This window comes from Candoia aspera, chromosome 1, assembly GCF_035149785.1.
Source record: "Candoia aspera isolate rCanAsp1 chromosome 1, rCanAsp1.hap2, whole genome shotgun sequence".
Classification (NCBI taxonomy): domain Eukaryota; kingdom Metazoa; phylum Chordata; class Lepidosauria; order Squamata; family Boidae; genus Candoia; species Candoia aspera.
In genome coordinates, this window is record NC_086153.1 from 338,092,952 (window position 1) to 338,164,296 (window position 71,345).

Consider the following 71,345-nt stretch of genomic DNA (forward strand, 5'->3'; position numbering starts at 1 on the left):
CCTGGAAGGAAAATGGTGCCAAGTGGACAATGCCCCCCTCTTGGTCCTGTAATTTCTGAAATTATTCCACTCCCCCCTCCCCCCCCAAAATAGCTCTATCTGCATGGCCTAAATGCATTGAATCATTCAGGATAGCCTCCGCCGCCACTTTTTTGCCTGCACCCAAAGATGAAAATATGGGCCTTAGGGTGCATTAGGGTGGCCGGAATGTGGGAGGGGCTGTGATTAGCGTGGTGCGGATTGGCCGCTCAGCTTGTCAAACACAGGGTCAAGCTGGTCTTCTGGTCTCTTCTGGGGGCTCGTGAAAAGATTTTGCTCAATCGGTGACCTCAAAGGACTGGTAAGGGAGGTCCCCATCTTGCCAGGATGCAGGGAGAGCTTTTCCCAAAACACTGCTGAAGGAGAGCCTGAATCAGCCCCCTTGCTTCTTGAGAGGAGAAAAATGTCTTCCTGAGAATCTCAGCTTTTAAGTTTCTAGTCCTCATGCATCTGCAAGGAGGGTTGGAAGCGCCCAGGCCATTTCAGCACCACAATCTCCCAAGCCAGGGGGGGAAATACATTTTACCGGAGGACGGAAAGCGTTTGGTTGTCAGCAGGGAGAAAGGACCCTTCCTTGGACTTTCTCATCCTCCTGGCCATCAAGGGTTAGGAATGGGGAAGGTTCAGGAGTGCCCCCTCCTCAGTACACCAGTTCGTAAACTGTGGCTTTCTTGTCTCCTGATCCGGTCACAATAAACTTGTCGTTGGCCGAGATGTCACAACTCAGGACGGAGGAAGATTCTTTGGACTGCAAAAAAGGTGGGGAAACAAGGAGAAGAGGCAAGGAACGGTTTTATTCTGCTGAGCTTCATGCTTGGGAACTTGATCTGATTTGCACAAGATGTCTCGCGTGGCAACTCCGATTACTTGTGCCTCCTGTTGGCAACCTCTGGTGCCCCCAGACACAGCGAATAACATCCTGAACCAGCCCTGGATTAACCATTAAGCAGAATAAGCAGGTGCTGAGGGCGCCAAGGGAAGGGGGGGCACCACAGAGCTGTTTCCCCCAGCCACCATGCCCTTAATTCTTTCACTGCCACACTCGACTTTAATTGAATTTTTTGTAAGGGTCCTTATCTTCAGTGTTCAACTTTAATCTGCCTGGTTAAAAAAACTTTCTCTTTGGCATAGTGAGTGACTAAAGGCTATAAGTTTGAAGGTGTCAGGAGATACCACATTTGCATCCATCTCGTGATGTGGCAGTTTCGCTACTGTCGAGGGGCACCAGGGATGGGTTGGGCTTAAGTCAGCCTTAATCCACCCCTGCCCTGAACTGTTATTTGCAGAGCTAAGAGATTGTCCCTTGGGTCACTTTGGAACACATAAGAAAGTTCAAGGTGGTACCAAAACTCGCAAAAACTTAAAGCAAGAACAGCGACCCTGTGGCACATCAGATACTGCTGAATTACAATTCCCAATATCCCTCATCACCGCCACTGGGGCTGCTGGAAGTTGGAATTTGGGAACAACAAAAGATGACAGATCCCCCAGGTCTCTCTTTAGAGATTTATCTTCTACGTTGCTATCGTTACCGGTCCTCACATTTATGACCTTTGCATGTCTGTAAAGCAAAGGAAAACTGAAGTCGGATTATAAGCACAGTCGTGGTTTCACTTAGCAACTGAGTTGCTGATCCCAATTGTGGTCGCTAAACGAGGACAACCTGTACAACAGGCCACCATATAAATCTTATCAATAAATAAATTTGGCCCAATGCTCAAGAAGAGCCTTCTGTATACTTGCTGTGGAGGAAGGAGGCAAGCAAGATGCATCAAGTGGGATTTTTATGCGCTTGTTACCACGCATAGCTCTTACAGCATGTCAAGATGGGTGAGGCAAATGTCTCTCCTCCACCTTTCCAGGAAGCTGCTAGAAATGTTATTCACTAGGATGCCCTTGTCTTCTGAAGTTGCTGCACACACCCTTTTTCCCCAACCTGCTTTCATGAGACTTTTTGAGGCTTTCAGGTATACAAAGCTGATGGTTTATCACTTAGGAAAAGGTATGATTAATATTGCAGACCACACCTTTGCTGAACTGATTAAGTTTGCAGTTCTGAAAAAAATCAGGATTATCTGTTTTAGGGCTGGGAGAAGCTAAGCCAGTGTGGTGTTCTGAACAGGCCAAGTTTAAACAATGCATGGTTTGAGCAACATGCAAAACCCATTTCTAAGGGCAAGATGGTGTATGGTCAACATCATCCCCATTGTGTCGCTAAGAGCAGGTGCCTGGAAAGACGCCTGAATATTAGTGCTGAATGGAAAGTCCCAACTTTCTATGGTAGCTCTAAGAGGCGATCCACCCTTCGACTTGGGCCCTCTTAAAATCAAACCTGGCTGACCGGATGGTCTCCTTTCCCTCTGGAAATCCCACAGCTGTTTTGTATTTTCTGCAGAGAGCAACAGAGTTCAGCCAGCCCTTGGTCTCCTTTACCTGAAAGATGCTGGCACCGTAGGGAGTCCGCCAGGCGTTAAGCAGATTGTCTTTGCCCGTGCTGATAAACCATTTGCCTGTAGCCAGAGAGGAGAGGAGAAACAGAGAGGGGCTTGGGTCTGCGTGCAAGAACATGATGGCTGGGAAGGGGAGGGAGCCAGCTGCTGAGGTCGCAGGGGCTCTTCAAGAGCTCTGGGTCTGAAATAGAACTACCGCAGGCCCAGCCCTACTTGTCTGATGCTCAGAGATAGACTGCTTTGGGGCTTGGATGTTTCACTTGGTTTTTTTGGATTAATAAGCTTCCGCAAGAACTTTGAAAGGGGTCTGGTTGGGCAGACCAAACATCTGCAGAGCTTGCTGCCCTGTTTGCAAGCAAACATCCGGGGTCCTGAGAAAAAGGCCAAATGAAAGCCAAGATAACGAGGATACTTGGAAAACAACCTCAGGCCCCAGGATTCAAAAGGGAAGAGAGGTCACTACTCAGGAAAGCTCCAGTGAGAGAGGCCATAATGAATAAACTTAAATCATCCTATTCCACCAGCACTGTTGGAAGATGGGAGGAGATGGGCAGGGATAAATTTAATTAATAAGTAAATAAATAAATATGTACTTCCTGTAGTTTCTTTGTACAGGTAGTCCTCGACTTACGACCACAGTTGTGACTGGAATGTCCATCACTAACCTATGTGGTCATTAAATGAGTCGCACCCAATTTTATGACCTTTTCTGTTGCAGTCGTTAAACAAATCACCATGGTTAAGTGGGTCACATGGTTGTTAAGCGAATCCATCTTCCCCCATTGGCTTTGCTTGTCAGAAGCTGGCTGGGAAGGTTGCAAATGGTGATCATGTGACCCCAGGATGCTGCAACCATTGTAAATACATGCCAGTTGCCAAGCACCTGAATTTTGATCATGTGAGTGCAGGGATGCTGCGACAGTCATAAGTGTGAGGACCAGTCGTAAGTGACTTTTCCAGTGACATTGTAACTTTGAACAGTCACTAAACAAATGGTCGTAAGTCGAGGACTATCTGTAACACAGAGCCAATCTATTGGTGTCAGGACTTCCCTGGTGGGCACTTCTTGTAAATTTATCATCATAATACAGCCATCTTTCTTTCCCCACACAAGGGCCGCATTCAGACAACACACTGAACGTGCTAATTGAATTAACCCACTGGGGGGATGGCCCAATGCACTGAATCATGAACATATCCAATGGGTTGCTTTGCACTGCTAGGCCACCAAAAAATACCCCACCAAAATTTAAAAGAACCGAGCTCACTGTGGTGCACAACCGTGACTTGCAGGCGAGCTGGCTAAGTGGGTTGTGTGAATGCAACCATGGTGATGACCCTTTTCTAAGTAAGGTAGCCTGGAGCTTAGCCAGCAGCCTTGCCTTTCTTACCCACGCAATTGCTCACACACCTACCACAGGAAGCAAATTTCAGGGAGAGGACGCAGCTCTCGTGAAGGTGGAGCTGGTACTTCTCGGATTTCGTCACGTGGAGCATTTCGACGTTGCTGCTCTCCATTCCGACTGCCAGCCACTCTCCCGTGGGGCAGTAGCCCAGGGAGAAGATCTGGAGAGACAGGAGGAAAAAGACGGGGCCGTTTAGAATCAAAAGGTTTGGGACTGAATGATGGTGCGTTTGAAACACACAAAGCAAAAACCACAACCAAAGATTCTAGTCCTCATGGTTGCAAAGTTAACAGCAGGGGGGGAATCCATTTGCATAATTCACTTAACCAGGCTAATTCAAAGTCCAGGGGTTGCATCCCTACAACATGCTAAGTTTAATTTTTTTAACCTTCACCTGCTTTGGGGAAGGGAGTGACTGACGGTGTTGTATGAAATCAGCCCTTGGGGTTTGTTGTGAAGATGGATTAATTCAGCAGTCACGTTAAGCATGTTGGGGGAATACAGTCTGGAAGGCACCAATGGGAGATCTGGGGCATTACGATGGGAAAACCAGGTTTGATTCATGCAATGCACCAAAAACAGGTTGAGTGGTTTGTGGTATGTGAACTTAAATGCAGTGGGAACCAGATCTGTACATTAATCCAGAATACAGATTGTTGCTTGGGTATAGCAGGTTTTGGGAAGAGAGCTATTATGCTTAATTATCCTGGGTTTAAGGTCTAGCATATTGTGTGAGCTGAGCCCCCGAACCTCCTTGAACTGCAGCCCTCCAGAGCACAAAGCGCCCTGCACGTTATGCCATCTGCCATGCCGTGTAGATTTCATCCATCTTAAAACGTAACCAAACATATAAAATGAGACAACGATCGTGCATTAAAATGAACCATGTTAAGCAGTGGCTAAGAGGCTGGTGAGGCTGAGACAGTGAAGTCAGTTTAATGTGCATTAAAAGCTGCAACAACTGCACCAGGTTTGATACCCGAGAAGGATAAAAACACGTTTAATAAAACTACAGGTGGTCCTCATTTAACAATCACTCGTTCAACAACCATTCAGACTTACAATGGTGCTGAACAAGGGGGACTTACAACTGGACCTCATACTTACGGCCATCACAGTGTCCCCACAATCACGTGACCATGATTTCCAATGTTCCCTGCTGGCTTCCCACAAGCAAAGTCAATGGAAACAGTCGCAGTCACGTGAGGTCTAGTTAATGACCTGCACGATCCTCATTTAACAACAGCAATGGGGGCTGCCAGAATTGCTGTCACTAAGCAGCACAGTCACCTGGTTTTTCAACTTACGACCATGTTGCTTAACAACAGTTTCCAGTCCCAATTAGCATCATTAAATGAGAACTACCTGTAATTACTCGCTTACCAACTGCCTCGTTTAGCAACCATTTGAAGTTACGACAGTGTAAAACAAACAGCTTTATGACCAGTCCTCACAATCACAACCGTCATAGCATCTCGCAATCATGTGATGGCCATTCACATGCTTCACAACCAGCTCCCAACAAACAGACTTAATGGAGAACAAGGAAGTAAAATTGCAAGTCATGGTCACGTGATGTCTAGCTTAACGACCACAGCGATTCACTTAACGACCGAATGGGAAGTGAAGTCGTAAGCCCATCACAGTCACATGATTTTCCGCTTAGTGACAACGTTGCCGGTCCCAATTGTGGTCGCTAAGTGAGGACTTCCTGTAATCACACCAGCCTCCCCAGCACAAGTGTGCCAAGATCCCGCCCCTTCTCAGTGTCGACTGGTTGCTGCTGGAGACCCCACCCACCCACAGGCCATCCATCGAAAGTCTCCGCCCCTTCCCCCCGCCGACCTGGGAGCTGAAGTCGTGCTGCTGCAGCTGCCGGCCCTCGCGCAGGTCCCAGCAGCGCACGGTGTTGTCCAGGCCCCCCGTCCAGAGCTTGGTGCCATAGTTGGAGATGTCGATGCAACTCGCCCCGTCCGTGTGACCCTGGAACTGCCTGCAAAGGGGAGGCAGAAGCGTGCAAGAACTCCCAAAGCCTTATCTGTTTCCATTCGATCATAATATCCTTGCTCTAATTGCCTTACGTTTCCGGATTTTACAACTCTGTATGAGGTGGGCCCCCCAACACGGAAGCAATGCAAAGCCAAACCGGCTTAAAGTTCTGGGAATCAGCCCCACTGAGCTCCGTGGGGATGAATTATGGGTACACGTGAGCAGAAGATCGATCACATACGGAACAAAATGGACGACGATGGAGACAGCAACGGTGCAGGTGACTGAAAGCTTTCATTGCATTCTTCCTCAGGCTGAAGAAACGTGCTGGTCCTTCTGGTTCTCAACTGAAGAAGGATTTAGAGAAGGGGGCCTGCATTCCCTCCTGAACACTGACCACTTGTGTCCCACCACTGAACTTCTAAAACAGCCTTGGGAAGCATTGAACTAGACATCCTGGATCTCACCTAACCATGGTTTGGTTCTGCAGGTCCCAGACCACAATGTTGCCGTCACTGCAGCAGGAGAAGCAGACTTTGGCGTCGGGGCTGATGGCCAGGGCGTAGCAGGCGGGGGCTGAGGAGGTCAGCTCGGCCTTGATCCGGGGGGTGGGGGCCGCCAGGTCCCAGATGGACAGGGTGCTGGCCTCTCCCCCAACGATGAGGCTGCGGCCGTCGGGGAGAAGCTTGCAGGACCGGATGTAGTTGTCTCGGTTCTGAAGAGAGAAAGGCGGGAAGTTATATTAACCATATAGCCCAACTTCCCACCATCCCAACCCCTGGAACCTCTCAAATCATCAGGAACGTGGTTTCGGAAATTATCTACAGTCCTAAGGACTAGAAACTTGGAGATCTTTTTTGCACCGAAAGCACCAATCTGGAAGAAGCTGGCTTTTATATCCACTGTTGCCCAGTGTTTGGCTGGATGCTTCCAGCTCAAGCTTCCTTGCTGTTGTTCATTTTTAGGAAGAGATTTTAAAGGAGAGTTCAAATTATGGCAGTTGAAAGTGAAAAATACCTCATCTTCAAGGCATATGCTGCCTCAGTAGCAAAATATTGGTACCAACTGCGAACTTCTCAAGGTTTGGCTGGGATAGATGTTCTTAGGTTTCAAAGACCCGATTTTATTTTCCTATTACTCATGCATATACAGGTAGTCCTCGCTTAATGACCACAATTGGGACCAGAATTTTGGTTGCTAAGTAAAGCAGTCATTAAGTGAATCTGACCCAATTTTACAACCTTTTTTGCTGTGGTCATTAAACTAATCACCACAGGCATTACGCGAACCACGTGGTCATTAAGTGAATCACGCAGTTCCCCATTGATTTTGCTTGCCAGAATCCAGCCGGGAAGGTCGAAAAAGGTGAACATGTGACCATGTGATGTTGCAATGGCCATAAACGCAAACTGGTTGCCAAGCGCCCAAATCTTGATCACGTGACTGTGGAGACATTGTGACGGTCGTAAGTGTGAGGACCAGTCACAAGTCTTTTTTTTTCCAGCACCGTTGTAAGTCAGAACTGTCACTAAACAAATGGTTGTTAAGCAAGGACTACCTGCACTGCCTTTCGTCAAAATAGCTTTATGACTTGCTGAATTCAAATAACCCCCAACAACAACCAACCACACAACATCACTCAGTAGATCTTTCAAAATGAAGCTGTTAGAAAACAAATTAGAAATAGCATTCAGGTTGATTTCTAAAAGATAGTAAATTTAATGCCAGGTGAATCTTTCTCTGGAAAGAAAGCATTCCCCAAGTGGAACGATTCAAATGAAAAAGCCGCCCCGGGGGGGGGGGTGTCACTGCCCCAAAAAGGGTTTGTACTTCTGTAAATCTCAGCACTGCTCAAATCTTGTGGTTTCGTGTTTTGGCAATGCTATTTTGGCCTTTATGGACTGAATTCACATAGCACGCTTAAAGATCCAGCAGGAAATTGGTTTATTTAGTCGCATAAGTGTGATGTGAGCACAGCCAGTACTTGGCACCCAAAGCTTGGATCCTGAAAACAAAAAAACGATCCCATTTTCAATCCAAAGATCGGCCAAACAGCTTGCACGAACAAAGCCAACAACTCTTCAAATCAAATCACCGAGCTGGGCAAAACAGCGGTAGGATGACCACAAAAGGGGTTGCGGTTTGGATTGTCCTGAAAATGAGGCTTTCTTCCTCGTACGTACCAGGCAGTCCAGCTGGGCCACGGGGGTCTTGGGGCCAGGCTGCCCCACGTCCCACACCTTCACGCAGCCCTTCCCCCCCGTGTAGACATGCTGGGTGGAGTGGCTGATGGTGACAGCGCAGACCACCTCGCCATGGGTCAGTGTGTGCAGCTGGCGGGCGTGGCGTGGGATGCCAGAGCCGATCAGGGCATCGGGCGGGAAGGGCACCGGCTGCATCTGTCCGTCGGCGCTGATGTGGAAGGAATAGGCCCTGTCATAATCAGAGAATTAACCACTGTATTTGAATGGGAAAAGATTTCTCTTTATTCTTCACACGAGCCAGTTTGAACTAGTGGTAACGGTGCTGGGTTAGGGGCTGAAAAATCTGAGTTCTACTCCTGCTTTAGGCTGGAAAGCAGCTGGGCAACCTTGGGCCAGTCCCTCTTAACCAGGGTTTCTCTCAACCAGAGTTCCAGGGCACCCTTGGGTTCTGCGAGTGGTCACGAGGGGTTCCCTGGGAGATCACGATTTATTTTAAAAATTATTTCCAATTTGGGCCAGTTCACATTAAAGAAGTAAGCTGCATTCTTTATTTTTAATTGTGAATGCATATATACAGGCCTACCCATGAAACGAATAGAATAATTTCGTTCCTCCAGGGTCAAAAGGCTGAGAAAGGCTCCTCTTAGCCCCAGGAAGAAGGCAAGGAAAAACCATTTTTAAAACTGCCACCTAGGAAACTGCACTTAAGTGTCAACAGCTGGAAGAGACAGCAGGCAAAGGAGAAATGGGGAGAAAAAGCAGATGAGGCCTCTCTGCCAATCTGGTCTCACAGGGAAAGGGGCAAACCAATTCAATCCAGTCTGCTGGACTGGGGGAACACTAAATCCCAGTCCAGCACTTTGGCAGACTTCCGAGGTCGGCCTGGTGAAGAAACCGTCACCGCAGGCACTCCAGGAATGTTAGTTTATTGTTGTAGGGTAGAATAACAAGGATCTTCAAAGCCCAGCCAAGTTTCTTTTCAACAAAATCAAGGCTGGGCTATTTTGAGTTTCCGTCTCATGCTTCCATTTCTGGACTGGGTCATCTCTTCTCTTCTCCAAGTCCCCCTTAATGGCTTGCTTCTTTATCCCCTTAATGGTTCTCTCACACCTTCTCCAAATTCAACTTTAATTTCTTTTAGGCACTTGCCTATCTGATCCGCCAAGACAAAGTGATGAGAGAAAGAGACAGAATTTGTCAAACTTGACAACTTTGAGATGGGTGGACTTCAACTCATGCTGGCTGGGGAATTCTGGGAGTTGAAGTCCACCCATCTCAAAGTAGCCAAGTTTGACAAACACTGGGCTGAACCAATCCAATGTCTTTGTCAGGGAATTCACAGACCAGAACACACCTCCTCAAAACTGATTGGCCGGAGGGGGCCAAGCCACACCTAGTGCTGCCTGGCTGGCCAATGGAGAAAAGGCTAGTGATGGCGAGTCTTAACATTACTCACATGGTCCAAGGGATAGTAAACATACACCCCGGAGGAAGGTGGGAGCATCTTTTGACCCAGTAAGAGTGATTGTATGCTGCCAGAGTCACAGATAAGGAGTTCTAACTAGGTTAATGGCTAATACTGCCCAGAGTTGCTGGGAGCTGGGGAGCATATAAATTTAACTAATCAATTAAACAAATAATAAAGTGTATTGTGAGAATGGGGTTTTAATTTAACAGGATCTTAATTTGATTGCCCATCCATCATAAGTTTAATAATTTTCCTCTTCTATCACATTCCTATCCCATATTTATGTGGCCACTCAGAGTCAAAAATGACTTGATGGCACATAATCACATAAAATTTTTTGATTTGGGACATTGTTTGGAGGGTCCAGAGGACCCTGGGGCCTTCGATCACACATCCCTGGGTTAAAGGAACAGAGTTTAAGAAGAGGAAGAATTTAAGCACGGAGGACGAAAGTTTAAGAATTTTAGAAAGCTGCAATCAGTAGAACTGGAGAACTGATATTGAGATAATGGGAAATCAGGGCAAGCAGACTGCAACCCTCTTGGGCTCTTTGCAGCTCTGCAAATTGCTACCACTGTGGAAATAAATGAGGGTGTAACTCTGAGCCAGCTTTAAAGAGCTGAATTCGGAGCAAGAGTGGAAAAACCATCCGTGTCTCCAGGTCCAAGTGCCTGCTGGAAGGGATTACAATCTGTTTATGCTGCTGGAGCAGAAGAGACTCAAACTTGAGGTCTTATTAAAGAGACTGGTCCTTTCAATGTGGACAAAATGGAAAATCCTACCTTGCACCTTTGCCCCCCGCCCAGAATAACTTCCCCGCACCTCTCGAATCGTGTTAAGAGCAACCCTAGACCAGAGGTCTCCAAAATGGGCGCATGGACCCAGAGGGTATGCAGAAGGATCCCCTGGAATACTGAAAGAAAACACGAGAATGTCTGTTTATATTTATCCCACTCTTTTTAGATTTCTGTTCTTTGGAGTATGATTTTAGTAGTCGCATAGTGTGTGTATAGAACTGATAAGTAAATGAACACACGTGTGTGGGAGGTGCATGCTCAGATTTTTTTTTTTAACTGATAATCGTGCCTGATTAAAAGCGGTTGGAGACCACCATCCTAGGCCTCCCAAGATTGCCCATTTTAAAATTTTTATTTATTTATTTGTTTGTTTGTTCGATTTCTATAGCCACTCATGCTTGTAATCCACCAAGAAAGTCACAATTTCCTTTTCTCCCAAACGCCTCCAGGAAACCCAACTTACGGCTTGCTGCTGGAAACGGCAGGGAGGGAGGCCGAGATGGCGGAGCCACACAAATGCGGGTGAGATTCAAAAGCCACCTGTGGAAACCAAGGAGGGAATCAGGGATCAACCAGGGCTCAGGATGAAAACCTGTCATGTCTTCGGAATCTTTAACTCTTGGCTCTCTGGATCAGGGGAGGTAGAGAGAGCCGTCTTTCCAAAACGCTGCAGACCTGCTACCACTTAGGAAGAACTGACAAAGAGCCAACACTTTGCAATGCAACACCCCCTCTTCTTCCTCAATGCATCCCCTCAGCCACCTTGAACGCTCCGCACAGCAGAAGGGCAGAGGCATAAATCAAATGGATTAATATAGTCAAAACCATGAGGACTAGGACCTTGCATGTTCCTTAGAAGAAGGAGCAAAGGTCTGGGTCTTAAATGTTTTACCTCAGTGTTTCTCAACCTTGGCAGCTTTAAGATGGGTGGACTTCAACTCCCAGAATTCCCCAGCCAGCAACTCCCAGAATTCCCCACCCATCTTAAGGTTGCCAAGGTTGAGAAACACTGTTTTACCTGCTTGTCAAACTACACTCACAGGGGAAGGGACCAGGCTGCCACTGCACCCATGCATGTATTTTTTGGAAACCACCGAGTTTGGTTCCTGTTACCCACTTAGTTCAAAGTTAAGCAACTTTTCTCCAGTTAGAAGACACCCCTTCTACTTTTTTTTCCCAGGCCTTGGAGGTTGCAAAGGCGTGGTGGTGTCACATAGGGCAGCTCTCTATTGAAATCTGCAGCCTTTTGGGGCACGTTTTGCAGCCACTACTTGGCTGATTTGCAAGTAGCTGTGCTGGTTTCATTCTGGAAATAATTTTTGAATAAACCTAGCAGAAGTTAAGGCAGCTGTTTTACTTCTTAGCTTCTCTTTTTAAGAAATGAAAAAAAAAATGCAGTGTTGAAAACTGCTGCTTTGCTGTTGAATATTGGCCGTGTGATGGCGAGGAGCGGCCACCAAAATGAGGTTGGGATTGATCTATTCCCAATGCTGGTTTAAGCACCTAACAATGGGTTTCACCTACAGCTCACTTACAACTTTGGCATTTATAGAGTGCTTTAATAAAAAGCTTGTTTCACCATTTAAAGAAAAAAAAACCCACAAATGCAGGTAGTCCTCACTTAACAACCATTTGTTTAGTGGTGGTTTGGACTTACAACGGTGCTGAAAAAGCCAACTTATGACTGGTCCTCACACTTAGGACCGTTGCAGCACCTCTGCGGTCACATGATCACAATTTGGGCACTTGGCAACCGGTTCGCATTTATGACCGTTGCGGCATTCCTCAGTCACATTGTTGCCATTTTTGACCTTCCTGGCCAGCTTCTGGCAAGCAAAGTCAGTGGGGAGCCATGTGATTCACTTAACAACCACGTGGTTTGCTTAATGCCTGCTGTGATTCGCTTAATGACTGCCGCAAAAAAGGTCATAAAATTGGGTCAGATTTGCTTAATGACCACTTCACTTAGCAACTGAAATTCTGGTCCCAATCGTGGTTGTTAAGTGAGGACTACCTGAATGTCATTCAATGCACATGGCCAATTGGTCATTTTTCCTCTTGCAGACTGATGATGGGAAAAAGCTTGATCCCACCAGGCATCATCTCATTTTGCCCCCTCTTAAACCCCCCATTTGGAAGGCTGCCCTGAACCTCACCATGGGAGACCGCCCGTACACTCCCGGGCCTGGAGAAAGATGGATGCTGACGTAGGAACTCGGTGCAGCCAATTCGCCATTGAGGGCGGCGTGTGGCATCACCCCGAAGGAAGCAGCGAAGGAGCTTGTGAAAGAATTGAGTGGGCTCCGCAAGGCTGATTTACAAAAGAATGAAGAGAGAGAAGAAAAAGAGGTTTGTTCCTTTCAGCCAAGCAGAATACATTAAAGCAATGTCAGGGCCAGCCTTGGTCAGGAGTTCTGCAAAAGTCAACCAAGATTGCTTCTTCTCACATCAAGGACCATACCACCAGTGGCTGGAAGCCAGAAGCATTCTTGGGGAGGGGGCACTACGGCGGAACACCCCCTCCCCCAAATTTGCCCTGCTCAGGGCATAGCAAATGCCAGCATGGCTCAGAGGATCTCGGCAAGCAGCAAGGTGGGTATGTAGAAATGGGCAGAAATCACTGAAGGAGAAACTGAGAGACCCAAACAGTGACTCACTGATGATATCGGTGGTGGATGGTTTCGGGATCTGAGGAGCACAACTTGGGCCAGGTCTGGGAGTCAGCATTTCGGAGACTGGAGACAAGCTGGCTGATTTGCAAGTAGCTGTGCTGGTTTCATTCTGGAAAGAAAAGGTTGATCGAAGTAGTGGGCCCAAGGTTTTAACAGTAGGCCTGATGGGCAGATGGAACCTCCAGGATCAATAGCAGCCTCTCTGAATGGGACAGATTATAGGGGTGGGCTCTTACCTTTCTATCCTCCTTGAGTTATCTCATTGGCCATTTGGGGAAACAGAATGTATGGACTTCAACTCCCAGAATTCCCCAGCCAGCACGCGTGGACTTCAACTCCCAGAATTCCCCTGCCAGCATTGCCATTGCTGAAGATGCTGGAAATTGAATTCACACATCTACAAGCTGGGAAGGTTGGAAAACCCTGATTTAAGCCTCAAAGCTGCTTTTATCTCCTTAAACATCACAGCTTCCCTTTTTAGAAAAACTAGACAATATTATTAAGGAGAAGGTAGTCAGCTATAAAGCAGTCACATCCGATTTCTGCATCCGTTTGCAATCATTAAAAAAAATTTTTTTTAAAAAGAACTCTACGTATATTTACACGCTCTATTTCCCATAATATACACAAAATAGGCACGTGTTTCTACCCCATGTCTTCCAAACGTAGACAGATCAAATATGTTTGCTTACGCCACAAACATCCTTGTACAATTTGGACAAGGGTGCTTCAGTCGAAACCTCCATCTGGAAAATGCAAATTCAACCCTTTGCTGAAAAATAAAGATTCGATGCATCTCCCCCACATCTCTATGATAACCCCGCTCGCCCGTTGGCTGTCCTTGGAAGGAATCTTTGAAGTGATGGAAGAGGATAAAAAAGCTAGAATGGATGAGATCAGCCTTCTGCAAACTAGGGCAGAATGGGAGGTAGACACAACCAGTTATCATCTAGCCTGGTGTTTCTTAAAGTGTGGTTCTAGGACCCCCGGGGGTCCCCAAGACCCTCTCAGGGGTTCATGAAATCAAAATTATTTCCCAGCCTCTATTGAAAAATAATACAATATTAAAATCCCATCAAACAACCATGAGAAGTGGCGTGCGTCAATTTTAATGTTTAATATGGTAAATTTCAATAAATGTACAAATCAAAGCTCTTTTGGGGTCCTCCGTAATTTTTACAAGGGGGAAGGGATCCGGAGAGCAAAAAGTTGCTGAACAGCTCTCACTGTTACAAAATTCTTTCTGCTCATCCAACCTACCTCACAGGGTTGTTGTTGTGGGCACAAGTCCTTTGTCTGCCACTTGGAGGCCTCAGAGAAGAGGCAGAATGCAAATGCAATGAATCAAGATAAGTCAGTGTTTTTCAAACTAGGCAGCTTGAAGATGTGTGAACTCCCAGAATTCCCCAGCCAACATGGCTGGCTAGGGAATTCTGGGAGTTGAAGTCCACACATCTTCAAGTGAACAGCTTTGAAAAACCTTTGTTTAGTCTCCCTGGGAGATGGCCATCCTGCTTCTGTTTAAGCGCTTCCAGCAAAGGAGAATTACCATCTCCAGATGTGTCCTGCTGCCAATCACTTCTCACCATTAAGAAAGTTTTCCTGATCCAAGAAAGAGCGGAAGGGACCTTAGAGATCCCCTAATCTAACTCCTGTCCATTGCAGGAATCCACAAGGGCAACACTTCAGATATTAAGGCAGGAAGGAGTTTTATATAACAGAGGGTTGCAAAACATGCCATTCTTCTAATAAGCGAGTTCAAAAGATGGATCAATAGACTCTGGGCATGTTACAGAATTTAAAAGGAAACACCAAGGAATAACTGCTTGAACGAAATAGTTGAAGAATTGCAATTTCGTACAAAAAAATACGACATTGGAGGGAGCTGATCCTCCCTAACATGACTGCCTTGAAAAGTCCAACGGCCTCATTTTTTCCCACCATCTAACCCTGTTGCTGTAATGTTGTGTATTTCATTCCATTTCTCCTTTGTCTTTAATATTTATGTGTGTCCCCGCCTGCCTCCAAGTTTTGAGGCCAGCCGTTTTTTTTAAATCCTCCATGCGACTTTGTAAAACAGCTCAACACTCAATTCCCATCCATTTCAGGACAACGAAATCTTCCGAACGGAAATCTATATGACTGGTGGCAGAAGAACACTTAACGCTGCTTTCAGGGATCTGTTTTATTTGAAGCCCCCTGCCCCGTGGGTACCTTTTTAAAAAAATCCAATGGCTTCTATTGACTGGAATGAAAAAGCACCAATGCGGCCAGCGGCCATTGATTTTTTGCACTCTTTCATGTCCTGGGTTTTTAACATAGTAAATGTCTGAAACTTTGGATCATCATTTTTAGTCATACATAAGTAAGCCAGAATCAGCAAATGTTTTTTTTTGGGGGGGGGATCCATATTTGAAGTTTAGTAAGCATGTTGTAGGTGCACTCACAAAATAGCTGGCCCGGTGGGGTGATCTGCCCATTTCAAAAATGGGTGCACCCACGTAGCGCTTGTTATTGTCAAAGAAACCTTATAAGGCCGGGAAGCATTCTTAGAAATAAAGATGTTAATGTTTTTCATTAAAGCAGGGTTTCTCAATCTCAACAACTTTAAGATGTGTGGACTTCAACTCCCCGAATCCTTGACTGTTGAAGTCTACACATCTTAAAATTACCAAGTTTGAAAAACACTGCTTTAAAGCATGCTTCTATTTTAAATCGAAATGTTTACTTAAAAATTCAGGCAGTGCAGGGCACCATCAAAAGAGGCAGGGGCATGGGGGAGTCAAAAATTGAAGATGGCATGTCCATGGGATTGAAGCTTCACCTGCTTTTTACGTGCGTGCACCACACATAAAAAAAGGGCAAGCTTAGATTGCAAGGTTGCAGGTGCCCTTCTGACTTTTTTGACGCCCTCCCCGCATTGTCCTTGGGTACCTGCCACCACTGCTGAAGTGGTTTCAGCTTAATTGAAATGTACAAGAAAAAATACGAATGTTGGCTGCAACAAAATTTAAGCATCCACTTTTATTTCTTTTGCCCCATCGAATGCCTAATCCTCCCTTTCTCCCAGGACATAGCAATGCCTTGTTTTTCCTCTTTTTCCTTCCTTTAAGGCAGTGTTTTTCAACCTCAGCAACTTCATGAGATGTGGACTTCAACTCCCAGAATTCCCCAGCCAGCATGCTGGCTGGGGAATTCTGGGAGTTGAAGTCCATGGAAGCTGGCTGGGGAACTGGCTGGCTGAACTCCAATTTTTATAGCCCTCCTACCACTTCCTGCAACCCTGATGCCCCAGGATAGGTTAGAACCTCAATACCCAGCCTGGGAATGATGGGAACTGAAGTCCAGGGTACCAGATTTGGGAGAAAGATGCCTTGAAAAGAGGAAACACCCCACAGGCCACTTCCTCCGGCTTCTATTTAACCCTGTTCATTTGGTCCTGCACCACAGGGTTTCTGATTCAGGGGAAAGGTGTTCCCAGTCCCATCTTTGCCTCCTTCTCTTGGCTGGGGCTGATGGGTTGGACAGCCCAATCAATGCCCCTCTCTTTTCCCACCGCATCCCCCCTCACCCCAACATGCAACTGGTGCAATCTCACCAACACCCATCGATCAAATCTGCACAGCTTACAACCCCAGGGGCAGATTTGACCCCCACTCTGAGAAGCGGGGGGCTGAGCAATCTGGGGAAGGGGAGGGGGGTTCCCCCGGGCTGCAAAACAGAAGTTAGGAAAAATTGGGGGGTGGGAGAAACAGGCCTACTAAATGATCCCCAGTTCCCTTCTGCTCTCGAAGCCAAGGCGAGCCATCCCAGATGGTCTGGCCCACCCCCAACCCCGTTTCTTTGCCACCCCCCCTTTCCCTTCACCTTCCTTCTGCACGCCTGCGCTAATCGCAATTAATTATACATTAAAATCCTCCCTGGAATTCAAAGGCCTCGGTGGGCCACTAATTAACGGAGCTCCCTAGCTTTTGAGGAGGGGGGATGGGAAGCGGAGTGGAGCCAAAGGGGGAACGAGGAAGGGGCGAATCTCTCTTCTGGAGAATTAAAAAGGGAAACTGTTCAGAGGCAGCCTAGCAACCCTGTATCACGGGTGCAATGGAGCCGCACAGGCATCTTCCAGGCCCAGATGCGCTCATCTGTCAGCCCCCCCGCCCCCCCCCCCCCCCCGGTCTTCCCAGCTGCCCCCTTTCGATTTCTTTGCACAGATTTCACATTTGTGTTTTCCCAGTTTCAGGTCTGTTTTTTTTTTTTGACGATGCCAAGAATGCAGTTCATCAAATTCATCCGGTTTATCCACCCCGGGAGCAGTGTTGAGGGATGCCAGAAGCCGTTCTGCATGTACTTCCCCATAGCGTTGTTTTGTTTTTATACCTTTTTTTCCCCCAATTATTTTAATTGAGTTTTTCACATAAGCCCCCTTGAGCCTTTCCTCTGGAACCAAATCAATCAATCAATCAATCAATCAATCGTGTTTGAGAAGGATTTTAAAATTCAGTTTCCTAAAATGGGCATGCGTTCTAGGGCATGGGTTTCAATGCCCACGCAGCTTTGGATGCCATTTCGCCTAACATACCCGGTAGTTGCAAATTGTTTTCTTAATAGGATGCATTTGGTTATGCTCTTTCCGCGAACAGGTGCATTTCTGTCAAGGACTGTTAAAAAAGAAATTTAACCAGTTGGGAAACCGCACTGCAAAATTTGGGGAAGTGCACATTTTGCATGATGGATGACTGGTGTTTCGGTTCATGCTTTGGCTCAAAGTGTGAAATGAGAGAAGCTCACATTCAAATTAAATGAAAAGATCTTCCCTTTTCTTCCCCATTAGTACCTCCCAACACGCGAAGAAGGTAATTCACAGAACCCCCAATTCGGCAAGATCAAATTCGAGTCCAATGTATTTCTCTACGGCAGTGTTTCTCAGCCTTGGCAACTTTAAGATGTGTGGACTTCAACTCCCAGAATTCCCCAGACAGCCATCTTAAAGTTGCCGAGGCTGAGAAACACCGCTCTATGGAGTCTATAAATAGGCCAAGACAAAAATCTTCTCCTGCATCATCTGAATTGGGGGGCAGGGGTATACTCTACCTGAAGATGGAGGTTCCACTTAACTGTTGCTCAGTCACTTTCTACTCATTGGCCCTTTAGCACCACCAAAGTAAGTGAAGTCCTGCTGAAGGAATTTCCTTTCTTTCTTCATTGATCCAATTTATATCAGGCCAATTACCTTCTAGCCAGGCATCCTGTTTTCAGATGGATGCTTGAGAGAAACCCACAAGCAGATCAGGATAGAAGCAGTCTGAATATGGAGGTTCTATGTAACAGTTACTATTACGATTGCTTTAGTTCCTGGGAAAATCAGCTTAAAGCCTCCTTTTTAAAAAATAAAAGCCAACTGAGCTTACAGCCATCACCACATCATGTGGCAGTGAGTTCCACAGATTAACCATCTATCGGATGATCAGCATGAGTGAAACGTCTCTGGGATGGCTTGACAGAATTTCCTTAGGTTTCAAGGCCAGGCAACCCCACCATGCTGGCTAGGGCTTATGGGAACTGTAGTCCAAAGCGTCAGGAAGGCATCAGGCAGGGAAAAGCTGATTTTGGCTGCGAGGTCAAGTCAAGAACTCAGAGATGCATTTGCGCAGCTTCTCAAATTTGGGTTAATGTTAAGTTTGGTGTTCTGTGGCTTAGTGTTTGCAAACTTGGACAGCTTGGGTAGTTTACGCTTGGATATATAGCAAAAGGGCAAAAAAAAAAAAAGGCAAATCAGCTCTCAGTTCAAGGAGGGTGGGTGTCAAGTGGACACAGCCACTGAGTTATAACCACCCCTCCGCTTACCAAATTCGGGTCCTTGCCTTTGAGAGGTGTGGTGCTCCGACTGGAAGCCAGCGAGGCTGGGCTGTTCGCAAAGTCCCTTTGGCTGGGCATGAGTTGGGAGGCAGAAGCACTCCCGTGCTCAGAAGGAGGGTCCTGGAAGGGAAAAAAAAGGGTTTCAGGGCTTCAGATTCCCTGGCATATCCAGCACAATAGGGAAATCTTGCCAACAATAGAAGTAGAGATTTAAAAAAAACACACACAAAACCATTGGGCTGAGCCGCTGTAGAATCATGGGCTCAGAAAGGGTCCTTTGGGGATATCTAGTCTAATACTAAGATGCATTAAAGCAGTGTTTCTCAACCTTGGCCATTTTAATATGTGTGGACTTCGACTCCCAGAATTCCCCAACAAGCCACACTGGCTGGGGAATTCTGGGAGCTGAAGTCCTCACGTCTTAAAGTGGCCAAGTTTGACAAACACTGCACTAAAGTACCTCTGACAAATGACCATCCAGCCTCTGTTTGAAGACCTCCAGAAAAGAACCACATCAAGTGGCAGCCTGTTCCACTGGCTGATAACTCATAGTATCACCTGATGTCTAGTCTGAAGCTCCTCCTTGTAAATCCTTGGTTCTGGGGCTATAGAGTATAACTCCGCTCCCTGTTCTAGGTGATAAGCCTTATCTTTAAAATACAGGTAGTCCTCGTTTAACAACCATTCATTTAGTGATGGTTCAGACTTATGACGGTGCTGAAAAAACTGACTTATGACCGGTCCTCACACAAACATTGCAGCATCCCCACATCACACGGTTGTGATTTGGGCGCTTGACAACTTGTTCATATTTATGATCGTTGCAGTGTCACCTGGTCACATGATTGCCATTTTTGACCTTCCCAGTCGGCTTCTGGCAAGCAAAATCAATGGGGAACCATGTGATTTGCTTAACAACCACATGGTTCACTTAATATCCACAGTGATTCATTTAACAACCACCGCAAAAAAGGTCGTTAAATCAGGTCAGATTTGCTTAATGAACAAATTGCATAGCAACTGAAATTCCCGTCCCAATTGTCGTCATTAAGCCAGGACTACCTGTATCCATCCCCCCCAAAAACGTAACACCGATGGAATTTAGCCCGTTGCATTATCCCAAGTAATCCTTTCCCCCTTGTTTTTCAAGTAACTCTCTGTTCAGCTCAAGTGGCATATCCTATAAATTTAGTTTGCAATTTTAGGTGGTACCCTAGGATTAAGCGGGGTGGAACTCAAGGCATGTGAAAGTCGCATATCTAGGACATGCACAATCAAATGTCAAATTCAGCTTTCCCCCAGCTGCTAGCCCTCCATAGGTGTTGGATCTTAACCTCCAAAATTTCCTAGGATCTTCTGGAATCCGAACACCTGGAGATCCACCAAACAATGAAAGGTTGACTTAACTTCTGGGGAATGTGTGAAGGCCGTGCCCTTGTCTTCCTCCCATTCACCTTTCTTCCCCTCCACCAGGGTAAATAGAATAAAGGGAGCCCAGCCATGTGGAGTCTATGTTTAAAAAGACAACCAATGGTGCCAACAAAAATAAAAGCTAAGGAATGCTTTGAACTGGTGGGAGTGAAAAACCACATGAAGCTGAGCAATTTAATAAAGGTGGTGGCAGGCGGAGGAAGACTTAGTTGTGCCCATACATCGAAAGCTGGATTGATGGCAAAATGATGATTTTTAAAGGGAGGGAGGGAGGGAAGGAAATAGGATGGAGGGAGGGAGAGAGGGGGAGAGAAGGAGAGAGGAAGGAGAAAATGGGAAGGAGGGGGGAAAGAAGGAAAGGAGGACGGAGGGGAAAATGGGAAGGAGGAGGAAAGGAGGAGGGAGGGAGGGAGGGAGGGAATTGCGGGGAGGGAGGGATTTGTGATATGCAGTGCTTATATTTATTTGGCAATGATGTGGGCAAGGGGTGGGTTGTGAATACCCCTCCTTCCATGCCACACTTATTTCTCCAGGTCTCTGCAGCCTCCGAAGCCTCCATTCAGTCCTATGGAAAGACCTCAAGAGGGACTCTCTTCCAGTGAGGCTGGGAAATGTGAACAGCTGCACAGGGGTGGGTGTCAGAGTGATAGAAATACATCTAGCAGGCATAGTTGCCCCATCCACCACCTCTGCAAATTCAACCCACCACCCGGAGGAATTTGAAAGAAATTCTCAAGCTCCCCGAGATCAGGTGGATAACCAGAAGCCTCCTTTGCAAGAAGAGAACGCCTCTGGAAACTTGCAAGACTGATTTGGGCATAGTGGGGCTTTCCCCCCACTTGCTAATTCCCCTCCACCACAGTTTCCAACAGAAGGTATTCAATTCCCATCTCTTACAACGTGCGTTGCTCCGGGCCTATTTTTCCTGGAGCAACAAGGGGATTAAACACCCTGTGAATCCACAGGCATCCTCAGGCACATTTCATTTTCCAGCCTGGCACTTGAGAAAGCCAGCAGATCTCTGGTGTCTGCAGGCCCACACAGCTCTCCAAGTTTCTTCCCAGCCAACCCCATATTGCTGCGTTGATGCCTATATTAAGCTTTTCTTTTTTTTTAAATCATTCCAGAGCCTCTTGAGAGCAATGGAGGAAACGGTTTCTGACACACTTCTGCAGAATGTAAAAAACCCACATTCTTTTATCTTTTCCTTTTTAATTTTTGCAAAAATTCCAAAGCAGTGCAACGTACATTGGCTTCTCACCTGTTCAGAGGAAAAAGGCCTGTGGTGGCCGGTAGACACTCACTAGCTGTGTTCCCACCGGTGTATTGAACCAGATTAAAGAAAGAGCTGAGGTGGACATCACCCCATTGGCTAAGATGGGTTGGTTTTAACCCTGATTAGTTCTGGCTGTTTTGGTGGTTCAGTTGGATGTGTGAAGTCCAGCTCCTTGGGCTGATTTATGAAAGAGAATTGTGCACACACAGAAAAGAGGCTAAGTATGTTTGCTGCCTTGAATTATTTATAAAAATAAGAAAGGTGGGATAAAAATTTAAAAAAACCAAATAACTCAATGTCTACCGAATCATGGATTAGAAGGATCCTTAGAGGTCATCCAGTCCAACCCTCCTTGCTCAGTGCAAGAATCCACTACTGTATACCATCCCTGATCAGTTGCCATCCAGCCCCCATTTGAAAACTTCCAGTGAAAAGGAGTCCGCTCCTATTCTAGGCAGACCCTTCCACTGCATTTCCATCTGGAAATCTCTCCTACTGCTCAATTTAATTTATTTCCTTTAAATTTCGACCCAGCGGCTCTTCTCCTGCTTGCCGTTTCAACAGAGAAGAGACCACCCCTCTTGCAAGTGGCACACATTTAGATATTTGTACACTGCTATTTTATCAGCATCATTATTGTTACTGCTATTATGATTTCCAATAGAGTCAACACTGCCTCGATGGCACATTGTCAATCAATCAATCAAAACATTTATCTGCAGCCCAAATTGCAACCAGCCCAGATGGTTCACCATCAGAAAAAATTAAGATGCACCACAATGCACCCACGTGCAACGGATGAAAATTCAACTCAAAATGAGAATGAAAACTGAATCTAAACCAAATTAAGACTGGTAGGTTAAATGGAGGATGGTCTGACCCCAAAAACTGAGTGTGAACTGTTTTCCTAAAGATACCAAATAGCGACTGTCTAGGCCAGTGTTTCTCAACCTTGGCCCCTTTAAGATGTGTGGACTTCAACTCCCAGTGTTGCTGGCTGGGGAATTCTGGGAGTTGAAGTCCACACATCTTAAAGGGGGCCAAGGTTGAGAAACACTGGCCTAGACTTCAGAAGGGCTGAATATCTCCCTTCACTTTTCCTTTTTGCAGGCAAAACACCTCCCGATCCCTGAACAATCCCAAACAGGTTTTCCTGACCTGTTATTATTCTGCAATTCTCCTCCGACTGCCATGAGCTTCTCCGCGACCCTTTTAAAATACCATTCCCAGAATTGCACACAGTCCTCCAGATGCGATCTCACCACAGAAAACATGTTGTGCAAATCCAGCAACTATATCTATTTTGTGTGTGTGTGTGTGTGAGAGAGAGAGAGAGAGAGGGTAGGAAAACAAAGCCGGATGGGAGAACTGAGGTCTTTGTTCTTCTCCTTTTTCCTATTTCCAGGGAGAGGTTTCAAGCAACATTTTTGAAGTTTATTTGTAAATGTGTTAAGTCCATCTTAAGGTTTACATAGGACTTTTGGGGGACATTCATCCCAGTCCAAGCAGAGTCCGGAGGCTGCGAGTGGGTATCTGTGGGACACAGGTCGGTGAAAGGGGAGGCGAATCCAGATGCCAACTCTCACCCACACCATGTTCTCTGCGGAGGACGGGATGGCAGCGCAGGGAAAATTCAAAGGCTTCCATGTTCCTGCAGGGAGAAAAATCCACCGAGGGAGCAATAGCCTTCCCAGGTCAGAAGAGTCAATGCTTTCATCCTGCCAGAACGAAGAGGCTGGCCTGACCCCCAGAATGAGCCCGGAATGTAATTAAGATTTGAAAAAAAAGGGAAAAGTGCAACGCTGCACAGAGGCAAAAAGCGATGGATGTTGAAAGCTCCTCGAATCCAGCAGCTTTGAAGCTCCTGCATAATTTAGTGTTAAAACCTCATGAGAGCGGCTCTCGCCTGCAGCACGAGGCAAACCTTCCCACGGATTGGCCACGTACCTCGTCCACAGTCAGGTTGCAATCACTCCGCTCCCCATCGCTCTCCTGCAAAACAGCCAGAAAAAATAGATGAGGAAGGAAGGAAGGGGAAGAACAGGGAGGGGGAGGGGGAGGAAGGAAGGAAGAGAGGGAGGGAGGGAAGGAGTGGGGAGAGAAACAAGGAAGGAAGGAAGAGAGGGAGGGAGGGAGGGAAGGAGTGGGGAGAGAAACAGGAAGGAAGGAAGGAAGGAGAAGGAAGGAAGGAAGGAAGGAAGGAAGGAAGGGGAAGAAGAGGGAGGGGGAGGGGGATGAGGAAGAAGGAAGGATGAGGGAGGGAGGGAGGGAGGGAGGGAAGGGGTGGAGAGGGGAACAAAAGGAAGGAAGGAAGGAAGGAAGGAGGAAGGAAGGAAGGAAGGAAGGAAGGAAGGGAAAGAAGAGGGAGGGGAGGGGGAGGGAGGAGAAGGGGTGGGAGGGGGATGAACAGGAAGAGAGGAAGGGGAGGAAGGGGAGGAAGTGGAAAGGAAGAGGAGAAGGGGAGAGACAGAAAAAGGAGGAGGGGGGAGGGAAGGGGATGAACAGGAAGAGAGGAAGGAAGGGAAGAGGAGGAAGGAAGGGGAGAGACAGAAAAAAGGGAGGGGGAGGGGAGGGAGGAAGGAGCAGAAAAAGAGGGATGTCCCAGAAAAAGAGGGAAGACAGGGGAGGAAGAGAGGGAAGGAAGGGAAGGGACAGGGGGAGAGAAAGAGAGGGGAAGGAAGGCGTGTGGCTCTGTGTCCCCAGAGAAAGTCTGGGATGCCCCATGTCATATCAGGAGTGGCTGCACCAGGGGGAGCAGCCTGTGCTTTTCCAAAGGTTCGTTCCTTGGGTCAGCCCATCCCAGCCTGGATACTCTGGACTTCATCTCCCAGGATCCTTGGTCAACATCCTAGAGGAAGGATTCTGGGAGCTGAATTTCAGCACATCTGGAGAGCAAGCAACTGAAGAGAACTCTCCTGGGGCACATCCGATGGCGAATGGGGCCGGGGAAAAGTGGGCAAGGCCACCCCTTGGCCCTCATTTTCCTCTCCGTCTGACATTCTCCTCTCTGTCTCTGCCTGGTAGGATAGGCAATCTTGCACCATACGGATTGCCTGACAGGATGTTTCAAAATAAAATGGGAAGCCCCCGGGCTGCTGATGGACTGCCCTTGATATAAATCAGTGAGAAAACTCCTCGTTAAACCCAACCCTATTCTGATTTTTGCAGCACTAAAACTGCATCTCCTAGAAAAAAAACCTATCTAGGCGGTTGCTAAGAGCTGGCCCCAACCTGCCGCCACTGATTGATCAATCAATCAGTCACGGTGCTGAAATTCAGTAGCAAATCTCTAGAACTCAACAGGGCCACCCCTAGTTCTGTTTCAAAGCAAATTAACACATGAGTCTAACATGAGTGAATTGAACTTGGGTCTAACCAATGAGCCTGGTTGCTCAATGGACATTTGAAGGCAGCACTCCCTGGTTCCTAACCATAGGCTCTGACTGGCCAGGATGCTCATCTTGGGCAGCTTAAGCCAGACATTCGCCTTCTGTAATGGTACAGTATGTGGGAAAGACCTTGGGAGAGTGGGCAAAGAGACGCTGCCAAGGGAACAGTCAGATAAGAGAGGGAGGAGCCCACAGCTGCATAATGGGATGAGAAAGAGGCTCAGAAGGGACCCTCTGTAGTTCCTTGGGCTGTAAAGGAGACGGGGGGGGGGATGAATCAGAAGGGGAGGGTGAGATAACGATGTGTGGGAAAGACCTTGGGAGACTGGGGCAAAGAGACGCTGCCAAGGGAATGGTCAGATAAGAGGCAGCATAGCCCGCAGCTGCATAATGGATGGGGCAAAAGGATCAGAAGGGACCCTCCCTAGTTTCTTGTGCTGTAAAGGAGACGGCGGGAAATTTGTACTTTTAGACCTGCAAGATTGATGTCAGCCTTCCCAGGTAGACCAGACAGGAAACACGGCCAGTTAAGTTAATTCTGCTTTATTGTAAAGCTACATTGACAGAATCTTGCAAGTCTGAAAGTACAGTCCCCCCCACCCCACCCATCTCCTTTACAGGAGGGTTAGTGGCAAATCTGTATTTCTCTTGGAGAAATTCACAGAGGGTACTGTAATGGTATGTGGGAAAGACTTTGGGAGATGGGGAGAAAGACGCTGCCAAGGGAACGGTCAGATAAGAGACGGCTTAGCCCTCAGCTGCATAATGGGAAGGGCAAGAAGCTCAGAAAGCTTCCCAGGCTGTAAATGAGATGCAGTGGGGGGTGGAGAATTGTACTTTCAGACTTGCAAGTTTCTGTCAATGCAGCTTTACAGTAAAATAAATTAGTTCTTCTGGTTAAGGGTCCTATCTGGTTTACCCAGCCAGGCCGACACCTTCCATCACGACAAATTCCTGCAACGATCGCAAAACGAAAAGGAGACACTTACGTAACACCCCACCTCGCCCTTCCCCTGCTGTTTGGCCTTCGCCCCGCTGTCGTCCCCCCGTTCCTCCTCTTGCAGGCTCTCAGGAGGAGACACAGAATTGCTCTGCAGGGTTAGGGAGAAGAGAAGAAGGCAACGCCAATGAATGAACGGAAACAACAGGAAGACAGAGATCCTGTTCCGGTCCTCCAAACTGGGACAGCAAGACGGTCACTGTATTTAATTAAAAGTAAGATGACCTCCCCCGCCATAAAAAAAAAACAATTTAAAGTGAGAAGCACCTTTAAGCAAATCAGGTAGATTAATTTTTCTGCCTAATCTTCTTGCTGGGGGGTGGGAGTGAATTATCTTTAATGCAAGGCAGTCTTCGTTTTTGGCAAATTGGACAGTAAATATGGTAGGTTGGTCCCCTAAATTGGGTGCTTGGAGAAGGCAGGGAGGGGGGAAGCACATTCAGAAGTGATTCTGCTGCTGTAACCCTGTAAGAACAGTAGTTTCAGCATGTGTAACTTTGGTTTCCTTGCGTGGTCTACCTCGAAGGGCTGATGCACCCAAGCACACCCTTCGCTCTCACCCACCCTTACCCATCTTCCTCTCCCACCCACATCATCCAGAGGCACATCATCCAGAGTCTTCCACACTCCCCCCATTCTCTTTCACGCACCCTTTGACTCACCCCTATTTTCCTGGTGGCCAATCCTGCACAGGGACCGTCAAAGTCCTCTTCTCTGGCAGCCCACCACCCAGGGGTCTTCTTCTGCCAACCAGCTGATCTTGCTGATCAGCTGATAGGCAGGAAACGGGGGGGGCAGCCCCTTAGGATGTCTTTTAGCCACCCCGGCCCACCCCACATGGCGCCATTGTGTTTACTCCCCATTTGACAAGCTCAGGCCTTGCTCTAGCTCAGTGTTTCTCATCCTTGGCAACTTTAAGATGTGTGGAATTGCTGGCTGGGGAATTCTGGGAGTGGAAGTCCACACATCTTAAAGTTGCCAAGGATGAGAAACACTGCTCTAGGTTCTTCAATCCACAGCCTTCTCCAACTGGTTGGATTACTACCCAAATTATCGTCAACCAGCCCAGCCATTGTTGGCATGGGCTGGGAATCCTGGTACTTGTAGTCCACAATCCCCAGCCTACAGCCTTCCCCCCCACCCCTGGAAAGGCCACCCACATCCCCTGAAATAAAAGGGAATTACTGTTTTTCTGTCTGAAGGCGTCAGCCATCCAGAATCATTCTGGAGTCAGGCAGCTCCCAAATCCAATATCCATCAATCAATGAGAAGAATATAAAGCCAACGTAGAATGAGACAAAACTTGGAAGACATCATGCAAATCAACCTGGTCAGGCTGTATTTCCCCGCCCCCCAAGGTTGCAGGCTTGCGATGTGGGTGCGCGTGGACGCTTTGCAGAACCAGACATACAAAACTTGCTTTCCCTTCAAAGCAGACAAGAGGAGGCTTGGAAGACCCCAGGACTGATTTTCTCTCAGGTTCCTCTGCATTGCACAGCCTCAGAGCTGCCTTGAGGATGGGTTGCCCCAAAGCCCACCCCCACCCCCCATGCCCCCAGGCTTAGACGCAGCCCTGCAAGACTTACCGGACTCCGTGACTTCCCTGGAACGCAGCAACCCAGCCATCAGTTATCCAACGTTTAGGGGAGGCAAAAAGATGGAAAGATGTGGAATTAGGTCTTTGCAGGGATAAGATCACAGAGCTGAATGTCACTAGAAAAGATTGGGTGTGTGCCCACCCCGTTGTGTGGCACGCAGGGTAGAATCTGCTCAGAGCTGGATGAAATGCAACGGCATAAAACTGCTAGGGAAAAATAAATAAAACTTGCAGAATGGAAACAGCCTGCTTTACAAAATGGCTACGTCCCCACAGCCCCATTAACCTGCTTACGGAGTTAAGCCATTTCCAGGGTTCCCACAATACTTTTCCCTTGTATCACTGTTTGCTTTTATTGTTTTTATGTGCTTCTTACAGGTGATGTAAATTGGGTTTCTTACGAGTACTGTAAATCTTTTAAATAAATAAATAAAAACCTAAGGTTGTCCAAGTGCACCCACTAGGTCTTTCGACCTGGTTAAAGGTGTTGTGTGAACGCAGCCTTTCCACAGCCTTTTCCATCAACGTGGGAATAAAAAAGACAGCACCTCTGAACATGTGCAGAGTGCCTTTCCTGAACATCAGCGGGGTATCTTCAGCAAAGAACTACAATTAGACACCGCTTTCAATTTTTTTTTTTCAAATTTTGTAGCTATTGAGGATGTATTTTCCCCTCTTGCTCTGCAAAGGGGATGTTTGGGATGAAATCCAATTCAATTCTTTCACTGACAAAACTGCTTCCTCTTTAAATGTGATATTTAAGAAAATGGCCATAGAGACGTGCATCTGTAAATTTATTTGCAAACCTGTTTTACCTTGCAAATAAATCTGCAGATGTACAGTTACTGTAGCCTTTCTCCTAAATATGAAATAGAGTTCTAGTCCTCATGATCCTTGATAAAAGCCTGATTTAAACATTTATTTATTTATCAAATTTGTCACTGCCCATCTCCTCCCACCGGAGGGACTCTGGGCGGTTTACAACAAAAATACTCACTAAAACAACAAATATATTAAAATGCCTTATGAAATTAAATATCATTAATAAATATAAGTAAGAGTAAAGTCCAGATGGCTGTGATCTTGTTCAGTCTTTGCGTGGAAGGGGTACTTCAAGGCACTAGCCACCCCAGGCATGACTGTTCTCCTCCCTGCCCCAGGCCAGGTGGCAGAGCCAGGTCTTCAAGTTTCTCCGGAAGGCCGGGAGCGATGGGGCCAGCCTCACCTCCGGGGGCAAGATGTTCCAGAGGGCGGGAGCCACTGCGGAGAAGGCCCGCTTCCTGGACCCCGCCAGATGGAGTTCTCTTACAGACGGGGTCCTCAGCTTGCCCTCTCTGCACCATCGGGTGGGACGGGTTGATGTGATGGGGAAGAGGCGGTCCCTCAGGTAGCCTGGCCCCATGCCATGTAGGGCTTTAAAGGTGATAACCAACACCTTGAATTGGACCCGGAAGCAGACTGGCACCCAGTGCAGCTCGTGTAGCAAAGGTGTTATATGCGCCCTTCTGGGGTTGCCACAAATAGCCCGCGTGGCTGCGTTCTGGACCAGCTGAAGCTTCCGGATACTCTTCAAGGGTAGCCCCACGTAGAGTGCATTGCAGTAGTCAATATGGGAGATAACCAGGGCACGAGTGACTGTTCGAAGGGCCTCCCGATCCAGGAAGGGGCGTAACTGGAGCACAACATGGAGCTGTGCAAAGGCCCTTCTGGCCACGGCTGCCACGTGCTCTTCGAGCAGGAGCCGTGAGTCCAGGAGGATCCCCAGGTTTCGCACCGGGTCTGTCAGGGGCAGTGCCACCCCATCCAGAACCAAAGGTGACAAAGTCCCGGATTCGGAGGAGCCCTTAACCCACAGCCACTCCGTCTTGCCAGGGTTCGGCTGAAGCCTGTCGTACAGAAGGCTTCTTTATGCTAGAACAGACCCACCCAATCCTTTGCTTGTGTCTTGTAGCAAGGCAGAGAGGAACTTTTCCCACTGCTTATTGACCAGGGCCTTCTTAATTAGAGAATTTGGGGACTGTGGCTTGAGATCCTATTCCTGCATGCGAGAGGATAATTAACTGTATCACTTCCAACAGCTGGTGGAAGGTAATCAACTTCAAATATTTCCCCATGAGAATTTAAAAAACCTTGCAAGTAAATCTCTAACACAGCAGGGAGAAGGATGTCCCTCTTTCGAACTAGCTTTCTGTCTGCAAGGAGGGGGGAAAAGGAAGGGAAATTGGGCAATGTGGCCTATCCCTAGTGTGAAAGGTGAAAGGTCACCTGTGCAAGCACCGAGTCATGCTCAACCCTTTGGGGGGATGCTGCTTTCGTGACGTTTTCTTGGCAGACTACAGAGCGGGGTGGTTTGCCATTGCCTTCCCCAGCAAGCCGGGTGCTCATTTTACCGACCTCGGAAGGGTAGAAGGCCGAGTTGACCTGAGCAGCTACCCAGAGAGAATCCAGCTTCCGCTGGGACTGAACTCGGGTCGTGGGGAGAGTTTCGGTTGCAATGCTGCCGCCTACCCCTCTGCGCCACATGAGGCTGTTGTCATCCCTAATGTAGGACCCACTAAAAAAAAAAGAGCATTTTCCACCTGGCATCCAAAGCAATATTCTACCCTTTCCCACTTTTCCCTGTTCATTCAGAAAGGCAGCTATATGTGGCCGCAAAAGAACCAGCCTCTTCATAAACCATCCCTGTCTGGTCACCTGGATTCTCATTCTCGCCATAGGCGACCAGACAATCACCAAGCCATATTTATGGGTTCCTACTGCGAGGCGAAGGCCCCTCGCCATCAAACATCGCTCGGCAGGCTTGCTCCCAACTTTGGTGTCGAGGTTGAAAGAGAAAGAGAGAAAAGGCTTTTATTTTCCTCTACATTAACAAGGAAACATGCCAGAAAGAGCTGGGCTAGATGATGCTGGATGAAGTCCCAGGATGCATTTGGGCCAAGAAAGCTTTTTAAAAGAGGCTTGCCAAGCGTTTTGGCTTTGATCAGGCCTGCATGCAAAGCCATTTGCAACCCAAAGGGGGGAAACACAGGCTCTCCCCCTCACCAACCCCCAGACCTGGCTCACGCACACATGTTCTGGAGTGCCAGCTGGGCCAGCTCCAGCTTCCACACGGATCTCGCCATGCACTTTGCACAGGCCTTCTTTTCCACGCGAGTCTAGACAAGCACCAGCTCACCCCTGGTGACAAACCCAGTTGCCATGGCAAGCACGGGGGGAGGGGGGGAGACTTTTTTGCCAGAAAAACCTCAGAGCTCTCTGAGGAGGATGCAAATTCCCCAAACTTTGCACAAAGTTCTTCTATTTCTCCTTGCTTTCCCACCACTTGCTGGGAAAAGGAATTCTTCAGGGGGAAGGAAGGAAGGAAGGAAGGAAGGAAGGAGGGAAGGAAGGAGGGAAGGAAGGAGGGAAGGAAGGAAGGAAGGAAGGAAGGAAGGAAGGAAGGAAGGAAGGAAGGAAGGAAGGAAGGAAGGAAAAATTAGGGATGGAGAGGGGAAGGAAGGAGGAGGAAAGGGAGGGAGGGAGGGAGGGAAGGAGGAAGAGGAAAAAAGGGGTGGAGGGGGAAAAGGAAGGAAGGAAGGAAGGAAGGAAGGAAGGAAGGAAGGAAGGAAGGAAGGAAGGAAGTTTCCCCATTCTAATAAAAGTACAGAAGGCACATTTTTGACCCCGACCTAAATCTTAAAAACAGAGATGGCAAGCAACTACCCGTGTAGTACATTTCTTCTTGAACAGTTCTGCTTGCACCGACTAAGTGTGCAGATCTTTTTCAGACCCCCAGGGTCTAGAGCACCCTGTGTATGATCAAAGCACCCAGAGATCTTCCCTTTCCCCCACTTTGACTGGAAGAAAAATAAAGCAGGTTCCTCCCTCTTCAGGAAAAAGCATAACAACCATGAGTTGCTTAACTAGGATTTGCTGAATTCATGCCACACATCAGACCATGAACCAGCCCCTCTAACCTGGGCACTCTGCCAACACGTGCAGTTCAGCTGAGCCGAGCTAGCATTGCATAGCAGCGAAGGTGCTGGACTAGGACTGGGGAGATCCCGGTTCAAATGCCCCCTTAGCCCTGGTGCAATGGGAACGTTCAGATTTAAAGCTGCATTGCACAGAGAAAAATACATCTATATAGGGCAATAAGAAAGTCTCTGGTTGTGCGCAGAGGGCGTCCACTTATTATTAACAACTCTAACCAGTCTTTCATGTAAGTTCCAGAAAGACCCTTCAGGGTTGGCATTCAGCACCTTGCCCTCCTCCTAGCAAAAGTTTTAGAGATTATGCCCCCCCGGCCCCCACGCAGGCATGTGCATGCACACACAATGGGCCAGCTAGGACACAATATGGGGCAGGACATTTGTTCTCCAGGGTCAAAAACAGCACCACCACCCCTTCTAGCCTTACAGAGACTTCACTGGCATTACAGCCAGTCCTCATTTGGTGACCACAATTGGGACCAGTGACTCGGTCGTTAAGCAAATCAGTCGCTGTGTGAAATTGCAACTGTTCTTACGATCTTACTTCAGCTTTCCTTTGTTTTGCAGACCTGCAAAGGTTGTAAAGGCGAGGATTGGTCATAAAGTTACTTTTTCAACACCGTTGTAACTGTGAACGGTCGCTAAACAAGGATTACCTGTATTAGTCAATGTTTCCTCCACCATCACCACCCACCAGTGCCCATTTTTCCAGCCTGAGCCAACAGCTGCACAAATAGGGGACCCGAATCAGGAGGACCTGGCAGTGTCATCGGCCTGTCCTTTGATCCCCTTTCTCCATTCTTGTCTTCCTCCAAATCTCTCTTCCCCCAGTCTAAATTTAGCCTGCAAGCTCTTTGAGGAAAAGACCCCCAACTTGCTTTTGAGTGTTTCTGGCAAAACCCACAACAGCGGATAGACCGAACAAGAACCGGTCAGACACATGCAGGGGCCGCGTTCACACAACACACTAGCCCAGGTTAAAGCAGGGCTGAGGAATCGGCGGTTCAGTTGGGGTGAGAATCCAGCCCTGCCTTTGTGGACAATGTAAACCAGCCCAGCCCATCCAGCTGTTATCTGTGCAGTGCTCTGTTAATCCAGGCGGAGCATTCAGTTGTGTGAATCCAGGTGTGCTGAATTTACCTAAACAGAAAACTCTGCAAATGTACCTTAAAAGGCTGAGAATGTGGTCACGGAGGGAAATGACCTTTTACTGCCTTATCTTCCTTTTGGGAAATCTTAAATTCAGTATCTTCCTCCTTCAGAATATACATGATGTGTTCACACATGCACACACACATCCTTAGAGAGGCTGGGTTCACACAGCACACTAACCCTGGGTTAACAAACACAGCTTCTGTGTTCAACGAGTACCCGGTGCCCAAGCAGATAAATCATAATACAGTTTAATGCGACAGCCTGATTTACACCACTCATTTGGCTAATGGCTGGGTTCCCACCAGCCAAACTACCCAGCCTCCAATCATCATCATCATCATCCTCATCAAGAAGGCTAGTAGTGAATTCATCAGAAGAGTGAAGAAGATCTGAATGTCCAAACTCAGTGGCGGAAACACCATCAAGGTGATTAACCCCTGGGCAATTCCAGCCATTAAATACACAGCTGGAATCGTGAAGTGGACTCAAGCTGAACTAGAAACCTGGATAGGAAGACCAGAAAAATAATGGCAATGAATCCCGCCCATCATAGCGACATTGACAGACTCTATTTACCAAGAAGCATAAGTGGGCCTGGAATGTTGCAAGCACACCAGACAGCTGAAGAAGAAAAAAGACAGTGAAGAAGATTCACTGAAGCTAGTACAGGTAGTCCTCGCTTAACGACCATTTGTTTAATGATGTTTTGGAGATACGACGAGGCTAAAAAGTTACTTACGATCCGTCCTCAAAGTTACAACTGTCACACCACCCCCGTGGTCATGTGAACGTGATTTGGGCTCTTGGCAACCGGCTCGCATTTACAACCAATTGCAGCATCCTGCGGTCACGTGACTACAATTTGCGACCTTCCCAGCTGGCTTCTGACAATAGGGAACTATTGATTTGCTTAATGATCCCAGTAAAAATGGTCATAAAATCAGATTGGTTTCACTTAATGACCGCTTTGCTTAGCAACCAAAATTCTGGTCTCAATTGTGGTTGTTAAGCAAGGACTAGCTGTAGCAACAATGGTGCATTGGGACATCTGCAAGAAATACCACTTGCCTGCAACCAAGAACTGGTGGGGCCACAAAATAGACAAAGTAATAGGAAATGAAGAAGCTCAAGTGCTCTGGGAGTTTAGAATTCAAACAGACAAGCATCGGCCACACAACATCCCAGACTTAACAACTGCTGAAAAGAAAGACAAAAATGTCTGGATAGTGGACGCTGCAATCCCTGGAGACAGCAGAAGAGAAGAGAAACAACGGGAGATAAATCACATAATACAAAGACCTGCAAATAGAAGTAGAACGACTATGGCAAAAGAAAACAAAGGTGCTACAGGTAGTCCTCGACTTACGACCACAATTGGGACTGGAATTTCCACTGCTAAGTGAGGCGTTGGCTAAGTGAGTCATGCCTGATTTTACGACCCACATCTTAAAGTTGCCAAGTTTGAAAAACACTTTTAATGCATTGCACTGATTTTACGACCTTTTTTGCCATAGCCGTTAAGTGAATCTGGCTTCCCCCATTGACTTTGCTTGTTGGGAGCCAGCTGGGAAGGTTGCAAATGATGATCACATGACCACAGGAGGCTGAAATCATTGAAGTGTGAGCCGGTTGCCAAGCGCCTGAATTTTGATCACGTGATTGCAGGGCCGCTGCGACAGCCGTAAGTGTGAGGACCAGTTGTAAATCATCTTTTTCAGTGCCGTCATAACTTCGAATGGTCGCTAAATGAATGGTCATAAGTCAAGGACTACCTGTGCCTTGGGTGCAATTCCAAAACATCTGGAGCACCCCTTGAACACCACTGTCATTGACAAAATCACCGTCCACCAATTGCAAAAGGCAGCTTTGCTTGGAACAACTTACCTCCTGCGACAATACCTTAAATATCATTAAGCAACAACATCTGCCTATCCCAGGTCCTTGGGAAGGACTCAATAGGTGGACAAAAATGCCAAATCCAGTCTAAACATCTGGCTGACTGTGCAACCAACCATAACAACATAACAACAGTAACAACAATAGCAATAATAATGAAAACTACTATTATTATTTATTAAATTGATAGGCCACCAACTTATTATTATTACTACTACTACTATTATTATTATTAATGTTGCCCAACTCCCAGTGACTCTGGGCGGTTTTAAGCCAGCATAGTGTCAGGTGCGAATGTCGCCACAGGCAGAGATCAGAGTGGCAGGGGCATGCAAATGAAGGGGACAGGTTCTGTTAAACCTCACCCTCAGGGCAGGACTATGCAAATAGCCCCACCATAGATGGGTGCTCTGTTTTTAAGCGACCCCCCCTTCTGATGGACAGCTCAGAACTCCAACCAGGACCCTCCCAGGCGAGAGTCTCCTCCTGGCCTCTGTCCACTCACCAACCCCTCCTTCACCCCTCTTACCTTGACTGTTTTCGGAGTCCTGCCCGGCATTCTCTTGCTTTGCTCCAAGGGTGCTCTGTGCCACCAACATCCCTGAGAGAGCCAGAAGCCCAGAGGCAGTGCTGACCACACCCAAGCTGGAAGCCTGAGACCCCGACGGGTGGGGGGCCAAGGTAACTGGGGGGGCGTGATGGGAGAGATGCTGTAGCTGCTGCTGCTGGAGAGAAGGAGAAACCCCTAGGAGGATCCACGCAGGGCTGACCTCCTGCTTCCAGCTTAGGGGGCTGCAGTGGGCAGCCTCCACAAGCTCTCACCCCAGTCTGGGCACGCCTCCAGCAGAGGACGTGGGCTGCAAATCTGCGAGTCTGGGCTCCAGGCACCCAGGAGGACAGCCCCATCTTCAGTGAAGCTCTCCAGGCTCTTAGAACAAAGTCGGTGCCCCATTTAATTAGGGTAGATGGGTGGAGGGAAGCTCTGGTCCAGTGATTCTCAATTTCAGCAACTTTAAGATGGGTGGACTTCCACTCCCAGAATTCCCCAGCCAGCAAGCATTAAGGTGGGTGTACTTCAACTCCCAGAATTCCCTAGCCAGGGCTTACTGTGGAATGCTGGGAGTGGAAGTCCACCCATCGCTGAGATTGAGAAACCCTGCTGCAGTCACATCTGTACTGGTGAAAAGGGAAGCCCCGAGCTTCTTGCATCGAGGAGCAGCAGCCGCAGCCTCCCAGCTCCGTGAGGCTTGGAGACGGCCCAGGAGTGCTTGCCCAAGGAGGTTGCTGGGCCTGGCCACACTCACCCCAATGATGCTGTTCAGCTCTCCCATTGTCACCATCTTGGCCCGGTCCATGGCTTGCAACACCTGCTGTTGATGCTGGAGGCCAAGGAAAAGTGCATCAGCGTGTTTCGAAGACCCCAATCAGAGACCCACGAAACCAGCGCATGGCCCCCAGCCTGTAAACTCTGTTCTTAAAAAAGACAGAACGGTCTAGTTGTGAAGACTGGAAATGATGCATTAAAATGCGATTTTTCCAGCCTCATCAGGAACGCTGGGGAATAATGCCAGGAGCCTCCCATGCAAAGCTTCGGTGCTCTGCTCCCGCTCTGCCCTCCAACTACAGCCCACCCTTAAAAATGGAGCAAGGTTCTAGTCCTCACGGCTGTGAACGAATGCAAATAAGGGAAAGTGCCTCATCCGGACCACTGGCCGTCTGAGCTCAGCACCGTCTTCAGCAACTTTCCAAACCAGAAGCCTTCCAGACTGGTTCCATTCTACATGTATTTTGTGTTTTTGTATTGTGAATTAGTTATGCAGCACCTCAGCTACTGTATTGATTATTTTTAACTGAATTTTTTGTTTTGTTTATAGAGGTTCTATCATATTTTTTTCTTGTGCATTGGTAGTTAGATGCCCAGAGGTACTTGGGACAGCCAAGTACCTCTGGATAGGCAGCAATACAGGTAGTCCTCATTTAACGACCACAATTGGGATTGGAATTTCAGTTGCTGAGCAAAGCGGTCATTAAGAGAATCCGACCTGATTTTACGACCTTTTTTGCGGCGATCGTTAAGTGAATCATGCAGTTCCCAATTGATTTTGCTTGCTGGAAGCTGGCCGGGAAGGTCAGAAATGGTGATCACGTGACCACGGGACGCTGCAATGGTCAAAAATGAGAACCTGTTGCCAAGCAACCAAATTGTAATCATGTGACTGTGGGAACACTGCAAAGGTTGTAAGCACGAGGACTGGTCACAAGTCAGGTTTAGCACTGTCATAAGTCCGAACCATTGCTAAACAAATGGTCGTTAAGCGAGGACTACCTGTATACATTTTTAAAATAAAATAAAATGAAATGAAATAAGCCACAGATAAAGACAGATGCAAAGCTGGGTCCCTACCACTGGACATGTAACTCAAAGCAAATCCACACAAACCCTCCCAACATGGTGGCCCCCAAATATGTAGGAATCTAGCAAATAGGTGGCATATAAATTGCAGTAATAAAATAAACTCCCAGAATTCCCAAGCAGCACGGCCTTCTGGGAGCTGTAGTCTCAAATCATCTGGAGGGTGCCACGTAGGTGAAAGCTGACTTAGAGAAGGGCCAATGAGGATGGGAAGAGAAAGGTGTCCGTGTCTTTCAATTTTATGGCTGGATAGGAACTCAAAGACCATCTAGTCCAACCCCCTGCCCAGGGCAGGAATCGGTTGCCACAGCATTCCCAAGAGATGCCCATCCAGACTCTATTTAAATCCTTCCAGTCAACGAATCCCTAATCCCTCTTAATGAAGAAATTCTTTGAAAGCCAAACCTCACTGTTTTCCTGCCCACTTTTATTTTTTTACCTCTTGCGTGAGAAAGGGGATGATCTGGGCACAGATAGCAGTCAGCCGCTTGACAATCTCAGCCTATGAGAGAAGAGAGAGAAGAAAGTCCAAAGCCTTTCTCTGCTCACATTTTTCTCTTCTGGGAAGGAGGGAGGGAGGGAGGGAGGGAGGGAGGGAGGAAGGAAGGAGATAAAGAACAAGAAGAAGAAAGGCTGGGAGGGAGGGAGGGAGGGAGGGAGGGAGGAGCAAAATTTAAAATCGGCCACAGTCCAGCAAACAAGTTATTCTTGCAAAAAGTCTCCCACCCCTTAACAAAAAGAACCAAACAAACAAACAACCAAACAAAAAACCCTGGAATTTTGCACACCACTTTGTCTGGCTGAGCAAATTTCTCTGGCAAATTGCAGGACCGATAAATCCCAGACAGGGAAAGCAAATTCCAGCTGGAGCAGCAGCAAACAAGAATTGCACCTTCAGTCCCCTCGACAGGTGTAGACAGCTGAAGAGGCCCACTGGATTTCAGTGCCTCTGTGGCCTTTGGCGGCTGCTACTGCTGGGATCATTCCTCGAGCCAGCCCCATTCCTGCCGGGGTCTGCAGGCCAAGCGGAATTGGAGGAAAGCTGACCAAGAGGGCTTGGGGACCCTCCAGCCTGGATTCATTTCCTTAAAGCCAGGGCTGGTGCCTTAAGCCCGTTTGGAAGACGGCGAGGTCTCCCTGGACCAAATGTCATTCCAGGGGTAGGAAAAGGGGGGCTCTGAGCATAACAAGACTGTCCCAGCAGATTCATCACCACTGGAGCGGGGGGGGGGGGGATTGCCAAGAAAGCTGTAATGGCAGAATGATGCTGAAAATCCTCATTATTTCCTCACCGCCATGTCAGATGCATAACCAAAAAGGTATCTTTTTACAAGTCCAATTTTTCTTTGACATGTAGCCCCCCGTCCAAAGTGAGGAGTGGAAAATGTTTTGCTATTAGGGACCCCTTTCCTTCTAAAAATCTTATTTTCCTTGCATCAAATTAGAGTCAAATGCCCCCAGAGGCCTTTTTAAAATAAATTAAAACATGAATTGATCCTTTTTCCCACCCACTTGCCTAACGTCTCCCTCCTTGGTCCCTCCAGTGATTCCCTTCCGAAAGGCCCATTCTTTCATGCATTTCAAGCAACTTCGCTGCTTTCACACAACACCAAGTTTAGCATGTTGTGTGAATGGACGGGAGAGGTTAACCATACTGCATGAACGCAGCCTCTAAACTGTAAAGCTGATGCTCCCTACGACACAAACTGCAACCTAGTCCCTTGGCACAACGCGAATTAACAAGGTTACACCCATCTTTACTTCTACACAACGTGCCAAGTTCTGCCCTCATCGCCTAAGACATAATTCTGAATTTCCTTCTCAACCTGCCCCTTTTCGGGGTTCCCAACAAGCCTGCGAAACATACCTGCTTATGCATTTCAATATTCAAGCCATATGACATCTCATAATACTGAAACAGAAGGAGAAGCACCAGTTAGGCAGGCAGTTTTATCCCAGCTCCATAAAATTGTTTCATTTGATCATTATGAGCATTATTTCACCCTTAGCATCACGCCCCAATTTCTGCTGTAACTGAGTCCCTCCCCCTGGCTACTGGGCATCCTCATCTTCTCTTTCCTTCCACTGTTCCCAGCATCAGAGCCCCCTCCAGAGAGCCGGGTCTTCGCATCATGTGTCCAAAGTAGGATAATTTCACCCTGGCCATTTGTGCCTCGAGTGAGAATTCTGGGCTGATTTGTTTGATGATCCATTGATTTCTTTTCTTGGCCATCCATGGTACTCTCAGGAGTCTCCTCCAACACCAGAGTTCAAAGGCATCAATATCTCTTCCTACCCTGCTTCTTCAAAGTCCAACTTTCACTTCCACAGAAGGTCACAAAAAATCACTGCCCTACCGGAGAAGGACCCCCACACACCCCAAGTGGGAAAAGAGGGGAAATGGAGGGGGGGCTGTTTCTAGGACTACAATATCCCCCACTTCAATGCTTTGCTTTCTGGAGGGAAAAGGAAGCATTCCTCCTCCTCTTTTATCACCATCAGCTTTCCTGTTATTTATTACTTATATATTGTTTTTGGTGTTTTTGGTGCCCCCAGAAGGGCACATGTAACACCACTGCTGCGCGAGCTGCATTGGGTACCAGTTTGCTTCCAGGTCCAATTCAAGGTGTTGGTTATCACCTTTAAAGCCCTACATGGCATGGGGCCAGGCTACCTGAGGGACCGCCTCTTCCCCATCACATCAACCCGTCCCACCCGATCGTGCAGAGAGGGCAAGCTGAGGACCCCGTCTGCAAGAGAATTTCATCTGGCGGGGTCCAGGAAGCGGGCCTTCTCCGCAGTGGCTCCCGCCCTGTGGAACACGCTGCCCCCGGAGGTGAGGCTGGCCCCATCGCTCCCGGCCTTTCGGCGGAGTCTGAAGACCTGATTCTGCCGCCTCGCTTGGGGTGGAGAGGGGAATCGAGTTACATGGGGATGGCTGCTATAGACCACTCCTCCCACACCTGGACTGTTTTAGATTCCTCACCACCTGGATTCTTTATTTTTACCTTTATTTATATTATTTATTATTGTATTTTATTCTGTGTATTTTATTGTTTTTAATCGATTGTTGTAAACCGCCCAGAGTCCCCAGATGGGAGGAGATGGGCGGGGACAAATTAGATAAACAAACAAACAAACAAACAAATATGCTGTCCCCTTCAGGTTAAACAGCACTACGCAAAGAATGAGACATAGCTAGCCAAAGGAATTAAAGGCAACATGCTCTGCCCTTCTGTCATTGCACTTTGGCTCTCTCTACTACAGAATTGAAAATTGGTCTCTGCCCCAGGAGGTTCACCATCTAAAAACAGAGGAGGTAAGTTTGGAAATGGCCGTTGGGAAGGGAAAGAGCGGCTATTGGATTTGTTTATTTAATTGATTTTTATAGTGCGTGACTCTGGGCGGCTCCCCACATTAAAACAAACAAAAATATACGCAAACAGCAAATAAAACAAGAAACAAAACATAATTGCTATTACGGCTGCCTCTTTTATTCTTAATTGAGGAATAACACGGCAGGAAGAACAGAAAAAGGAATCACATCTTGGTGTTCTTTGAAAATTCAAGGTCCAGACAGGAACCTAGAAAGGAACACCGTAAAACAGAACACGTGCCCAGCAAAGGGGTATTTTGTAAATCCGTGTCGATATAGCCAAAATATTTATTTCTTATAAAAAAAGTGTTATTGTTATTATTTCTTACCATAACATAATGCCTCTGCATCTCTGTTTTTTCATTTGCTAATTTCTCACATTCCAACTTCAGGCTGCAAAAAAGGGAATATGATGCATTTCTGTTCTGCTCGCCCCTTTTCAAAACCTTCCCTGCCCCCCCACCACATTCCTTCCCACCTTCAGTGGCTTACTCACTCGGGGACCTGTGATGGACTTTGGGGTGTGTATGTATGTGCAGAACCAAAAATAAATTAATTAAAAGTCTGCCTTTCTTTTCTAGGGAACACTCCCTCTGTTTTGAAGATGAAAAGGAAGCGGAGATGAGAAAAATGGACAGATTTTAGTTCACACAATGCACTGTGCAAAATGCGGTTTCTGGTGCTGGGTAAATTCAGCTATTATCCAGTAAATTATGCTCAAGCAAACCACAGCTTAGCATGACGTGCAAACAAGGCCAGACCACGGTTGATGGGGAGAAAAAGCAATAGAGATATTTCTTGGATCATTCGAGGCTGCATTCTGGGATATACTGCCACTGAAGGTGGAGGTTCTACTAAGTTATCATAACTAAGAGTTCTATTCCTAGTCTTTTTTCCCCTTCTTCTCCATACCTGTGATACTGAGCCTGGAGGAACTGAAATTCTTCCTTAATTCGGTCACAAATCTCCAACACCGAGAATTTAAAAGACTGCCCGGACTGAAAACAGAAAGGTGGAGAGATGGAATAGCATAAAGCAGGGAGAAAAAAATAATCAGATATGAGATGATAGTGTTGTTATTGTTATTCTTGTTGCAGATGGTATGGTGCCCTTCAAAACCCAGTTTTCCAAGGAGAGCATATGCAGTACAGTAATTTTATTAGATATCCTTCTTTTCCAAGTTAAAATCTTCACTTTGCACTTCAGATTAACAGTGAAAGACGGCCACGCCCTGATTGCCAGTCTGCCACCTCATTTCACAGACTTTATTTGTTTTATTTATTTATTAACACATTTTTTAGGGCCACCCAACTCATACACCAGGACTTTGGAAACAGCTGCAGAAAATCAGTTTCCACCGAGCAGGTGCAGAGTGCCTTCCCCTCCCCCACAGCTGAATCACCCCATGCTGTGAGTTTGCCCCCGCCATTCAGCAATCTCTCTGTGATTGCCCAAGGGTGGTCCTGCAGCACATTGCCTTTTAGATGAATGGTGCAGTCCTTAACAAATAAAAACCCAATTAAAATATTATTTGATTTGCAGTTATATGCCTAGCAGGCAGGTATGTTATTAAAAGTTGGATTCAGAAGGATCTTACAGTTTGTGCATCTCAAATTAATTTCAGACTCTGCCTCCCTGTGAACAAATGTCAAAGGAAGAGGATGATGTTTTTTAAAAAATTGCCCAGACCAGTGTTTCTCAAGCTTGGCAACTTGCAGATGTGTGGACTTCAACTCCCAGAATTCCCCAGCCAGCCATACAGCTAAACTGGGACAGATTCAGAGCAGAGGAAAATGGTGGAGAGATTTAGCCTTGAGAAAAAAGGACGGGGGAATATTTACTAGCCCTGACTTGAAAAAAATGTCTCTTAAAAGACAAATTCCACTATTATAAGAAGTGGAGTTAAAGGTAGATTCCTATGAATGTTAGGAAAAACTTCCCGTTAGTTTGGATTCCTGCATGGAGCAAGGGGTGGAGCTTGATGACCTCAGGTGCCCCCTCTGGACTGTACCCTGCTAGGATGATTTTCTCAGATCTCCTTATTCTGAGCTACCCACAGCTGAGGCGTAGGAAATGATATGCAGAAAATACAGGCAGCAACTGTGACTTTATGAACTGTGACTGGTCATAAAATGGTCGTGGCTGAAGGCAGCTGCTGTAAACTAAAATCACGGGAGGTAAGAATCTTTAAAGGGAGGGGTTGCCTGCAAGCAGCTTACAGGCTGATTTTAAACTCATATTTCACCTGGAAAAGACACCCAGTGCATTGCATTAAAAAAGTGTTTTTCAAACTTGGCAACTTGAAGATGGGTGGACTTCAACTCCCAGAGTTCCCCATGCTGGCGGGGGAATTCTGGGAGTCAAAGTCCACCCATCTTCAAGGTGCCAAGTTTGAAAAAGGCTGCATTGAAAGGCTGGGGTGGGGGCTTTAACTGTGGTTGCTCTTCATTCACCATAATTGTGCATATCAGAAAACTGGCAAAAAGTCAATTTTTACACTTGTCCGGCCAGAGAAAGAATTGCCTTAAAGGGCCTAGGGGCCATGAAGCTCCCAATCAAAGGTATGCTGAAGATCTATTCCTGGCCTTGCACGGCAAAAGTGCTGCTGAAAAACCAGGCAGTTTAGAGATGCAGCAGAAACACTGTTCTCCAAAGAGACTCCCGTTGTGACTCTGCAGGAGTCCCTGCTCTCAGTGACTCATTCCAAGCAGGAGCCACACCTCGGGGATCTGGCCAGCAAACGTCCTGCTAAATCACCCCAAGGCCCATCCGTCCCAGATCCTGCTTCCCCAGTGGCTGGGGAAATGGGACACGATTGCTGTGAGTTCATGTGACACCTGGGCCCCCCCAATGAGAAGATGCATTGTGTGCATCCCACCCACGTGCTTCATTTACAGTTCAGTGTCATGCAAATCCAGACTAATTGAAAACACCGTGGTTAAATTAATTGTCGGTAAGGGAGTCATGCAAACACAGCCCTGTATATATCTCTCCTCTAATGCTGGAGCTAATGATTTTGCAGTTATGGGTTACCTGCAAAGATTGATAGAGCCCGTTTGCAAAACTCTGCCAGCTGAGGGACCGTTCCTGGTTCTTATAGTTGCATTCACACAATCCACTAGGCAAGGGGAAAACTGGATGGGCTTCACCAGGTTGTGGGAACCCAAATCAGCCAATCCACCTCCCCAGTCTGAGTGGGCAGCCATAACAAATATAATAAATTAAACTCAGGTTAACATGTTGTGTGAACACCACCAGCTGGGAGGACATTTCCTCCTCCTTTAAGGTGAGGTGGGGAAGAAGGCATTCCCTTTGGGTCCATTTGCACAATAACTAGCCTAATTATTGAGTGCTTCAGTTTTATGGGACCATACCCCAAGCAGGCTGAGTTCACATAACATTCTCAAACTTCTTTTCCCCCCGTGCACACGTGCAACAAAAGCAAACCACAATTAACCTAATCAGTGCTTCCGTCCATGCATCTGTTAGGTCTTCCGCTGACCTGGGTTGCCATGTTGTGTGAATCAGTGGAAGGAAGGCCTGGATCCACCCTGGGTAGTCCCACCCAAGGTCACCTGTGCAGACGGATCTGAACCCCGTTCAGACGTGGACAGAGATGGCCTCCCTGCTCAAACAAGAGGGGCATTTTTCATCCTGCAAATGCCATGGCTGTTTTTCTTTTAAAAATTATGGTTCGCTTTTGATAAATGGCAGGCTCCCCATTGGGGCAGTGACCTTTTGGGTTCAGAAAGGCTACATAAATAAACCATAACAAGAAGGACTTGCAATTAATCATAATGGATTAATTACTCGGCTGAGCAGGAAGCCCTGAAGAAGGCAGAAGTCCTGGCTCCCTTCTTCGCCAGAAACAAGAGCCCAGCTTTTGCACACCTACCTGGAAATCACTTTCCCCCCCCCCGGGGGGGGTGTCATTTATACTTGCAAACAGTTCTTCTGCCCACTTTTTTTCCCCTTTTCCTGCAAATCAGCTGCTGTGAGTAAGCGGGCAAAGGCATGGGCACCAGCCGAACACTTTTACCCCACCCCCCCAGGTCCTAACTTCCTCCTGTGTAATTGCACGCCCTTTTCCATCCAAATCAGCACCCGCCAGGTCCGGTCGCCAAGCTCCCTCGAGATCCCTCTTCAAGCAAAGCCCCCTCCAGCTCGATCCGAGCCCCCCCACGCCAAAGGTGGTACTTACAGCATGCCGTCCTTGGGAATACATCCTGGGGGTAAAGCCCCCTCCGCAAGGAAATCAGGGGAGGGCGGAACTGCTGTTTCTGTTTCAGATCCCAGCAAGATTTCTGTGCCACCCTTTGGTTTAAAAACAAAAGCAAAAAGGGAAGGGGAAGGGAAGGGAAGGGAAGGGAGGAAGGGGGGGGAGGAAGGGGAAAAAAGCAGAAATGGGTATTTTTTATTCGATCTGAGAAAAGAAGAGGCGATTTTGCACACGCATGTCAGAGGAGAAGCGTGTTAAATGCCGGCAGAGGCATATGGGGGGGGCGCCTCTCTCTCGCTCCCCCTCCCATTTCTTGAAGGAAGGAAGGAAGGGGGGGAGGTATGCGATCTCTTTAAAGGAAGGGGAGAAGATGTTTTGAGTGCAGGGAAGCGGGGGGGGGGGGCGGCGGCGCAAGAACAGAAGGTCAGTACGAAATCTGGACGGGTTTCAACCGCGGTCCCGCGCTGGGAGCGCTGCCGATTGGCAACCCGACGGGGAAATCTCTCCGACGAAAGGTTTAAGGTGGATCCCGGCCGCCCCCTCCCCTGTCTGAAACGATCAGTCTGAATGGCTCCCCATAGTCCACTGAAACACAAAAGAACAGCTCGAAACGCACGCCAGGTACGGGCGCTTTGCCCCGCAGAGCTGGTTGCGGGGGGGTCGCCTAGTGGTTAGAGCTGGAGTTGGGCGAAGCAGGAGCCTCCGAGGGCCCATCGTTCGGAAGGGCAAGAAATGGCTTTCAGAGCCCGACCGCAGAGGGCTGAGCCACGAGGGCAGGGGAGATCTGAATTCGAATGCGGCGATGCAAATCTTCCTAAGTCCCTGGCTTGGAGTGGCCCTCTCGTGGCCGCCCCCTCGACGGTACCTTGCAGACAGCCTTGCAAGGAAGCGCCACCTGGTCCAAGATGCCCATTGTGCCCCCCCCCCAGTTGTGACTGCTGGAATGTGGCATTGGCCACCCCAAAACCGTGGCTTGGCCTCCTGCCAATTTGCAGCTGGAAAGACAGGTGTGTAAGACTCCGGGTGGGGGGTCATTTAAAGAAGCAGCAAGTGAAGAGATTTGGGGCAAAAATCTCAGCCCCAACAGGACGCTGTAAAAGTCTGGACATCAGAGACAGGAAAAGCACATGAGTGATCTTGGCTTGATTTCTGCCTTAGCCTAACTAACTTCCCAGGTTTCTTAAGCAAGGGAAAAATAGACCAAGGAAAGGAGATATCTGGCAGCACCTGTACATTTCTTGGACCGAGCGTGGGAAATTTAGGAACCTGTAATAAACAGATCAAATCACCTCCTGTCACTAACAGTGAAATCCAGCAGCTCAGGACCCAGCGACTCCCTGCAGGGGTGCCTTCAGAAGGTGGTCACAAAAGTCAAAATGGCAGCCACAACAGTGTGTTCAAAGCTCTCTCTCCCCCCACCCTTTTATGCACAATGTGATGCACATTAAAAACGGTCGGGGGCTTCTATCATGCTGTTGTGGCACTGTGGTTGCCATCTTGACTCTTTTGACCACATCTGGTGGATGGACACCTGTAGGTCCCTGGCTGGGTGGCTTCACACACAACACATGCAGCCGGGCCAGTTAACAGCCCCCCGCTGCACATAAATAACATGCGATACCAGGTGAGCCTTAACCAGCGTTAGATTTCCGGTAGCATAACATGCCAAGTGTTTGACTTGTTAATGGATCAAAGCACTGTATAAACCCAAGGTATGGATTAATTTAGGAACCAGGTTAAGTATGTCCTAGGAATGGAATGGAACTGTTGAGATCATTGGGGCGTAATCCCCACCAGCTCTGTGTATGGCATTGCCTGTTTTTTCTGCCATTTTTAAGTATTACGTGGCTTTAAAATGCTGCTGTATTATTTTTAATGAATTGCGTTTTACTGGTAATTTTAACGCACCCAGAGGGGAAGAAGCCTTTTAAAAGAAATTAAGGGTTATACAATACACCACAGCATGCTGAATGCCAAGATAACAGTGCAATCCTATCCTTTTTGGCTGACAAGTTTCTTTTCAAACATAGGTTTTTAAAATCATCAATTCAGGGCCAGCATTCTGATGCTGATTCCTTCCAACTCAGTTGAACTCCAGTTCCCGTAATCTGGAGGAGGGAGCCTAGAAATTGGAATTCTGTAGCATCTGTGGTCTTCCTGGCTTTAAAGCTGTTTTTTCCCCCCCCAAGTTGGGCCATTCATTTTTAATCCATGTTCATTATTTCATATTGTATATTCATGCCTCGACTTGGTGTTGCCAGCTGTCCAGGGAAACAGGCAACTTTGTAAATCGAATAAACAAATTAATATTCATGGGTTGATACAAATTCCACATCAGGGTTTCCTCCAGTCCTTCAAACTTCCTCTACCTTGTTGGCCAGACACCCCAGTGGCTGCAACTGCACCATACACTGATTATATGCCATCAAGTTTTTGGTGATTCTGAGGGGCCCCTAGATAGGCCTTCCCCAGGATGATCTGTCCCAACTTGGCCCTTCAGGTCTTGCTGTAACTGAGTCCCTCCCCCTTGCTGCTGATCATCCCCCTCTTCTCTTTCTTTCTACCTTTCCAATCATTATAGACTTCTCAACAGAGCAAGGTGTCCAGATTGATTGAGGGAGGTGGGCTGACTCTGAGACATTGGGGGGGGGCTCAAAGCAATCAAGATGACGATGAAGTTACAATTTGACCTCTTTTTTAGGACATGTGTAAAAAAGGGAAGGGTTTTTGACTACATAGTGACACCTGCCATCTTGTGTTTGTTGACCCCCTTTCAGTTGCTTATCTCCATTGGATAAGCCATACATACAAACTAAGGTCACCAACAAGCCCACATTAGCAATTAAGCCCCAAGGGCTTGACCTGACTGAGCTGAGCACAAACCTGGCTGTGGTTCAATGAGTGGGCAAGACCGTTTTTCTCCTATGGGAAGGGGGCGGAGCAAAAGCCAATACTGGGTGGGGCTACCCTTTTCACCCCACAGGCTGGGGTGGAGGGGAGACAGAGGGAAGTCTCTTTTGCCCAAGGGTGGAACTGCTATTTGCAAAGCACATTAAAAATCTGGAGGACATTGAACCAGATTTAACTTAAAAGCTGCTGGGATAGATAGTAGCTATCCTACAAAACTTTAAAAAACAGAAAACAAATAAGGGACTTGGGATTAAAATCGGGCAAAGGGGTTAGTTAAAAAAAGGAGTCTGGTGGCACTTTTTTCAACTTACAAGTTTTATTAAAAGGCATAACCATTTGTGAGCTGCAGTTTATCACTTTTAATAAAAATTTGTGAGTTGAAAAAAGCCCTACCAGATTCCTGATTTTCGGCTTTCCTCTTACAGTGCTTAGTTCAAAAGTTACTTTTCTATTACTGCATATCAAACTGTTTGTTTCAGTGGGTTGACCTTGGTAAGCTAGGCAGATCAGACCTGGTTAGTCCTTGGACAGAATGCCACCACAGAAGCCCACAGATGTAGGCTAGACTGGGGAATCAAAACAGCAAACCATGATTGGACTGCTGCCCCCAGACCTGCATGTTGCCTGGTGCTGGGCTTAACTTGAGGAAGTCAAGCTAAGCTAAAAGCAAAGCAGGATCAGACCTGGTTTGTGGACCTGGATTGGAGGCCACAAGGAAATCTCACACTAGATTGAAAACTTGAAAACCTAGCAGTGGCAACCCACACCTCTTAGGTTGCTATGAAGAAAAAAAAAAACATGGGGACGTGTCCATGAAGTGAGAACCGAAGGTTCAACTTGAAGGTGAATTGTTCTTTTTTGCAGGCCAGCCAGCCTCTTTAAAGTGCAATCGTTAAGCATCTCTGTCACCTTGTTTTGAGTGCTGCCCAGATGATTTGCATTCTTCAGTGAGGGAGCTGGAGTGCAGGAATTAGAAAGGAACAAATCTCAAGAACGCTTCGTGGTCCCCCGAGCAGAATCTTTCAGGGTCCAAATAACCCATTGCAGCAAATTGGGGTTTGCAGATTGGTAACAGCATGCTGCTGCAATTCCTCCAATGTGCTGCAGTCAAGCCTACTTGATGAAGGCGTTGTGCCATCCCAGCAACTGTGATTTATTTAGCAAACCATGGTTAGACACCTCATGACTTTACACCATCTTTGTAAGCTCATCAGTCAAGGATGGTACTTGGCTCCCAACACCTTGGGGACAAAGAAGTTAAAATAAATAATCTCCCCTTCGCTGAAACATCAGGAAAAGCTCCCAGCTTCGTTGCATTAAATTTATTTCTTTAAAAAAAACATATTTAACACGACCACAATACCAATCACTTCCAGCAGCCAGTCCACCTTAAATTGCCTCTCCAAGCCTCTGCTACTATGGGCCACTGCGGATTGGCTGACCCGAGGTAGGCAAGCTGACCAATCATCCGCGCGGGATCCCACACGGGTCTATGACGTCAAGGATAGGAATGGCTAATCAGGAGAGAGCGGCCCAGAAGCTCGAGGCTTAAACGGCCGGGAAAGGGAGGGGCTCGGCGGGAGCTTCCCCGGTTGAATTGTGGGTGATGTAGTTTTTGCCTTCCTCCCGTACAATAAATGTGCTTTTTCTGATGTTGCTTTGGCAATGGAGAGACTTCTCCTCCTAGGATAAATTCACCTGCCATGAGTAGGAAGAAGAGCATTTATTTGCAGCACGTTCTATAGCACTGCTTCTCAACCTTGGCAACTTTAAGACGGGTGGACTTCAGCAAGGCTGGCTAGGGAATTCTGGGAGCTGAAGTCCACCCGTCTTAAAGTTGCCAAGGTTGAGAAGCAGTTTTCTGTACAATCGCATCTATTTTTTTACTGTATATCATAAACATACAGATATGCATGCATGTATTTATACAGGTTTTGGGTTTCTTGCAAAAAAAAATAAAAAGCCAATTGTCCCCGAAGACGAACTATATCTGATAGGTGACGGAACCCCCTTCTTGTGATGGGGGGGCAAGGAAATACCCCGAAAATGGAGCAAGAGTCAACGCGCGAGGCGGAAGAAGGCGCGAAGGAGCCGGCGGCCGTGGCGGCGAACTACGTTTCCCGCCAGCCCTTGCGCGGCCGGAGCAGTGCCCCCGCCTCTCTCGCCTCCCCGCCCCACGCGCCGCCCTGTCACTCAAAGTAACGTGGGGCCCCTGCTCCCGATTGGCTGCCCGCTCTAATTGCAACCCATTGATCTAACCCAGGCGAGGTTCTCCTGCCGGCCATCAATCAAGCATTAGCGGGGAAAGGCAGGGAGGGGAGCGCGGCGGCCAGATCGGCTGCCTATCAAAAGCCGGCGCTCTCCCGGGCTCCCTTCCAAAAACCTGCTTGGCTGCGCTTCGCCCTTCCCTGAATGCCAGAAGCAGGCGCCGCTTGCAAAAGACCGCTGGGAAGGAGCCGGGGCGGCCCGCCGAGCGTGCCTCTGAGCATAGGCAGAGGGAGCGCCGGTCTCCGGCGACGGGCAGAGGCCCCTCGGGCGCGCCCTCCGTGGTGGCCGGGCCGTGGGGACGGCGGAGGGTTCCGGGGCTGCGTTCACACGACGCCTGCCTTCTAAACCCGGGTTGAGAAAACAGGAGTGCTGTGCTCACGTAGGAGGCAGTACTCAAATAAAGGAAAGCAGAGGAAGGTTTTGGCTGGGTTCCCGCACAGCAACCTGGAGCAACAACTGCTTTGGTATGGTGTTTCTCAATCCTGGCCGTGGGAAGGTGCGTGGAATTCCCCAGCCAGCATTTGTGGACTTCAACTCCCAGAATTCCCCAGCCACCGTGCATGGACTTCAATTCCCTGGATCCTGGGAGTTGACGTGCACACATCTTCAAGCAGCCAAGGTTGAGAAACACTAGACTCGTCTAATGTGGGCCAAGAGAGAGTTACATTACAATAATGGAGTACATTGTGGTTTAGTTAACCATAGGCTAGTGAACATACAGGCTGGCTGTGTTTGCATAACCCAGGTAGGCAAGTCAGTGAAAGACCTTAGAAATGTCTTCACACAACATGCTAAACTTAGTGTCAATCCACACCTGCTTGTTCTGGAGTAAAATTTACAGACTTTAATGACTGAGTTCACACAAGACATTAAACCTTACACTGTCTTGTTTAACTTAAGTGTTTTATTGAAACCCATCCCTGTGATTTGTAAACCATGTTTAGCACCTAACAGTTGGGGGACTCCACCCAATTGTGGCTTATTCAGCCAGTCATAATATTTCTTAGGATGGCCAGATTCCTACATTGTGTCCAACCATGGCTTGTTTTACCATGGTTTATTAAACTAAGAATCCAGGGCTGGGTTCACACAACCTGCTGGATCCAAACCATCCTGCAGGGGTGGCTTAGTGTAATGTGTGAACTCAGCTAGAGGTTTTCTTTGGAACCAATTCAGATACTGCTCTCCCTGAAGAGCGAATATTAACACATTGGAAGGAAGGGTCAACTCCCGGAAGTTTTATTTGATTTAACTTTTCCCAATGGAAGAAGATCGACAGGCATTCCTGATTGAGTAAAGAGGCCTTGAGTTGGGTGCGTGACTACGCAGCAGGAACAATGAGAAAGAAAAGCAAAATTATTTTTTAAAAAAGATCCGGAGGGGTTTCCCCCATTTCTTGATTCGCAAGTTAGCATCACACCTGCATGCCCAGCAATCTCGCAGTGGGGGGGGAATCATGGAAACTGACTTGTCTTTGAACCTGATTAATGGAGTCCCCAGCTGAAATAACCCCCTTTTTTTAAAGCAGGGAGGCTCAGATGAGGTCAGTTACATTTTTAAACCCTTCGGTGAAAAACCAGAAGTCTGATCGCCCCTTTTCGGACGGGCCCATTTTATTAAAGGGCAGAGGCGTTCGTGAGCTGCGTATGCAGCTCACGAATGCCTCTGCCCTTTAATAAGATGGGTCCGTCCGAAAAGGGGCGATCAGACTTCTGGTTTTGGGCTATCATGGACTAGCATGGATCTCTTCCTGCAGTCCTAGATTTCCCACCACTTTTCCACACACCCCCTTCCACTCCATCCATGTAGCTGAACAACACTGGGGATTGTTCCAAGTGCAAGGGAAGTGGGATGTTGGTGCAAGGACTTTTGCACACTCAGCCAGAAAATAGTCCAGGGTTATGTGAGCTGAACAGGCAGTGGTTCCACCCATGGTCAGGCCAGGACTGAGAAGGTCTGCGATCCAGACAGGGGTGTCCACGGGATGGTCAAAAAAGTCAAGATGGCACCCAGGAGAGTGTGATTGAAGCTTCTGTGGGCACTGCTGGTTTGAGTAACTGCTCAGAGGGGGGGCTGTCCTGTGGCCTGGATCCCCCATTCTGTTCAGCCCTGATGGAATAGGGACATAAAGCCATGTGTGAATTGTAACCATGCTGGTTTGTGAGTTACAGCTTTTGCTGAAGTGGCTTGTACGGTTTCTGCCAGCGGGTTTTGTTCGGCAAACTCTGGCAATAAATAAATATTTTGGTTCTGGTGGACAGAAGTCATAGATGTGGTAGTAGGTTTGTCTACCACAATACAAAAAGCTCCTTTTTTGAATTTCTTTGTATTTAGAGCGCAAACAACAGTCCCCTGTGTTATGGAACAGCTTCTGAAACGGAGGTATTTATTTATTCTTTGCTCAACTTACATGGTTGTCCACTTGCCAAAGGACTCTGGGTGGCTAGCAAGGGTTAAAAACATCAAATAGAAAGGAAAAATGGTAAAATAATAAAACAAAATTAACTCAAACATATTGCACTGGGGGCCAGACACACCACTCATACGGTAGCAACAGCCTTGGCTCATATACCTTAGGAACTGTAATTAATTAATTGTAATTAATTAATTGATTTGCTTACTCTATCATTTTGCCATGCTGTCCAGAGATTTGCGACTTAAAAACAAAAACAGTATGTATGGCCAAGCCTCAAGGCGCACCTAAAACAGTCACTTTGGATTCAAACCAAAGATTTAGTAACAATTTGGGAACTCCGGAGGCAATACCATCAGAATCAGGACTGACAGATACTAAAGATGTGGCTGTCTATAAGAAATGTGTTATTTTGGCTGCAAGTCCCACAATATAACATGTTGGGATAATTTCAAAATAAGAGTTGCTTTTCATGCATGTATCAGACGGCCACGTGTGAAGCCACTGGCCCAGTTCATGCGCCACTGAGTCACGGCTTATTAAATTAACCACAACAAGCTGTTTTCACACAACCTGCTAAGCCGTAAACCATGGCTTATGGGCTGCAATGGCTGTTTCACACCACATGCTAGGCTCAGATCAAACAAACCACATTATTAATGCAAGGTTTAAACCTTTTCTCTGAAAAATAGGACAGCGCAGTAAGCCAAGGGATAAAAGTTGGTGCTGTGTACAAAACAACCCCCCCACCCCCATTTTCATTTGATTGGACGCAAGCATTTGAAATGATTTCTCCAGAGGAGTGGAGAATTGCAGAGAAATTCTGCTAGGTCATTTTTTCCTAAAATGTGGTCCAAGAAACCCTGGAGGTCCCTGCAAGACCCTCTCAAGGATCTGCTAGATCAACATTATTTGCCAGAGATTGACGATGTTTGCAAACATTTTAAACAATGTCACTCTTCTCTCTCTCTTTTTTAATTTGTAAAAAAAATTGGGTTTTTCCTTGAAAAATATTTTATTGATGTTAATATCAAATGGGTTTAATATTGTCATTTTTACATGATTCAATAAATAACTATTCTGCACCAATTTAAATGTTTAATAGGGTAAATATTGATAAATGTAACCCAGACAAACAAAAGGTCTTTTGGGGGCCTCTGTAAATGTTTAAAAGTGTGAAGGGGCCCTAAAAGCAAAAGCTTTCAGGGACACCCTCCTAGGTCGAACACAGGCGTGTTCTTCCACGTATTGGTTGTGCTTACACAGGATGCTAGACCAAGTCAAGTCAAAATTTCAAAATTTTGTGGCTGCTCTGCGCAGCACAGTTAGCCGGCCTACTGTTAACCCTTTGCAGCCTGCAGCTTGGCACTCATGTAGACCCAATAGGTGGGGTTAGCTAATGATTTAGTAAGTTTGTTGGCCAACAGGTTGAGTGAGTTGTGTGAATGGAGCCACGGAGAAATGTCCAAGAGAAAAGAGCAGGGGAACCTTCCATTTCCACTGGACACAGGCAAGGGAGCAGAACACTTCCACTCAAGACTAACGCAAAAGGAATTTTGAAGCCCCTGGAAAATCAGGTAATTCAAGGGAAGAAAATGCAAGGGGGAGTTTGGCAGAATATCAGCAACCCCAGCTGTAATGTCTGAGGGGCCCCTGAAGACTCCTTTGCGACTTTTGCCTTGAATTATCCACAGGGCCCCAGGGCAAGGGTGGGGATATTAAAATGGTGGGGTTCTCACAATTTCCCTCCAATGCCAGGGGATTGGCAGGGGTCAAAAAAGTCAAGATGGCAGCAGCGTCCATGCAGTTGTAGCTCCACCAAGCGGAGTCTCTCTCTTTCTCTCCCCCATTCTCTCAGCCCAACCCACCTCACAGGGTTGTTGTTGTGGGAAAAATAAGAGGACAGAGAGCATTAGGTATATATGCTGCTTTGAGGTGGGCAAAATAAGGTGGGATAAAAATTAAACGAGTAAAGAAAAGTCAAGTTGGCAATGGCCACCACATCATTGAAGCCCTGCCCCATTCTGCGTTGCAGGATGCCCATAAAATGAGTGGGCTTCTATGGAGTGGGTGGTGGATGCCATCTTGACTTTTTTGACCTGCCCTGGAGACGCCCCTGCTGGATTTGCTAGTTTGCACAACGCACCAAACCAACCACACGGGCTGAGTCCACATGAGATGTGTGTTGAAAATGGGGTTGCCTTGGTGCATTGTGCGAAGGACGGCCATTGCCACTCCCCTGGCAGAATGGGGCGGGGGGGCAAAGACTGAAACACGCCCCCCCAAAAAGCCAGTTGCCTGCATTCTCCAAAGCAGCTGCACAGGCTAAATATTTAATGGGTCGTGTTTCGTCCTAATCTTTTATTAATTCTGTTAGTTGTTGTTGCCAAAGCTGGCAGCTCATGTTGAAGGTGAGTGCGTGAAAAATGTGCCTGGGTGTCTGAGGTTGTCTGGATAGCTGCTTCACCATCAATTGGTCCAGGAGCTCAAATGCATAGAACAGTGTTTCTCAACTTTGGCAATTTTAAGCTGTGTGGACTTCAGCTCCCAGAATTCCCCAGCCAGCAAAGCTGGCTGGGGAATTCTGGGAGCTGAAGTCCACACAGCTTAAAATTGCCAAGGTTGAGAAACACTGGTATAGAAGGTTGGATTGGGCAGTTCACCTCTAGGGACAATGCCTGTACAAGATCAATTAAAAGCTATAGTAAATGACAGGGAACAGGGGGGTTAAAAATGGGGGCATTGGAAGGCTCCCCTTCCCCATCCCCAGATATCAGGGGGCCACTGCCTCCCCTTCATATTTGCAGGTTTCATCTGCACTCTCCCCAGGGACTAGAAACTTTTTTGCATTATCTACAGGGACTAGTTTTCACTATCAGCAGGGACTAGAAGCTTGCATCCATTATCCACAGCCACTGGGAATATCAAAGCATGCTATCTTTGGGTTGTAAGAAGCTTTTGACAGAGAAGTGAGGTTGCACAAGACCCTGGGTTAAACCCGGGCTGGCTAGTGTGTGGGACTGTGTGTTATGCAACGACAGCCAGTGCGCACGGTTCAGGTTTCAGGTGGTGTACAAATCCCGCCAGAAGGACCGGCCCACTGCAGTTCTCAGCCCCATACAAATGAGACGTGTCATCTTCTGCTCCCCCTAATTTGGGGGTGCAGTTCCCCTGCACTGAATGTGCAGTGCCTTGGGGTGACGGGGTTCCCCACATTGGGCTAAATGACAACGTGGCTTCCCTGGTTGGGCTTGGCAGGCAGTGTGAAGCAGCTTCTGTGGATGGTAAACCTTGCTTTGTGGCTCCTAACCAGGTTAGCTGAAGGTGAGGGATGCTGGATCTGGAAGTCACCAACATCGAGGGGTCCAACTTTGCCAACTGTGGTTTTTTCAACGGTGGACCACATGGTAGCCTAACATGCTGAGCCAAGCTATTCATAAGCCAAGCCTCTATCAGAGTATTACTGTAAACAAGTCTATATGTAAGCCAGGTCTATATGTAAAGTAAATATCTATCAGGATATTAAACCGTATAAATATACAGATAGAATCAAGTCTATATGTAAGTCAAGTCTATATCGAAGTATTAAGCTAAATTATATATAAATCAAGTAAATATCAGAGAATTAAACAATGTGTATTATGAAGCCAAGCTATATGTAAATCATATCCCAATTAGGGGATTAAAGTCTATACATAAACCAAATCTCTATACAAGCCAAGTGTATATCAAAGAATTAAATAAAGTGTATACTGTATATAAGCCAAGCCTATATGTAAACTGTATCTCAAGCAGGGGATTAAAATCTATACATAAACCAAGTCTATATGTAAGGCAAGTCTAGATCAAAGTAGTAAACCAGGTCCATATAGCAAGTCTATATCATAATATTAAGTCAAATCTTTATGTAAACCATATCTTGCAGGGGATTGAAGTATATATATAAACTAAGTCGCTATATAATATGCTTGGCTTATATCAGAGAATTAAGCAAAGCATTAAACTTACTGCAGTCTTGTATCCCTCTGTTTCTTAAAGCTGCTCCCACCAGCAAGGAGATCTTCCAGCCCCCCTCCACCCCCCCCCAAATTTACGCTCAGGCCCAGACGGGGTTGCTGTCTGCAAACCAGGCGCCCCGGGGCACGTGTTCTGGCCATCAAAATATGCCGGCAGACATTCCCTGGGGAGTCGGGGAAGAGTTGAAATCCACTTGGGAAAGTGAGTCAGGGGGGCAAGCTTGCCACCTCGACACCTTGGCAGGCCCCGAGCGGAGACGGGGCTGCTTAATGAAGTGGAAATCTGGCAGCTGCCGGGCGCTAAAAGCATCTATGAAATTGCAAAATCCTGAGAAGGAAATTACTAAGGCACTCTGTCAAAGGGGGAGAAGAGATGATGATGATGATGATGATGATTCTCTTCAAGCCTCCCTGTCTGTCTTCATGCAACATGCTGGGATTGCCCCAATGTGATGAAGCATACACGTAGTCCTCGCTTAACGACCACAATTGGCACCAGAATTTCAGTTGCTAAGCACAGCAGTCATTAAGCGAATCCGACCCAATTTTGCGACCTTTTTAGCGATGGTTGTTCAGCAAATTCCTGCAGGCATTAAGTGAACCTTGTGGTCATTAAGTGAATCACATGATTCCCTATTGATTTTGCTTGCTAGAAGCCATCCGGGAAGGTCGAAAATGGCGATTACATGACCACAGGATGCTGCGACAGTCATAAATGCAAACTGGTTGACAAGTGACCAAATTGTGATCTTGTGACCGTGGGGACACTGCTATGGTCATAAGTGTGAGAACTGGTTGTAAGTCAGTTTTTTCTGCATTGTCATAAGTCCAAACTGTCACTAAACGAATGGTTGTTAAGTGAGGACTACCTGTACATTAACACAATGGTTTGCATTCATACAACCAAAAAGAAAACCCTCCCACCACTAACTGAGATTAACATTAACCAAGGTTAGGCTATTGTGGAAATGCAGCTGCTGTGTCTGTAGCCCTAGGAGCTGGGTTCCAAGAAGACAGTGGCAGGGTTTATGCAACACTCTCGAATCGAATTATCCGTTCAGTCGTATCCGACCCTTGGCGATTCCATAAGCCGGCTCTCTCCATGATTTCCAATCTTGTACATATACATGGACTTCACCAGATGGACAACACCGAAACCAGATTGACTACATCCTTTGCAGCCAAAGGTGGCGGACATCTATACAGTCGGTAAAAACAAGACCCGGAGCTGACTGTAGTTCAGATCATGAACTTCTTATTGCACAATTTAGGATCAGACTAAAGAGATTAGGGAAGACCCACAGATCAGCTAGATATGAGCTCACTAATATTCCTAAGGAATATGCAGTGGAGGTGAAGAATAGGTTTAAGGGACTGGACTTAGTAGATAGGGTCCCGGAAGAACTACGGACAGAAGTTTGCAACATTGTTCAGGAGGCGGCAACAAAATACATCCCAAAGAAAGAGAAAACCAAGAAGGCAAAATGGCTGTCTGCTGAGACACTAGAAGTAGCCCAAGAAAGAAGGAAAGCAAAAGGCAACAATGATGGGAGATACGCCCAATTAAATGCAAAATTACAGAGGTTAGCCAGAAGAGATAAGGAATTATTTTTAAACAAGCAATGCGCGGAAGTGGAAGAAGACAATAGAACAGGAAGGACAAGAGACCTCTTCCAGAAAATTAGAAACATCGGAGGTAAATTCCAGGCCAAAATTCGTATGATCAAAAACAAAGATGGCAAGGACCTAACAGAAGAAGAAGAGATCAAGAAAAGGTGGCAAGAATATACAGAAGACCTGTATAGGAAGGATAACAATATCGGGGATAGCTTTGACGGTGTGGTCAGTGAGCTAGAGCCAGACATCCTGAAGAGTGAGGTTGAATGGGCCTTGAGAAGCCTTGCTAATAACAAGGCAGCAGGAGACGACGGCATCCCAGCTGAACTGTTCAAAATCTTGCAAGATGATGCTGTCAAGGTAATGCATGCTATATGCCAGCAAATTTGGAAAACACAAGAATGGCCATCAGACTGGAAAAAATCAACTTATATCCCCATACCAAAAAAGGGAAACACTAAAGAATGTTCAAACTATCAAACAGTGGCACTCATTTCACATGCCAGTAAGGTAATGCTCAAGATCCTGCAAGGTAGACTTCAGCAGTTCATGGAGCGAGAATTGCCAGATGCACAAGCTGGGTTTAGAAAAGGCAGAGGAACTAGGGACCAAATTGCCAATATCCGCTGGATAATGGACAAAGCCAGGGAGTTTCAGAAAAACATCTATTTCTATTTCATTGACTATTCTAAAGCCTTTGACTGTGTGGAACATAACAAATTGTGGCAAGTTCTTAGTGGTATGGGGATACCAAGTCATCTTGTCTGCCTCCTGAGGAATCTGTATAACGACCAAGTAGCAACAGTAAGAACAGACCACGGAACAACGGACTGGTTTAAGATTGGGAAAGGAGTATGGTAGGACTGTATACTCTCACCCTACCTATTCAACTTGTACGCAGAACACATCATGCGACGTGCTGGGCTTGAGGAATCCAAGGCTGGAGTTAAAATCTCTGGAAGAAACATTAACAATCTCAGATATGCAGATGATACCACTTTGATGGCTGAAAGCGAAGAGGAACTGAGGAGCCTTATGATGAAGGTGAAAGAAGAAAGTGCAAAAGCTGGCTTGCAGCTAAACCTCAGAAAAACCAAGATTATGGCAACCAGCTTGATTGATAACTGGCAAATAGAGGGAGAAAATGTAGAGGCAGTGAAAGACTTTGTATTTCTAGGTGCGAAGATTACTGCAGATGCTGACTGCAGTCAGGAAATCAGAAGACGCTTAGTCCTTGGGAGAAGAGCAATGACAAATCTCGATAAAATAGTTAAGAGCAGAGACATCACACTGACAACAAAGGCCCGCATAGTTAAAGCAATGGTGTTCCCCGTAGTAACATATGGCTGCGAGAGCTGGACCATAAGGAAGGCTGAGAGAAGGAAGATTGATGCTTTTGAACTGTGGTGCTGGAGGAAAATTCTGGGAGTGCCTTGGACTGCAAGAAGATCAAACCAGTCCGTACTCCAGGAAATAAAGCCAGACTGCTCAATGGAGGGAATGATATTAAAGGCAAAACTGAAATACTTTGGCCACATAATGAGAAGACAGGACAGCCTGGAGAAGATGCTGATGCTAGGGAGAGTGGAGGGCAAAAGGAAGAGGGGCCGACCAAGGGCAAGGTGGATGGATGATATTCTAGAGGTGACGGACTCGTCCCTGGGGGGGCTGGGGGTGTTGACGACCGACAGGAAGCTCTGGCGTGGGCTGGTCCATGAAGTCACAAAGCGTTGGAAGCAACTGGACGAATAAACAACAAAACAGCTTCTTTCGGTTGCTTTATATTTTGTCCTGTGTCTGCTTTGATTACATCCAACCAGCGCCTTCTCTGGCGTCCTCGTCGTCTTTTGCCACTGACCGTTCCAAGCATAACATCTTTCTCCAACGATTTTGGTCTCATGACATGACCAAAGTAACTAAGTCTAAGTTTTGTTATTTTTTCTTCTGGTGACATGACCGGTTTTATGCACTTCAATGCCTCTTTATTTGTTATCTTTGCAGTCCAAGGGATGCTCAAGAGCCTCCTCCAGCACCACAGTTCAAACAAATCAATTTTCCTTCTGTCCAACTTTTTCATTGTCCAACTTTCACAGCCATAAGTAGTTATGGGGAACAGGATGGTGCGGACTACCCTCACTTAGTCGTCAAGCTGACATCTTTGTATGTGTACACTCAGCCAAGAAAGGCCAGTCCCAAGCCTGGACAAATGGGGAAGGTTAAGGAAAGACCTGGCAACCTACCTTGTAAAAAATTTTGCCAAGAAAATTCCATGAAAAGGCTCTCAAATGCAACATAAAAATAGTCTAAAACAAAGTGAGTAATTTGTGGCTCAGTGTACAGAATCGTGGGGTCCCAGCTTGTCTCTCAGCATGTTGTAAAACGGCTATCAAAGTAACCCAGTTTACTATGTTTTGTTTAGAAACATGGTTTTTGTGCTTTGAGTTCAGGGCTCAGCACGTTCTGGGAATCCATCAAACTGTGGCCTAGCTAATAAGCCCTAGTTAGGCAGATCTTAGTTTAGCCCCGCAGGAGTACAGCTGCTTTCTTGACGTAGCCCATTCTTCCAAGGTTATAGCAGAGATAAACACCCGGTTACAATAATAAAACAAAACAAAACAAAATATGACCAGGTACCAGAAAAGAAACAAAAATGGTGTTTCTCAAAAAGCAGGTGGAAGCCTTGGCTGGGGGAGGAGCAGGCAGTGGTTTTGCACAATTCCATCTGGTGGGACTGTTTCTGGACCAGGAAACTTTAACAACAGTCACTCGTCCCTTTGTTCCCTCACCTCTGGGCTACTGCAACTCACTCTCTAGGGGGCAGCCCTTGGAGACCACCCAAATGCTGGTCTAGGCACTGCATGCAGCAGCTTGTGTCGTGTTGAGCATGACTGGTTTTGTGGATGTGGCATCTCCATTATTGAAAGCACATTGCTGTAGTTTTCTGCTGGCTGATGGCTACAATTAACAGGGCTAATGGTACGCAAGACGGCCTGCTCCATGTAGAATCTGCCCCTCCAGTGAGATCCATGGGGGACGGTCCCTGTGCCAAGGGAGCATCAACATCTGGGACCTCGGGGTTGAGCCTTCTCAGTGATGGGCCCCTCTCGGCTGGGACAGTCGATCCCTGGAGGGTTAGCCCAACCAGATAGACCAGACTAAGAAATCGATGCCATGTAGGCCTGGACTACTTTTATTGTAAAGCTATAGTTAAACCGCTGAGCTGCTGAGCTTGCCGATCAGAAGGTAGGCAGTTCGAATCCGCGTGACGGGGTGAGCGCCCATTGCTAGTCCCAGCTCCTGCCAACCTAGCAGTTCGAAAACATGCAAATGTGAGTAGATTAATAGGTACCGCTTTGGCGGGCAGGTAACGGCGTTCCGTGTAGTCATGCCGGCCACATGACCACAGAGGAAGTGTCTATGGACAAACGCCGGCTCTTCGGCTTTGAAACAGAGACAAGCACCGCCCCCTAGAGTCGGACACAACTGGACTTAATGTCAAGGGAAACCTTTACCTTTACTTGTAGTAATGGAATCTTGCAACTCTGAAAGTGTGTAATGGGCTGTGAGGATGACCTTGGGAGACAGGAGGAAGAGCCACAGACCAGAAAACCGTCATATAAAAGCTATCTCAGCCCACAGAAGGAAAAGAGGTGTGGGAAGCATCTCAGAAGGAATCCTCCATACTTCTCTGACAAGCTAAATTAAAGGAGGGGAGAGGTACAGGTAGTTCTCAACTTATGACCATTCATTTAGCGACCATTCAAACTTACAGTGGCGCTGAAAAAAGTGACTTACGACTGGTCCTTGTGCTCATGACCATTGCAGCATCCCTGTGGTTACCTGATCAAAATTCAGGTGCTTGGCAACTGGCATGTATTTACAATGGTTGCAGCACCCCGGGGTCACATGATCGCCATTTGCGACCTTCCCGGCTGGCTTCTGACAAGCAAAGTTAATGGGGGAAGCCAGATTTACTTAAACACCATGTGATTCACTTGATGGCTGTGGCAAAGGTCATAAAACTGGGCATAACTCACTTAACAACTGCCTCACTTAGCGATGGAAGTTCTCGTCCCAATTATGGTCGTAAGTCAAGGACTACCTGTACAATGAAGGTAGTTAGTACCCATGGTTTGTGCTTTTTGTCTGGACTACCTCAAAGGGCTGACAGTGTGCTTCCCCATCCCTCACTGTATCTTCGTGCGAACTAAGGAGGGGCTCTTTGGAGACGTTTTCTCAAGTTACTTTCTTGGCCTGGGCTGAAGCCCCTCTTATCTGACTGTGGGCTTGGTAGAGCTCTTCCTCCTGTCCTTCAAGGCCATTCCCTCTGCCCTCTGCATGGAGCTAAGGAGCTACCGTACCGCTTCTCTTCACATCTCAAAGGGCCACGGAGGGCCTACGGAGATGGAACAGGAGGCTGATCACCACTTCCAATTTGAAATGAAATTCCAATTCATTTACCACATTGGGATTTGCAAACCGCTCAGAGTTGTCGGCACCCTAGTAACAATCCGTTTCTCCAGGTTTGCACACTTGCTGTTTCCCAGATCTTAATTGTCCAGCTGAAGGACGAGACTGGGAAGAACGGAGCCAGTTTGGTCTGGTGGTGAAGGCAACGGGCTAGAAACTGGGAGGCTGTGAGTTCTGGTCCTGCCTTAGGCACAGAAGCCGGCTGGGGGACCTTGGGCCAGTCCCTCCCTCTCAGCCCAAGAGCCAATCAGGTGTGGCAGGAGAGTTCTAGTCCCGCCTTACGCACGAAAGCCGGCTGGGTGACCTTGGGCCGGTCCCTCCTTCTCAGCCCACCCACCTCACAGGGAGGTTGTTGTGGGGAAATAGGAGGAGGAAGGCGTATTAGCTATGTTGGCCGCCTCGAGTTATTTATAAAAAAAATAATAAAGGTGGGATAGAAAATAAATATAAACAAATAAATAAATAAGATGGAAACTCGTGCAGAATGTTTCATCGGCGCACCTGGATCTGGCTGCTATTCCTGCTGTTTGGATTACCCCTTTTTCAGAATTTACCTAACATAAGAATCAGCTAGGAAACTATTGTGCAATATGAGCATTCACTGAGTGTAACCCTGTTGTGTGGACGCATACAGGTAGTCCTCACTTAACAACCATTCATTCAGTGATGGTTCGGACTTAGAACGGTGTTGAAAAAAACAACTGACGACCGGTTCTCACATTTATGACTATCACAGCGTCCCCGCGGTCACATGATCACGATTTGGGCGCTTGGCAACCGGTTCACATCTATGACCATTGCAGCGTCCCGTGGTCACGTGATTGGCATTTTTGACCATCTCAGCCGGCTTCTGGCAAGCAAACTCAATGGGGAACTGCATGATTTGCTTAATGACATGATTCACTTAATGCCTACGATGATTTGCTTAACACCTGCTGCAAAAAAAAATCGGGTCAGATTCGCTTAATGACTGCTTCACTGAGAAACTGAAATTCTGGTCCTGATTGTGGTTGTTAAGCAAGGACTACCTGTACAGTTAGAGGAGCTAGACTTTAATGACCCCCATCTGGGAAATCTGCCTTTTTTGCACAAGGAGGGCTGTGAGGTTTTCCCCTTGGTGTGCTTAGGAATCCCTGGTGAGAGTCCTCTTCTGCAGCCCCATCAGCAATTTCTCTGTGGGTGGATCCAAGTCAGAAACAATCTGCCTCTTTGCTGGAGACTTAAATTCAACTATTTCAGCAGCAAAAGTTCCCCTCCCGTGATGGTAAACTCAGGAACCGGGTGCTGACAGCTAAGGAACCAAAAACAGAGCTGGTGGAAATTTGGAAGGTGACCTGAGCAAAAAATGAGATTTCCAGCAACATGAGAAACCTTGAAAAAAGAAGGGGGGGGAACGGAAAAAAAAACCCTCTATAGACTAAGCATGCTCAGTGGACTTAGAAAATTGATTTATCAGATGGACAGGGAAAACCGGATTCGGAGTGGGGGTTAAATGTAAGTGTCCAGAGGGAGGCCTGGTTGGCTGGACTCTGCGCACCAGCATCCTTGTAAATCGAAATAATACTGCAATATTTCAGGAGCAGACTTCTTGGAGTCTTTTAAATTGAGTGGGTTTAAAAATAGAAGAGAATAGGGTGTGCAGAAAATTAGGGCTAAGCAAAAGATTGCCCCAAGCCTCTACCTGTTTCTGTCCCCAGTTTGGTCTCTGGGGCTGTTCTCTAAATTTTGCTGAGCTGCCAACTTACCAGCTGGAAGACAGGCATGCAGTGGGCTCTTCAATGTTTTTATAAAAGACTTAGATAAGGGGACGGAAGGGGTGCTCAGGTGACACCAAGCTGGGAGGGACTGCTAACATCTCAGAAGACAGAGTTAAGGTTCAAGAGGACCTTGACAGACATGAGCATTGCAACTGTTCAGTGGTGGGAAAAGTAGGATTTTATACTTAAACAGGGGAAAAAACAGATGCGCAGGCACAAGATAGGCAGTACCTGGCTTGGTGGTAGTCCTTGTGAGAAGGATTGGTGTGTTCTGGTCGATCCCAGATTAAGCCTGAGCCAGCAGTGTGTTGCAGCTGCGAAAAAAGCCAGTGCAATTCTCGGCTTGCATCAGCAGAAGTATAAATTCAAATTCACGGGAAATGTTCTATGATGTACTGGTCAGGCGGTACCTGGCATACTGTGTCCACTTCTGGCTGCCACACTACAAGATGGATGCTGAGAAATTGGAAAGAGTGCAGAGAAGGGCAACAAAGATGGTGCGGGGCTTGGAGGCTACATCCTATGAAGAATGCTTGAAAGAACTGGGTCTGCTTAGTCCAGTGTTTCTCAACCTTGGCAATGTGGACTTCAACTCCCAGAATTCCCCAAAATTCAGTGCTGGCTGGGGAATTCTGGGAGTTGAAGTCCACATATCTTAAAGTTGCCAAGGTTGAGAAACACTGGCTTAGTCTAAAGAAGAGAAGGGGAAGGGGAGACAAGATGGCAGCCTTCCAATCCTTGAAGGCCTGTCCCAGGGCTGAAGGGGTGGATTTATTCTCCACAGGGCCCGAGGGTAGGCAAGAACCAATGGATGGAGGCTTTATGGAGTGAGATCCAACCTTGCAATAAGGAAGAATTAAGGACTAAGGAACAGCCTGCCTCTTGGAGTTGTGGGGCTCCATCAGTGGACGTTTTCAAGCCAAGGTTGGTCAGCTACTTGTCTGGCACGGTCTGAGGATTCCTGACCTGGCCAGGGGGGTTGACTACATGACCTCGGAGGCCCCTTCCAACCCTAGTATTCTATGGTAATAACAAATGCTCCGCTCCTGAAGATTTTTAGCAGGCAGATCTTCCATGGCAGGCGGGAAGAGCCAGCCCAGACCTGATAAATGCAGCAGGTCAAGCCGGAAGGGAAAACTCATTGGGAGACGCCAGCTGAGAAGTCAGCCATGAATCTCGCCTGGGCGCTGGCGGGCTGAGCATCCCTGGCAATGGCTCGGTCTTCAGAGATGGCGTGGGCTTGCCTGCTTGTGCAGAGGAGGTGTTTGTGAAATTGTTCACGTGCTCGCTGGGGAGAGAGGCTGGCTCCCAGCCCGTCAGAAGTCCTGCTCCCATGTTGGCAAAGACAATTGGCAATTTATCTTTCCTCGCTCCTGTCTTCGCTGCGAAGGCCTCTTGAGTGGGGTTTCAATTATTGATGATCTCCTCTTTGCTGTCTCTCCACATCCCACCCCTTTTCCATCCAGCTCACGCATTAGCGATGTTGGGAGAGAGGAACGAAGCCACGCCACGTCCTTTCAAGCCAAACGTCCCCGATCTTCCGGCTCCAGAAATGCATCACGGCCCTAAGTGAAAGGCAAAAATCCAGGCGGGAGGAAGAAGAGAAGGAAAAGGATGTTGCAGGCTGCTGGAGAGTTTTCAGCCCTCACTCTCTGGTCCAGGGGGTGAATCAGCCCCCAGCGTAACTGCCTCCATGCGCACTGATGCACCTGCTCGGCTAGTTTGCCTTAATCTTGGTCTGTCCTACAAGCCAGGGTCACTCTTGCAGACAAGCAACTTCATGGTAGCTTGCTTGGATCGATCCCAAACATTTTTTTTTTATTTTCCTTTTAATATATTAATTTCATTGCTACTTCTATTCCAGCAAGCATTTGAAAGCGCTCACAAAATTGGGGGGGGGCAGGGGGAGCAGAAAATATTAAAATTAACTGTAATGCTGGGACTCAAACTGAACAACGAGCTTTCCTCTTTAGCCTCTGTGATGGGGAGGGGGGTTGGCAAGTAGCAGCTGTTGAGCTGAGCCCTGTTCCCTGAGGCCCCGTTGGCCCTCTCCAATTAGGATTGCTGAAAACAGGTTCCCTGAGCTGGCAGATGAAAACTGTAGCGTAATCTCTAAAACAGGAATATCACATTAAAAGACGAAGAACCCTTCCAGATTCTGAATCTAATACCCAGCCTTGCTCAGCTGGGGAAATGAGCACGCCCGACTGGGGGCCCTCCAGACCTTCCCCCTGCCATGTGGCCCTTTAAGCATCCACAGGAGGGGGTCAAAAAAAAAAAAGTCAAGGTAGTGGCCAACTTTGCAACTGAAGCTCCTCCCCTTTTTATGTCCATTGCAACACACATAAAGAGGGGTGCGGCTTAAGTTGTAGTGGGTTGCAGCCACCATCTTGACTTTTTTGACTCCAATCCCCCCAGATAACACTCTTGTTAGATGGGGCACAAAAGCGAGCCAAGAATTCACATTCTAGCTAAATCCCACCCAGTTAGGTTGGCAAAACCTGTTTGCCTAAAATGGGATTGAGTTGTTTATGGCTCAGTAGCATTCACGCAACCGCATTGTCAGGTCACAGGTCAGGTGAAGAGCCAGTGTGGCTGCATCTCCATAACATGTCAAGTTCAGTTAATGTTAACCTGAATAAAACTTTTTGTGTCCGGATGCATGATAGACCTAGCCGGTGTGGTTATTTTATGTATCAATGTATTATGTGAACACAGACAAGGGCATTCATTTACTAAACCATGGTTCAGTCAACCCTGGGGTTACATGTGGTGCAAGTGCCTCTCCTCAGTCTTTCTCCAACTTGACTGTGCCGTGTGAGTTTCGTTTGGGCCAAGATCTTAATTTTAGTCTTCCGCTTTAACCACAAATTAAGGCAAACAACCTGAACACATCAGCTTGATGAAATGGCTTGATGACGTGTGTTGTGAGTCTCAAGGAAGACGAAAAAGCCACTGTTGCGGGTCTCCCTCTTCAGTGCAAAGCCATCTGAACCTCCACCCTAACAACTCAGGGCAGTGTTTCTTAAAGTGTGGTCTGAGGACCCCCAGGGGTCCCCCAAGACCCTCCCAGGGGTCTGTGAAATCAAAATCGTTTGCCAGATATTGAAGCCATTTGCAAAATTTTAAACATCACTCTTCCCGTTATTATTTTTTGTTAAAAATAATAGGGTTTTATTCAAGAAAAATACTTGAGTGATGTTAGTATCGAATGGGTTTAATCTTGTTATTTTTTACAGGATTGAATACATTATTCTACAAATGCATCACGTTTAATTTTTAATACCATAAATATTGCTAAATATAACCCACACAACCAAAAGCTCTTCTGGGATCCTCTGTAATTTTTAAAAGTGGGAAGGAGTCCAGAGAGCAAAAAGTTTAAGAAAGGGGAACCTGGACCACAAACTAGATTTACAGCTGATTCCATAAAGCCAAGAAAGATCCCCATTGGTTCTTTTATGTCACCTGACCTGACAGTGCAGTACCACCCTCTGTCAACAGAGGGGCTCAAATGGAGCACCTTATAAAGCCACAGCGCCCTCTAATGGCAATGCAGCCACAGAGGATGCCAAACCTTATACCTTTATAGAATGTTTTCACTGGAGACTTTTAACTGTTGTTTTTCAATGATCCTTTCATTTCCAGCCTCAAAGGTTTGCACACTGGCAAAAATAAACAAACCGAAGAAAGGGGAGCTAAGAAGGAAGAAAAAAGCAGTCACGGTTTAACCAACAATCTGATTTCTTTATTTGAAAAGGCACAGCTATTACATCCTCAATACAGAATTTTTTTTTCAGTTCCTCTTAATATAGGGTCAAGTGATTAATAAACACATGGAGCCAACAAGATTTTTCTCTCTCTTTCTCTAAAGGAATATATACAAACACGAAAAATTCTCTTTGTCGTAAAATTTATTTGGGGAATCGGAAAAAAAAAGAAGAAAGTCGAGCTAGCATTACCGAAAGATAGAACAGCTGCAGGATCCTTGGGGTTTTTTTTAAGCAATGGGAAGGGGCCAAGAAGGCTTTCACGAGCCCCCCCCCCTTCATATCCTTTCCCATCCCCTTCAACACCCAGAATTTCAAACAAACAAGCAGAACGATCCAGCTGAGAAAAGGGAGTTGAGTTCAGATGGTTTCCAAATTCCAGCTTTTAACCCGAAAACAGAGGGAGGGGAAGGGAACAGCAAGGTTAAAAACAACATGCCGTTGAGAGGTTCACCTGGAGGCAGAGATACCGAACTAATATATTTATATATTTATATATATTTATATATATGTATATATATAAAATTTTTGCTTCTGTGCTACCTTAAAAACAAGAGGCATGCATAATGACAAAGGTGCTTGCTTAGCTAAAACAGTGCTGGTGGGAGCCGGGAAGGAGAGAGAGAAAGAGGGGTCCAGCAGGGGTCCGGTGGCTTCGGAAAGCCCAGAAGATGGCTGTGGGAGTGTTATGGGGGGCTGGGGGTGGGGGACAGCGGCTACGTGAATGAAATTCAAAGCAGAGGGCTCTGCGGAGAAGCAGTACCCATCGGCATACGTGGGCTAAGCGCCGCCGAGGAGGAGGCAAAGCAAATTAAACCACGGGCTCAGAGTTGGGTGGGATCTGGTGGTTTGCAAATTATTCCATTCCTTGTGCTGGCAAAGTCCGACGGGGTTGGCCCCAGCCAGGACCCTTGCAAAGCCCAAGTGGTCAACACAGCCTGCCTTCGATGAAACCATCGGTGGGATGCGCATGTTCACGTCCCGCCGCCCATGCGACTTCCCAAAATCAAACACGCCACCCTGCAGTGCGGGACAGTCTTTAGGAAGACTATCTCCCTGCTTTGAGTAATGCGCCTTCAGGTTGAACACTGCTGCTGAGTGCTTGCAGGTAAGGGCAAGCTGGCTGGATCTGGGATTTTGTGGTGGGGGAGGAGAATCTAATCCACATGGGGAAATTGTGCCGTTGGGAGGGTGAGCCAGACTCAAGGACCCTCAAGCAATGTCCTCTAGAATAGTCAGTATCCAAACTGGGAGGGCCGGGGAACTGGAAGGGTGATTCAGGGGCTGCGTGCAACATGCCAGCATCCCTTGGGGGCCTTTCGATCTTTGCACTTCAGCCATTCCTCCTCAGCTGGAGGCGTTTCCAGTGGGTTTGTGGGTCCCAGAAAATCTGCCAATACTTAAGGCAGCCTCTTCGCCTCTTGCCCCGTTGGAGATGCCCTCTCCCAACGGGGCCTGGGAGAGGGTGCCCCCCTCAGGCATGAAACCATGGGCATCCAGCTGTTGGGAACTGGGTGCCACTGTGTCAGGGAGCTCAAATTGGATGCGGGGTGCTGGGATGGGTTTTTCGCACCGCATCCCTGGGCACCTGGGGGGCAGGAAATGCGGCTGAGTTGCAGAAGGCCAGTAGCCTCTCCCCTCCGCCTGCTGCCGAAAAGCTGCCGAGGCAGGCCTGGGGGGGAGATTCCCAGGATCTGCTTCTCCCTGGGATGGCTCTGGTTTGCACACCAATGTGGGATCCAGCAAACCGGCTTCCTTCCCCTTTGCTAATGCCAGCCCCGCGAAGTCGGTTTAACCCTGGGAGAGGGGCTTGGATGTGGGAAGGGGGTCGCCAACCTCGAAAACGCATCGCTAGGATTCCGATGCCAGCTCTCTTTTGGAATTAATTTGGGGGGGGGGGAGATGGAAAGGGAGGGGCCAGGCCCCTTCCCCACCTGACCTCCCACATGCACGCCCACGCCCAACGCAGTGCCATTGATTTGGGATGTTTGGGGACCGTCCGTGCAACCCTGGCCTGCTAAGGGCTGCCACGGAGGAGGGGCAGGGAGAGGAGGAGGAGGGAGGGGCTGAAACGTTATTGCTGCAACTACTTTCTCACCCCCACCCCGCTGAATGACCGTTGCTGGCCCACCACCCCCGGATTGGATTAAATACGGCATCTTCTGCACCCTGGATCGCCCCGCCCTGCCTTCTGCCCCCCACCGGACAAAATCCACCTAATCCGACTTCTCTCCATCGTCATCTTGGTGGGTGTCCCCGTCGTGCCCGTTCTTGTCTTCCTTGGAGAGGTGGGCCTGGGAGCCCAGCGCAGAGAGGGAGAGCAGGCCGGTGCTGGCGCTCACAGCCGGCAGGGAGGGGGCCTGCAGGCCCACGGACAGCGGGGTGAGGGGCAAGGCCAGGGCCTGAAGCTGGGACAGCTGATGCGCCTGAAGCTGCTGCTGCAGGGAAGATCCGAGAGAGAAAAGCAGATGAGAAAGGGGTGAGATGCCGCCATCCCCACTGTCACCTGCTTTTGATCGTTTCTATGGGTTTACCATCCCAGTCCAATAAAACACAGGCACGTTTTAAATGTAGGCTGTCCTCGTTTAGTGACCACCACTGGGACTGGCAACTTGGTCACTAAGTGAAACCGCCCCATGCTTACGATCTGACTTCAGCTTTCCTTTGCCTTACAGACCCACAAAGGTTGTAAACGCGAGGATTGGTTGCAAAGTTCCTTTTTCATCACCACTGTAACTGCGAACGGTCACTAAACAAGGCAGTTGCTAAACGAAGACGACCTGTACAGAAAAAGCCCAAGCTGGAACAATGAAGGAGGAGAAGAGGGTTTTGACCGACTTCTGCAAGCCTGCTATCGCTAACAACTCGGCAACCTCTATTGTGGGGGCCCAAGCTAGGTCTGGCTTGCAGAAGGACAATTTGTTTATCTGTTTATTTACCTATTTGTTTTTCAGATTTATATAGCCGCCCACCTCATATGAATGGCTCTGAGCGGCTTCCAACAATTAGACCAAACAGAACTATGAATAAAACTACGAAAAAAGAACAATGCCACCATTTGGAAACAAGAAACAATACAAAAGCATATAAAAAACCATCCTAAAATATATAAAACACACAGCCAAGGTAATCCCATTCATCAAAACTATCAGTACAGTTGCTGTACCAGCTCAGCCAAGCTCCTGAGCCCCCATGCCTTGTTAGTAAGTGTAACCTCTTGGCCAGAAAGAAAACAAAAATTGCTGACCATTGGGTTTAACAGTGCCAGGTGCCAGGGGTGGTATAATGGGCAGTGTTAACTATGTCCGGAGTTACTGACTCAGCCTCTATTTCTGGGCGTGCAAACTTATAGTTATTAAGCGTGCATGCTCAGATGTGCTTCTTGCGCAGTAAATTAGTATACTCTGCTTGCTGATGTGGCTTGACAGGTTAAAGTTGGAGGTTCCCCTCACCTACCCCCATCCAGTTCTGTTCTGTTTTTAAACAGGAATGGGTGAAAACATGTAAGTTCCCTTGAGCATAA

At 47.4% G+C, this 71,345-nt stretch overlaps 2 protein-coding genes across 2 annotated transcripts in view; both read right to left on the minus strand.

Moving 5' to 3' along the window:
• Positions 1-334: 334 nt before the first annotated feature.
• LOC134487499 (transducin-like enhancer protein 2) lies at positions 335-44,686 on the minus strand. The gene is made up of 20 exons (XM_063289338.1): positions 44,584-44,686; positions 41,295-41,380; positions 40,712-40,775; positions 38,874-38,918; positions 37,446-37,508; positions 35,898-35,972; positions 35,123-35,318; positions 27,561-27,577; positions 25,964-26,065; positions 23,533-23,577; positions 18,867-18,998; positions 13,011-13,134; positions 12,510-12,664; positions 10,817-10,893; positions 8,068-8,317; positions 6,352-6,599; positions 5,741-5,888; positions 3,905-4,055; positions 2,473-2,549; positions 335-787 (listed from the first exon to the last, which is right to left on the minus strand). Exons 1-20 carry the CDS (start codon positions 44,605-44,607, stop codon positions 680-682), a joined length of 2,187 nt encoding a protein of 728 aa, XP_063145408.1. The 5' UTR covers positions 44,608-44,686; the 3' UTR covers positions 335-679.
• A 24,279-nt stretch (positions 44,687-68,965) lies between these two features.
• The window catches only part of TLE5 (TLE family member 5, transcriptional modulator), an 18,867-nt gene continuing 16,487 nt past the window's right edge, over positions 68,966-71,345 (minus strand). The window contains exon 7 of the mRNA XM_063290913.1: positions 68,966-70,257. Coding sequence (XP_063146983.1) covers positions 70,039-70,257 — 219 coding nt within the window. The 3' untranslated portion in view covers positions 68,966-70,038. The remainder of the gene's footprint in view (positions 70,258-71,345) is intronic.

Bases quoted from the DNA above. Each gene is read 5' to 3' on its own strand.
- LOC134487499 (XM_063289338.1), bottom strand. From the start codon at position 44,607: ATGTATTCCCAAGGACGGCATGCT. The intron at 37,509-38,873 runs GTATGTTTCGCA...CTTCTCTCATAG, and splicing joins ATATTGAAATGCATAAGCAG to GCTGAGATTGTCAAGCGGCT. The intron at 18,999-23,532 runs GTACGTGGCCAA...TTTCCCTTCCAG, and splicing joins GCAACCTGACTGTGGACGAG to GACCCTCCTTCTGAGCACGG.